At 42.7% G+C, this 60948-nt stretch overlaps 2 protein-coding genes across 3 annotated transcripts; both read right to left on the reverse strand.

Moving 5' to 3' along the window:
* Positions 1–42665: 42665 nt before the first annotated feature.
* fam3c (FAM3 metabolism regulating signaling molecule C) lies at positions 42666–49451 on the reverse strand. 2 transcript variants are annotated; one of them, XM_083907158.1, is made up of 10 exons: positions 49416–49451; positions 47781–47836; positions 47583–47687; positions 46151–46177; positions 45716–45836; positions 44470–44528; positions 44293–44343; positions 44130–44214; positions 43906–44032; positions 42666–43487 (listed from the first exon to the last, which is right to left on the reverse strand). In XM_083907158.1, exons 2-10 carry the CDS (start codon positions 47794–47796, stop codon positions 43395–43397), a joined length of 684 nt encoding a protein of 227 aa, XP_083763284.1. In that variant the 5' UTR covers positions 47797–47836; positions 49416–49451; the 3' UTR covers positions 42666–43394. The 2 variants fall into 2 exon arrangements, with proteins under 2 accessions (XP_083763284.1, XP_083763285.1); XM_083907159.1 differs by lacking the exon at positions 46151–46177.
* An 813-nt stretch (positions 49452–50264) lies between these two features.
* On the reverse strand, positions 50265–60495 carry LOC310941590 (sortilin; the record flags this gene model as incomplete). The annotated part of the gene is made up of 20 exons (XM_083906776.1): positions 50265–50400; positions 51668–51774; positions 51867–52011; positions 52090–52206; positions 52461–52653; positions 53081–53274; positions 53818–53992; positions 54140–54239; positions 54327–54424; positions 55150–55302; positions 56554–56614; positions 57359–57442; positions 57525–57661; positions 58460–58506; positions 58806–58879; positions 58963–59130; positions 59472–59568; positions 59665–59741; positions 59830–59892; positions 60178–60495. The coding sequence occupies 20 exons, from the start codon at positions 60493–60495 to the stop codon at positions 50265–50267; spliced, it is 2544 nt and encodes an 847-aa protein (XP_083762902.1).
* Between the last annotated feature and the right edge of the window lie 453 nt (positions 60496–60948).

Raw genomic sequence — 60948 nt, forward strand, 5'->3', positions numbered from 1 at the left:
GTAAGCTGTGTCAGTCTATTTATGATTTCCATGGAAGTACTGACAATTTTATTGTTTAAGTAGGATAATTTTTTACATTTTTAGAGGTAACGCAGCAACAAAAAAGACAATTAAATGTTTGTTCATTTACGGTGCGTGCAAATCGCCAAGATGGACCACAAAATTCAAAATTGACGACTTCCTGTTGAGTTGACGCTCTGGTCCCAATTGACTTTTTTGTTCGTTTTGGGCTTTTACAAGTTCCCACCAAGTTTCGTGGAATTCGGTCCAACTTCATCTTGGCTTGCGCCATCCACGTTTCACCTTAGGGGGCGCTATAGAGCCCTGGTGCAACGCACGGGTCCGAGCTCTATGCCAATATCGCGCTTTCGCCAGACCTGACCTCAGTGCGAAGTTTCAAGAGTATTTATACATGTTAACCCCCCTCAAAAATGACCGCAATGGATATAATAATAATCTGAAGGATAACAATAGGGTCCTTGCACAAATTCATCCCAGGAGTCGTTTTCGGGCCCTAATTAAACTTGTTTTTAAACTGTTTTGAAACAGTAAAGTCTATAAAACCATAGTAAATGCTTATGTGTCTTGCATTTAAGGGAACATTAGTTTAGAGCCGTCTCAAAAGAGAGAGTCAGAGCTTTTCATCTTGCCTTACATTTCCCTTACCTATTTAAAATCTGTTGGTCCTTGAGCACGAATGTTTGGTAAATGAATGAATGTGTTTTATTGATCTTACATCATGGTCTGCCCCTCATTTATTTATTACATAAATGATTGATCGTGCACCAGGTACACAGTACCATACAGCACAGTCAGGTGATGTTTCATCAAAGTGGCCCCGAATGCGGCTCATGCATTATTTCACTCTCTGCTCTATGAAATGTCATGGAGTCATAACATGTCCCCATAAACACCTTTGACAGGTGAGTCATTCATGGAGGAAAAGTGCATAATTTATGCAGCACGGCTTCAAAATCAGACGCGACCTTTGACCTATCCTGGGCTGATAAGTCGGCGGGCGCTTGTTGCGGCATGTCAGAGAGCACTTTAAATAATGATGTTTGTGTGAGGCGGGGGAGGGAGAAGAAGAAGAAGAAAAACAAAGGGGTATTGATTGTCGTATTAGCTTTTGTGCCTTTGTCGTCTCGCTGAGACAGGAAGTGAAAGCATGGACGTCAGTGAGGACACATTGACATAACCCTAAACCTAAAAAACAGGTCCTAACCCTGAAAATTGTGGGTCCCAGAGAAAATGTCCTCTTAAAGATAGGTTAGTACATTACTTTGGACGTCACAAAGCTATCTTGGTGAGGCTAGACATTACGTTAACGCTAACTGTCACCACTTAATGTCCAACCCTTAACCTAAACCTAAACTATACACCATTAAGCTGTGTAAACAGTAAAAGTTTCATCTTGCATTACATTCCCCTTATGTATTTAACACCTGTTGATCCTTTGTGTCACAAAGTTTAGAAGTCAAATAAGGGAAAACTTGAGTGGATTTTGGCTAGGCTATATTTTTGACAGCACCTAGCTTAACCCTGAAAAAGCCCTTTATTGTTGTGAGGCTCAGACAAAAATGTCCCCACAAGGTCAAATTGTCCTCACAATGCTATCTTACATTAACCTTAACTATCACCACTAAATGCCTAACCCCAACCCTTAACCTAACCGTAAGTGTAAACCGTTAAGCTAACGCAGTGTTTTTTGCTTTCTTCATAACTATGAGTTGGTGTATATTATATTTATTGGTATTAATGATGTTATTATTTATTAACAATGTAAGAGTAGTAGGCGTAAATAACCCCACAACCACTAGTTCTTTTGTACGGAGTAAATTCGTACCCAAACCACGTATATAGCATACGACCGTTAGCATATGAAATGCATCTATTTCGGGTTGATCCTGTGTCAGGAGAAATGTCAGGACATGCAGGAGTGAGTCTGTTTGAAGGCTGAGCTTAAAGTAGCTGGAGAACTAGATTAAAGCCATGGTGCTCAAATTTGACTTTCATCCCGTGCGGTGTCAGACTCAAAAAAGCCAAATCTAAAGTACTGTATATAGTCGTATATCATCCTATTTGTGTGCGTGTATGTGTGTGACAGGTCTCGCTGAACCCCGGCTGGAGTTCAAGCTGTGCGAGTGCACAGGATGCTTTGGTGGTGAGTTGTCAGGACATGTTGAACTGAATCTGTGACTCTACTGTGTGTGTGTGTGTGTGTGTGTGTGTGTGTAAACTGTGCATATGTGGGTGTGGGTGTTTTCTTTAGGCGTTAATAACTCTTTAAGTTGCTTCAACCTGACCAATTCCCCCGGGCTTGTAAAAGCAACGGGCCTAAAACATCGCAGACACACACAGCCGCGTCGACTGCATCCGGACCCTGTCGTGTTCAAGGAAGAGCGACCGCTGTGATGTCACGAAAGACGGAAAACGGCAGGAGTCGCATTCTTGCTCGTACCACAGCTTAATGCGAGCAAGCTTCCAAAGTGTGTGCGTGTGTGTATGTGTTATAGTGTCTGGAAGAGGAAACTTACTGTGTGTTTTGCAAGTGGAGGAGATGTGGTCGCCATTACCATGGCGATGTCCTCGAATCCTGCTAGCATCAAAACAGCTTTATACAATAGTTGCTGACGTCTGACGTCGCAGCAATGTTTTGATTCAGGGGATACTTTTTATTGTGGAACAATTCACTAAAAGTCGGATTTTAGTCGGGCTAAGACAATAGCACGTTAGTCCGACTAAGACTAGCTCGATTTTAGTCGGACTAACGTAGATACCTGGATAATGTGATTTATAGTCCGATTACTCCTGCATGTATACGCTTAGTCGGACTGGAGTTGGACTTGGCTCAAGTTAGGGTTAGGGTTAGTGCTCACGATGCCCAGCACAGACTAGCATTACCTCGGTCTGACCTGTCGTGCCTCTGAGATCCACCTTCCATGTGATCTGATTGTCCACTCTCTAAGTCCCGCCTCTGACATCCACCACCCTTGTGTGGCTTCGTGTGATTTGATTGGTCCATTCTGTCTCTGAGATCCACCTCCGTTTTTGCGAGAGCCGCACGAGCGGACATACCCTGCCATTCCATGTTTATACAAGGCTCAATGTCAGCCTACACTCTTAGAAATTAAAGTGCTAAGTAGAACAATATAAGGTTCTTCGGCTTGTCCTCATAGGAGAACCCTTTTTTGGCTCCAGGTAGAGGGTTCTCTGGATCAAAGTGGTTCTTACTGGAACCATTAGGGTTTCAGAAGCAAATGGTTCCAGGTAGAACCTCAGCCCTTGTGGAAGAACCCTTTTGGAACCCTTATTTCTTAGAGTGCAGTGTTCCACTCATCCATATACCCTAACCCTAAGATTTACCCTTACCCTTACTCTAACCCTAATCCTAAGACTTACCCGGTCACATTCCATTCCAGAAGGCGTGTTTCCTCACCAAGTATCTGTTAATATGTTTCAACAAAAACTTGAGGCCTTAGGTCCTTTCTCTAGGGTTTTAACCAAATCATTTCCAACTTGACAAATTAGCGATGCAGCACAGCAGTAAAATCTCTTGAGCATACCGCGGCGAGACGAGGGACTATCACGAGCACAGCTAATCTTTGACGAGAATCTGCAGTGAAGCCGTGAGAAAGTAACAGCATAGCAGCCTCATTTAACAGATTATTAACGTGCAAAGACGGCACATTCATCAGTTCATATCACAGTTAGGTTGATACAGTTGTACTGGTATCCTGTATTTTGGTCCTATGACTGTCAGGCAGGACTGCAAGAAAGACCCTATAGAAGGTATAGACTATGACAGGCGCCGTCGTCCCTGCAGGATAGCAGTAGTCATAAGAGACCGGACTGATCCAGACTAAAGCTCTGTCAGTCGCTTCCTCCCACCTCTGTCTCTGCAGTAATTAATTGAGTGGCAGCGGCGAGCAGCACTCAGGAAATTGGCCCTGTGCAGCTCCGGTCTGGTGCCGTCACCGTCGTCACGTGCTCGGGAACAGGTGGCGGAGGCTGTGGAGACGAGTAAGAAAATCGAGTAAATAAGAGGAAGAGCTGCCGCTGAGAGAAATCGGGGGGGGGGGAACGTAACAAGGTGATGGGTCGGGCAAATCGACACAATCTGGATTGAGAGACAAAAGACTGGGAGTGAAACGTCTGTCAGGATTAGAGTTGGGGGGGATGAATGTGTCGTGGAGGAAGTGTGAATGTCGCCGCACCTCTTCTCTCGTGCTCCAATTTATACATTAACAAGACTATCAGAGTTATGTCACATCCCGGGGAGAAAGCCTCGGGCGGACGTGTTTCTAAGCTCCTGTCAATTTGTCCTTTGAGGACAAGGGTGAGGCGAAGATTGTGTAAACGGCGAGAAGGAGCTTTCGACTTCAACCCGCACAATGTGAAAATGTGAAACGGTGACAGGGTGACACACAATCAGCAAACCTGGCAGCCCAGGGAGTCTGAGCTGGTATCTAAAGCCTCTGTCACAATGAGGATTTTTTGACACCGGGTAAACCTGCTAAAAAAAGGCAATTAACACCATTTCCATTACCAGTGGTTGGTCTGCTCTGTAGTGTCGAGAATCGACTTTGAATCGAATCGTGAGCCACCCAAAGATTCACATCCCTAATCTTAAACTACGCTGCTTCCGTATACCTAATGTAGCTTAACAGTGAAACTGAATTGTAAAATAAGGGAAGGAGAAAACAAAGGGTTAGGGTTACGACGTAGATAGAGCAAAAAATAAATTAAAAAAACTGTTGTGACTAATATGCCATTCAGTAAATGCCACAAAATCAAACAAAGATAATACATATGTTCACTGTCTCATATAATATGATACCAAGTGGTTTCTTATTGACGGAACGACTGAGTTTCACGTTATTCTCTGTAAGTTTTCTTTGTTTTTTTCTCCTTTCAACAATGTAAAGTACCTTGAGATGACACTTGGGGTCATTCATTCATTCAAAGCACAGGTGGTTCATTAGAGCAGGAGCAGGTGAGCTAATTGTCACAGCTGCTGCTGGTTTGTAATCATGCTCTTTCTCTGCCTTTAAAAGCAGTCTCATGTTGGCCATCGACAGACATAGACTGCTCTACATGCTAGAGAGAGAAATGCTGATGTGTTGTTGATGTTGTGAGACCTGAACAAAGCACTTTGACTGTCTGAGTTTGTTTTTTATGAGTGGGGTTGAGTTGTCTGCAGATCGCTAAAGTACAACCTGTTTCACAACAATCCTCTATATGAAGGGTCACGACTGGGGAGCTGCTGTCAACAATGTGTTTGGCTAACTTTGGCTAACTACACCAAAACAATCTCAAGAGCAGAAAGAACCACCTCCATGAGTTCTCACTCCTGAGTTTTGTGGGGTACTTTTCCATGTCTCCATGCAAAGCTAAGCTATATTTAATCTATAGTTTATACTATAAGCTAACCTATAGGCCACACACCACATAATTGGACAAAATGTCTTGCTAGGTGGCTCTATGCCCCATCTTGTTATTTGAAACTTTCTTGTTTAGCTGGCAGAAAGTTGTTAGCATTAGCACTATTTCTCCTTCTGTTCAAGGACTTTAAAATATAAAACTCTCCTCTCCAGTCACCAAAAACATGATTGGCCTGGATTTTGCCATGTTTTCCTCAAGATATCATCTCAAGAGCAGAGAGAACAACCTCTATGAGGAGTTTTGTGGGATACTTACCCATGTTTCTATGCAAAGCTAAGCTATTTTTAAGCTATAGTTTATGCTATTAGCTAAACTATAAGCTAACCCCATAGGCTTGACTACACCATATAATTGGACAAAATGTCCTTGTCTCGGTACACAAGCACTATCAAGGAATCTAAGTATTCAAAGTGTCCACTTCTGCTATGCTAGGTGGCTATATGCGCCATCTTTTTATTTGATAGTTAGCATAAGCACACTTTCTCTTTCTGTTCATGAACTTAACAAAATATTAAATTCTCCTCTTCAGTCCAAATAATTGATTGGCCTGGATTTTGCCATGTTTTCCTCACTGTTATCTGTGTTCTGACAGCTATTGTTAGCTAGCTTGAGTACAACTGAACGTATGCATGCAGAAACATTCCCAATTAATCAGTCTGATTTGAGAAATGGTATCGTTTTAGTCAGAATTTTAGCAAAAGTTTTCAACAGACCGCAGTTTCAATGGACATATTGTAGAAATACAGTGCCGTGCAGAGGGAGTGCGTTTTGGTTCGTCAAGAATAAGATTAGAAAAACAAGTACATCCTATCTCACGGTCTGGGTCTGATGAGATTGCTACGTTCAAATGAGTTTATCGCACTTTTTCTTATCGTCCTTATCTTTGTGTGGTGATATAACACAGGTCCTGTTAGGTCTGTATGCTCTGCTACTTCCACTATTAAAGCCAAACACTGTGCAGAAGAAATAAAACAGGCTTTCAGGTTGTGTAAAATGTGCATTTTTTTTTTTTTGCGCTTGTTCTTTAAACTTGACAAACAATGTCGCTTGTATGCTTAGCTCAGCGCACGCATTTCACAGACCGAGCGCCTGTACTGGATGCACAGAATAGAATTTGATATTGATTTTCCTCCCGTGTCTGCCAAGCATATCTTCCAAGAACTTATTCCCTTAATACTGCACCTGCGCTTGGGTTGAGACGCTCTACCCTTCCCCTCAGACTGTGGCTCAACTACGAGAGCAACTTTGATGGACCAGTACGGAGCAGCAAGTGCAAGTCATCAAATTTCTTCAGATTGAATTGTTTGTTGTTGTTGCTGTTCTAAAGGGCCTGAGGTGTGTGTGTGTGTGTGTGTGTGTGTGTGTGTGTGTGTGTGTGTGTGTGTGTGTGTGTGTGTGTGTGTGTGTGTGTGTGTGTGTGTGTGTGTGTGTGTGTGTGTGTGTGTGTGTGTGTGTGTGTGTGTGTGTGTGTGTGTGTGTGTGTGTGTGTGTGTGTGTGTGTGTGTGTGTGTGTGTGTGTGTGTGTGTGTGTGTGTGTGTGTTGATCTGAAATTAGATTCCTGGCTGCAATTTGTACACCCTTCAGCATTGGTTCCACTGAGCTGGAAGGTGACAGAGGAAGTTAATTGGCTTCTTTTTCTTGCAACAGCAAAGCTCTTGATCAAGCGTTGACACGCCGCGCACCCCGGGAGAGCAAGACTTGTTCACACTTTGTTATTATTTGCTGATGGTATCTGAACGGGCCACTGTTAGTTTGTGGCCAATCATCAGATACACAAACTGCAGTGTGTGGATACTTAATTTATTCCCCCAGTGGAAAAATCAGTCAGTGGACAAAATGGGGTGCGAATAAACGTCAAGGTTATGTAAAGATTACAAGCTCTAAATAGCACATTAAGTGTGACAAGATGGACAGTAAGGGAATGGTGCCAACTCCAATGTGAGCGGCCTGTTGCTAAAGTGGAACAGTTTTATTTAAATGTACAACAGTGTCCGTTAGCATTAGAAAGGTGTTGTGCAATCCCAAAGTTTGACAGAACAGACAAAAACAACCTTAAGCCCAATTTATACTCTTGCGTAAAGTGCTCTACGTAGCTTAGGGATACCCCTCTGCGTCGTCTCCGGCTGCACAAAATATTGTCCGTCACTCCGTCAAGGGACAACGGAGACGGCAAGGGCTGCGATTGGTCCCCAGGACAGGCCGAGATAACGCTGCTCTGTGCCGGCTACTGTGCGCACCGAGCGTCCACAGAGGCGGAGCTGATCACCGCCGACATCATCGCTGCAAAACTATAAATATGTCATATCTTAATACACAAACCATAGGTTTAGACTCTAAATGGCTAATTTCTCGCATCAAATGATCTTAAAACTGCATTACGTGACACAGAAAAGTGAGAAACGGCCACCGTTTCAACAACAACATCAGTCTTTCTCTCTCGGACGCCATTGCTCACTGTAGCCAAAAGCGCAACAACCTTGCGTAGCGACCCCTACTGATTGGGCGGGAAATTGAAGTGTGTATCCGGCACCACGACGCAGAACTATGAAGGCTCGAGGGGTCTCCGTGGTTTACCCAGTCGGAGAAGTATAACATGGCTTTTAATCTCGATTGTATCGTGGTAATTTTCTGACTTAATGAAACAGTGTACTGCAGCCAAAGAGTGGTTGAATGACTGGTATCTGATCACGGCATACAGTACAAGTGACAGTGGAGTTATAAATGAAAGTGAGTCGCGCCACAGTGCAAGTGTCACGTACAGGTCAAGGCCTCGCGGCCAATGTGATGTCGTGCCGCTCTGATCTTTGTCACGGCAGCTGCCCCGACCTGCAGTTTGTTTGGTTTTTTCCTTTTGTTTTGTGTCTCGCGCCTGTCAGCACCAGTGTAATTTTCATTACCTGATAATCTCTGAGCCTGTGGAGAAACATTTTAAGCGCTGCTCTGACGCAGGTAGAGTGTGTACACGGTCGTCTAGTATCTTTTGTTAGCTTCACCAAAAAACAAAAGTTCTCAACTCAATAGTTTGGCATGCTGTAAAATACACTTTAACACATTATATGCAGAGGCTTTTTATTACTTAGAAATACCGTGATTTGCTTCATTTACGAACAATTGCTTTATGCTAGCATGCCTCTCGGCCACATTAGCTGAAGGTGTTCCCGTCGCAGATTAGCATAATCAACATCAATCTTTAGAGGGGTCAATTTGATCTAATCTGCAACAAATCCAGTGCTACGAATTATAACAAACCACAACAACCGTTAAGTGGTTTGACGGGATAAACACTTCTTGTGGCTGACCGCCCCCTTAGTCGGGGCTGATAGTATTGCTTGTCAGAGGGATGTAGCTGCAGCTTTAAGCTTCTTAAATGTCAGAAAATCATAAATCATAGATGTTTTTTTGTCCATGAGTGTGTGTGTACAACAGGTTAATCTCTCTGACGGAGAGCTTTGATTAAAACATGAGCACTTCCTACGCACTACGTCCTTTTTTTTTTACCGCCCACCACCGTGTGACGCACCGTTGCATTGAAGTTGATACTTTAAATATGTACCGTATGTCACTGCTCTTCTGGTAAACAATCATCCGAGTGTCATATTCGCCCCGTGGTTTCTCTGCTAATAACACCAGTCTGAGTTTACTGGCTGTCGTCTAGTGGCTTTTTGTTTTTGTTCAACGGTCGGTGAAAACTGGCTAATAATATATAGACCGTCAAATTACTTTTATTTGTAAGGAAATCTCCCGCGTGTGCGTACATTACACTCACGCTTACATTTACAACATAAGCACACCTGCCACCTCAGTCTAGACTAAATCTGTCGTCACCCCACAAAAGAACAGGGTTCCTTGTTGCTGCGTTCAGCCAAGGCTGAACCATCTGTATTTATGGGGGTATTTTTCGACCACATGATAGTAAGTAAAAGCAGGAACTGAGGGCACCGTGGAATGTAAAATGCCCCCTTTGTGTTTAACAAAGCTGCTCTTTGAAGATTAGCGTATACCGTTAGCCGCGCGACTCGGGTTTGGTTTCAGCCAGAAAGCGCTGACATTATCAAAATGATACATTTTGACAGCGAAGGTTTGTAAGATTGTTTACCTCCTCATGGTCACGTGTGTACGTGCTTTAGAATAGTGTAATGCTGGAATAATATAAGTTATTTATGATACGTTACTATTAGACAGTTCCCCCTAAAGTTCCCACTTTAGGGGGCAGTACAAAAGTTCAACATTTTGTTCCACTGGAATAAGAGATAAAGACAATGATTCAAATTAACTTAAAGGTGCATTATGTAATAAATCTAAAGCAACTGACCATAAAATCCTCCTAATATGTCACAGAGACTCAGGAATAATGTTCATATAACAAACTGAACTCACCAACAACAACAGTACAGACAAAATATTTGCATTAAAAAAAAAATATATTTTGCAGACTGCAAATCATGTTTACGTTTTGAAATCATGTTTTGGCATGTGGCGCCACCTACCGCCGTCTACCAATCATTGCAGTCAGTAGAGTCTCAGCTGCCGAGCAACCACGGGTTGCCAGTTACGTCAGAAAACGAAACCTCGGTATTTAGAATTTGAGTGTAGTAACCGTTTTTGGCCACATTCTTACATATGGCACCTTTTAATAGTTGCTTTTAAAAGTAGATTTATTGGACTTTGCATTACACTCTTAAAAATAAAAGTGCTAAGTAGAACCATGTAAGGTTCTTTGGGTTGTTCCACCTGGAACCCTTTTATATTCCTTTATTCAGGAGAGGGGTTTTAAAGGGTTCTCTGGATCAAAATGGTTCTTACTGGAACCATTAGTGTGACCAAGAACGGGAAAGGGTTTTTCAGAAGCGAATGGTTCCAGGTAGAACCTCAGCCCTTGTAGAAGGACAATTTTGGAACCCTTATTTCTAAGAGTGTACTTAGCGAACAAGAATTCAAGATATTGTCATAACTACATCAAAGCAAATGATAGCCTTTATGGACAGGGACGTGTGTGAGAGATACCTACTCTTTAATGGATCACGTTCTAAAAAGGGAACATGATATTACCTGTGCACACATAACCACACTCAGCACTCAGCCCTTCATTAACTGCAGTCTATTCAACAGTCTGAGATCCAGCCATATGGGGTTGAGTAGGTGAGAGAAACAACAGCGTGTGTTTGGAAAAGATAAAGCTAAGCTTTAACGCTGCTGCTGCTGCTGCTGTTGCTGCTGCTGCCTTCAGGGAACGTGGTAATTTGCACATGGTCATCATCAAGGAGGAGGGCCGTCGCAAAAATGGCCACATGAACAAAGGAACAATGGCGTTTCTGTTGTTTTGTTTATGGTTATTTGAAAACTGCCTGTGACCATGTGAGTTGAACATTACACAATACATGTTAGAAGCGCACTGTATCACACACTGGCCTCAAGCAAATTCTTTATTTATTATTTACTAATAAAAACACCTTTTATACCAAGAACAACCTGAGAAAATGGCTCTTGAAGTAACACCATCATCGCTGTTAAAATACAGTGGTGTAAATTGACAATTTGCACCAATTGTACCACAGTTTGAGAACCATGGCCAGGACATGCGACTCCCCAATCACATGCTCATGAGTGCTAAAGGGAACTGTCCTGTCTGTCCCCACAGCTATTGCCATGGAGACGGGGCCCTTTGAAGAAGAACGTCACCTTCAAGTGACTGCCTTTAGCTTTTGTTCTTGGTAATTAGAATGGATTAGCATTGGTTTTTCTCTTCCCCGTTTTTTACTCCTCCAGTGTTGAGGGCTTCGACTGGAACAATTACAGTGGAGGAGCGGGGACAAAGGAAGACGAAGCTAATCGCAAATTCACCGATGTGGGAGAATAGTACGGTCGGGTGGTGCGGCCTCAAACGCTAGCACGATAGTATTGCAATAAATATCAGACAATTAACAACAAAACGTTCATTGTGCAATCTCAAGGAACATTTGCACAATTCAATTCAATATATATTACTTTTTTGGCATTGCTAGTGAAGCATTTACCCTTTTGTGCTAAAGTTAAGCTAACAGGCTTTGGTTTATACTTGTCCAAACATAATAAATATATATTTATATATATATATATAGCTCAATGGATAAAATAAATGCTGTGTTATTATCAATACAAATAAAGCCCAGTTGGCGTAACTTGAGTAAGCGTAAGCTATTAGTTTAACATACTGTATGACGCTGCAACAAATAGCCAGTTAGCTTTACCACGTCTCCTATATTGAACATATTGTCTTAACAGTGAGGTGTTTTTAAATTCTCGTGGACTATAAGCCAGCCAGCATTTTCCCTTTTGTGTGCTAAAGTTAAGCTAGCAGTGAAGTTAAGCTAACAGTGGTTGGTTTATAACTTGTCCAGGCATGTCCCAAGTTTCTTTCCAAGGAAGCTGAATGGATAAAAGAAATGCAGCGCTGTTATCGACACAAATGAAGCACAGTTGGCCTAACTTGAGTAAGTTATTTTAACAGTCTTTGGTTTGTACTTGTCCCGACATGTCCCAAGTTTCTTTACAAGAGAATTAATGAGTATCATTTCCTCCACACCCGTTTTGTGTACTCATACATTGCCACTAGCTAGCATTAGCATATCACCTAGCAATGCGCATAAAATGTGTGAATTTTGTTGGCAAAATCCTGCTTTTTTCTAAAGAAATGTCAAAACAAAGGACCATGGAACAAGTTAGTGACTATAATATGAATTTCTTTTTGTTAAAACTGCAGTGTTTTAGCTCACTGTCCTTTAGCGGATTCCTCTTAAAACTCTAGTCTCAAGTAGTGTTACGCCAAGGGTAAGACGAGCCGGTAATTATGAAAATTGTCTCAATGATCTAATGTCCAATTGCTGCGAAATCATCTCCCCCGTCGAAGCGTCCTTCAGCGATACGGCGAGGCCCATTAATAAGAGCATTAGCGCTGCCGAAAAACGCTGTACAGGAGCTCTCAGAGTGTTTGTAGGCTGGGGGCAACCTTGATGTATAATTTCAGGCACTTTGAAAAAGACTGCAGCGACAATGATGGATAACTCGAGGGAGAGGCTAAAGAGGGGGAAAGACGGTCGGATGGACAGATCAAGAGGGGGAAAAAAGACCGGTTTCAGGCTGATATAAAAAGTAAAGTAGACATCAAGAGGACTGAGGAGGAGGACACAAAGGGAGAGGAGAAATTAGCTTGAAGCAGAGTCCGTATCAAAGCACCCGAGTCTCATCTCTGGCTTTTTTTTCCCCCCTTATTTCTTTCATCGTGAAGCTCCTTGGATTGGAATTACATAGGGAACAGAGAGCGAGCGAGAGAGGTAGAGGGAGACTGTGCGGCAACAGATGGAAAGAGAGGGTGTTGACCTACTTTGAAATGGGGATTCTAATTCTGCGTCTGAATCAGTAAAAAAGGGTGGCAGGAAAAATGAAAGGAGGAGATGATGGAGGCGCCTGAACCAGGCAGTGACTCTGCCAGGCGAGGACTCTTTGAAACGCTCTGAATTTCACAGTGACGTCTGTTCACAACTGCACGCATCAATCTTTCTTCATCGTTTCTCCGCATTAGGCTTTCACAGAAAGAAGTGAACTGAAGGCCCTTTTGTCTTGTGTCACCGCGTGTGCGATGCCCTCAATCAATTGCGCCGTCCACCCCCCCCCCCATACGCCACAGTCGGAACCAGAATTCTTAATCCCTTTATAATTAAATGCCATACATTTAAGAGGACAGGAGATTAATAACCGGGACGGGGAGAAATGACAGGCGGAGAAACAAATATTGACCACAGGAATGTAAAAAAACGGACAAAGGAAAAGCCCTCAGGGCCCCGAGCAGAGCCATTGTGTGTCTTTGTTGTATTTGATAGATATGACAGAGAGATGAATGGTCCGAGCATTTTTAATCTCATGGTCCAGCATGAATAAATACACAGATGTGTGCGGGATTTCCACTTCAAATACCCAGGTACACACACACACACACACACACCTTGACAACATTCTCGTGTGCAAACAGATAAAAATCACAAAGGAATCTCAGCGATGAATACAGATTTGGTGCAAACATGCGACATGACAAATACAAACGCGGTACATACCGAGCACATTGAGCAAGGAAATTGTCACTGTGCATTAAATTAGCGTTAAATCTGTGGCCGCTAATGACGAAGCTATACAGACACGAGCGCTGTGATGTAGATTTGCATAAAGTAAAGGCACTTTGTATTTACAGAGCACTTGTTATTTATGAAGTAACATTCACAGTTCCGTACGTTACAAACACTCACGCAAAGATGTACAAGTTAAGATTAATAACCATTTTAAAGCGTAAACATTGAATAAAACTGAAAATCAGAAGTGCTAAAATATGTAAAAACTTAATGAAACATCATCTTAAATGGGTAAAAGAGGCATAAACGATGTGTAAATAAGTTAAAGGTAAATGGGATTAGAGGGAAAACACCCTTGACTTGAACAGTTTTATTTGGAGCTGCATTTTAAAAGTAAAAGCAAGAAGCCTTGGAAACGATAACCCACATTGACTTCCTGGTACTTACTTATTATTTGGCAACAACTCAACTATTAGCTATTAAAAAAATCCTGTTTGACTTTCACCTTAAATAAATTCCATTTGCTAAGCCACTGTTAGCATTAGCTTAGCTTGTTGTCAGGTCCGAATTCTTCTAGCGTCCACTGTTACAAAGTTATTCACACCTGAAAAGTCATGTGATATAATGTTGTCAGGTGTGTTGTTGTTGTTGTTGTTGTTTTAGACACATATTATATATTTATGAGGTCACGTGAGTCTTCAGAGGAAAGTATTGAAGCTCTGTTTATGTTTAAGTGTCTGTTGTCAGGTGGACGACGTAATTGTGTTGAATTGGATTAATTTGAGTCGGGGTTGTTGCTGGAATAGTGAGAGTTTTCATTTAAGGATCCTGCATTCGTTGTGTCGGTGTTGACTGCACCTTAAACAATAACCCGGGGGGGTTATAGTTGTTGCTTTTGTTTTTTTGTGTTTTTTTCAACACAAACCTTTGGAGTATCTGCAGAGTGCAGGTGGTCATGCCCATTTGAGCAGATCTCATCAGCTCCCCAGGGCACAGGCAAGAGGATGAGCCAGGGATTGATTGGGATAGAACAAGGCGTACTTGCCCTGAATGAGTCATGCAGCACTTTGAGAACACACACACACACACACACACACACACACACACACACACACATACATATGTGCAACATGCTCGATCAACTAAAACCTGTCTCTGACTGGAACAGTTCGTTTTCCTGATTACAGATGTGTTGTTTTTGGGTCAAGATGAATGTCCAAGTTACTATTGTATGGCTGTTTTCCGTTTCTGAGTTTTACGAGTTCTTCTTTTATTCAAAGCGCAAAAAAATGTAGCTTTAAAATCAGCCCAAGCTTAGAATAAAATTATAGACACCTTTTAACCCTTTAATAACACCTAGCGTATAGCAGCGCGTGCGCACTTTGCATGGCCGTAGTTACGCGAATGTTTGCGCTATCGGAAAAATCCCAAGTGTTTCTGAAAGCTGAGAAGTTGCACTTCAAAGTCAAAGTGTGGTTATTACGGTAATTTGGCTCGCGCTGTTGCAGGAAGCCAATGAATTAGCGTCTTGTGTCACCAGAGAGAAGAGAGTTGTAAAAAACGCCTATGCATAGTGTTTTATGAGACTCAAACAAATGCTGTTTTCAAATGTCAAATTTAAAGGGGACATAATATACCCTATTTCTCCAAGTTAACCTAGATCCTAATGAACATGTCTGTGACATTATTTGGTCAAATTACCATAAAACAGCCCTGTTCAGAACACTCGGTTTAGCAGTATCTCTTTAGGTCCACCTTAAAGGTCCACCTTAAAAAAAAAAAAAAAACTAAACTTAAGAGACAGGAAATGACATCGGCCACAGAGGCTACTGGGAGCTAACAGCATTTAGCATTCGGAAAAGTGATCATTTGCAGGCTCTAGCAGGCACATTGCCGTCATATATAAGATGACAGATAAATCCTCTGAAGCTGGAGGTTTGTTTGTGTAGAACTCTGAGCTGCACTGTGGACTTCCGGTTTTTACGGACAAATCGGAACGCCACGAAACAACAATTCCAGGAATTTAGCGCATGGCGGCGTCCCTGTACTTAGACTGAGGAGGACCACAAAAAGCCCCAAATTTAAGGATTTAAATGATTAAAAAGTTGATTTTGCATAATAAGTCCTTTTTAACACCCTAAATATGGTGTTTGAGGTGCAACTACAGTGTTTTGTTTCCCTGAGGTGTTTAAAGGGGCTATTTTAAAAACACCCATCTTTCATGAGCACTCACAAGCAGTTAGGTTGCAGAACTTCATATGGAACAAAATCATAATAAGGCTGAAAATAAGCTGACTCTTTACACCTTCAACACACACACACACACACACAGGCTGGGATTCATTAGCTCTCACCCTAAGTGTGTGAGAAGCTTTTCCACACACACACACTCTAGACTCTAATGTAATTGTCTCATAGATTGCCTGTTCTGTCTGCGGGAGACTAATGTGGAAATTTCTATTCTAGATTTAAATCCACCCCCCCACCCCCCACCGGCGCTGTGTGAGGGGTGGAAAAAGAAGAAGAAGGAGACAGGTGAAAATGAATATCAATGACACGCCCTCGTCCTGAAAGAGAATCTGTCAGGGTTAAAGATTTCTCGCCTCCGTCGACTCGGCTTCCTTTTCGCTGCAGGGGCGTAAAGAGCTGCTGGGGGATGATGTCATTCTTACAATCAATGGAGCAGTGCATCTACTTGATGTGATTTCTGCAAAAATTTTTAGTATCATGTATCCCATGAGCCCCCCGGGGGGGCGAGAGGGGTGAGTCAAGTTTCAATATCGTGATGGATTGGTGATGGTGGCCATATTGAGAACTCGGTTATAAGATAATGACGTGTGATTTCCACAGAAAGTGGACATAATCCGCTCTGAAAACCCACAAAGTAGCGTGATACCGAAACAGCCACTAGGGCAGCAGGTCAGCAAAGTGGTGGCCCGTGGGCCAAAACTGGCCCGCCAGCGTCAGTATCTGGGCCCCGGCAGATGATTTCAAATCGGGTTCAGAGCTTTTATTCTGAAAATATATGAACTTATTCAAATAGATTATGTTGCTAGAATTGAAATGAACTTAAATTCGAATATTCGGTGTTAAAAAATGGACACGGACAGCTAGGTATGGGGAGTAAATGTCCGTAAAATGACGATTATCATATTTTAGGCTCTAAAAAGGAGCAGTGATTCTTAAAAGTGAAATGACGATAAATCAACAGTACAACTACATACTGTATTTGCCTTCATAACAAGTTGGTGATTATTGTTTGCTTAAGGCAGACTGAAGACGTTTTAAGGCACTTTTGCCCAAATATTCAATTTCTTACAAAAAAAAAAACCCACATTTACTTGCTTTACATGATTTATAATGTCGCTAAACATTTTCCTGAGGAGTTAATGGTCTCTATTCTCTTATGGAACATATCACTGTTTTAAAATCATATTAAAGGGCCACTTCACCCCAAATTTTTTTTTTTGTTTTGCTCATTTTCAGAGATAAATGTGTCATGTGACGATCAAACGACCACTCTGAGACACACGTCTCATTCCCAAAACAACAGAGGAAGCTGGGATTGAACATAAATTACAATAAAATTGACTATAAGGTGGCGTCAAAGTCACTTCCTTCAAAGAAAATAAAAGCCCTACACCTGGGAAAAAAATGGGTGAAACAGGCCTTTAACATTCAGAGGAAACTCGATGATAATACTGACATCTTTACAGGATAACCACATTATTTAAACCTCACTGGCTGTTACTGTGCTGAAAATTTTAAAATTAAAGGGGGATTCTGTGTTCGTCAAACATCTCCTTCAGGGTTAAGGGTCTTTGTGTCTCGCTGGTAATGACTTCAAAGGGCTTTATAAATAAGATATAAAGCCATCAGAGCACAGGCGGGAGGTGGGGCAGCTATCCACCCCCCCCCCCCCCCCCCGGGTGTGGAGGCCCAGTGGGAGGATTGAATCCATGTGACATCATTGTTTGTCTGTGTCCCGACTGTTCTTTTTTTCACGTGACAAAACATAAAGCTGGTGTGTGTGACATACATTGACCTTGAGGTTTTGTTACAGCAGTCGATCGGTTTTCTCTCCACAAAGACAAAAAAGTCATAATTCAGCCTTATAAGTTGGTGAATTTCTACCAAAAGACATAAAGCGCACAGATGGTCGTTATCCCGGAGATTTTATCAGCTGGTTCTAAAAAAAAAAAAAAAAAAAACACGCACAAAGGGGGAGTAAAAGCCTCAGGATGAAGAATGCGATGACGATTATATTGCCTCATAAATGGCTGTGGCCAGCAAAAAAAAAAAAAATTGGAAGCGAAAGTGTCTATAAAGTGTGTGTGAGGAGCATTTTTTTAGTGTGTGTGCAAATGCGTATTATTCACAAATATGTGTGTTGTGTGTGAAAGCATAGACTGGAACAATGAGGTATTTCCGACAGATTTGGACGATCCAGTGGTCTTTTAACCGCAACGTCCCCAACGTCACCCAGCGTCGCCATGGCGACAGCGATTTAGATATCTGGGCTCTGATTCAGGGGGAATGTAATATTAGGATTAAAGATGATGGAGAAGAGAGAGGACGACGACCATGACCACCCCCGCCGTGGAATCCAGCGTGGGACTTCCTTATATCCTTCTCCTATAAATAAGCAGCGGTTCCGTTGCTTTACCTTGGCACAGGTGACCTTTTCGCGGCGTCGCGCGGGGACAATGTCACACTTCATCAAGCGCAATTACACATGGGAGGGGATGAGTTAAGAGGCGGAAAATGACCTTGATACTTCTGCTCTCCTTGACCACAAACATGTGTGGATGTGTGTGTGTGTGTGTGTGAAATCGCATCACTATGTAAAATAGAAAAAAAAAAACACACCCTGATTTATTTATCCGCGCTGCCGTTTGCGCACATTATGCCACAGTCCATAAATCGGTTTAATGTTACGCAGAGCGTTTTTATCGTCAAAATGTTGGGACTCAGGTTTTTTTTTTTTTTCTTTGTGTGTCCTTCAAAGTGTGAGACGACGGCTATGACGGTAAAATGCAGGCGTCTGAGCGTCTTCATGTCCTCGTACCATAGAATATAAAGGATGATCTTCCTTTTATTTTAGCTTGATTCACCCATTGTCGTGTAGGTAAATAGAGCCAAGTACAGTTTTTAGTGTATCTAAATCCCCGGGTGCAGGAACAGTGAGGTGTGGTGTGGTTTGGCCACAGGGCGTGGGGGACAATAAACACTTGTCTTTCTTCTCCGCCAATGCCCCGGAGACATCAACAGGACCATTTTGTGCTATGCAGAGATCAGTGACATCATTCAGTCTCTCAGCAGGTCAACACACACACACAGTCCATGCAGCGATCTTTTTAAAGGCTTTGTATTGACTTCCATTCATTAGGACAGACTAACCAAAGCCTCATACATACTCAACAATACTAAACTGAACCAATTCCTTAAGAAATAAGGTTCTTCCAAGTTTTTGGTCCTAAAAATGTTGTTTCCTCTGAAGAGCACTGATTGGTGGAGCACATTTTGCAGCCGTTTATCCCACAAAAATGCGCCGGTTGCGCCGCGTCTCCGATCCAGCGACATCGCTGATACGCGCCCGTTCTCGTCAAAGTACGCTGGTTGCAAAACGTCTGCGTAACGGGAGAGGAAGTAGCAACATCCGGCTTACTTTTCAGAATAAAACGTCGTATTTCACTTAAACACATCGCAGAAAGAATCCTTGCAAGTGCTCCTGTTAGAAATACTGCTCCGTTTGCTGTGTTTACATGTACTAACTAGTGTTTTAGGGGTTTAGCATAGTGCAGCTGCAACCTACCTTTTTAAAAGCCATCTGTTATTTCAAATATGGATCAAAAGAAAGGGACGTATGACAAGTTGGACGGTTGACTGACGGATGAGGTCCGTTGGAGTTGTTCATCACGAAACTGTAGATCCTAAGATTTGAACACATTTCCCAGAACTGGAACCGCACAGATTAGCTGGACTTGTTAACCCCCAGGTAAATAAGTACCTGGGAGTCAAAGTTCCTGGCTCATTGAGGACTTTATGAGAGAAGAGTCCTTTGAGAGGTAACATACAATCACCGTCTCCACAGGCCAGTGGCTCTCAAAGAAGTCTCTCACAAAGCACGGGGGGGTCAAGAAGTCCAGTGAGTAGGAGCAGGCCGAGAACTCCATTGACCTACATCGTGGACATAATCAACAATGGTCATTTGATGAGTCTCCACAACAACTCTCGCACAAAGCCCACTATCGTTTTTTTTTGTTTTTTTTACCACACCACAACCTGCATCTGTCTCGCAGTTATAATGGGCGGCTTGTTGCTCTCGCAGGCTCCGCCAGCCCCCGCAAGAACTGTCTGCCGAGGCTGCAGCTTTGGCCGCTTCAATGGGGCCTCTTTTATATCCTCAGACATCAAGAGCACAGAGCCAAACAAGACTGGCACAGCCAGAGAACAGAGTGGGCACGTGGGAAAAGCATGGGTGATACGCAGCTCGTCTCGTGATCCCGACACAATGGGGGAAAAAAAGATTTAAACGGAGAGAAGCGAGGAAACAAAACTGAGGCTCCGTAGCCATGGATACGGCCCCTTTTTATGTGGTATGAAGCTTATTTAACCCTCCTTATATGGACATCCTGAGGGTGTGTGTTTATAGGTCACATATTCAGGCTTTAAAAAAAGTGATATAATGTAGTAATAATTGTGCAGAAGTCACAAAATCCAGCGTTTTTATGTCCGTTTTGTTCATAAAAATGAATCAAGTGAGCTTTGAATTGTGACGTACGTCCAAATTTCACAAATTCAAAGCCCGATTTTAAACATTTTGAGTATTTTTTGCTCAAGTGTGTTTATACAGTTGGTGAAACTTATTGCCTCTGTATATACTGTATATTTAAACATAGTCAAAATGCTCTGTGTTCTTAGGGCTAACACCAGTTTATTAGCATGTAGGCTTCATGCTACAGCTAGTATCAACGTGCAGTGTGACAAATAGGACATAAAACAGCATTTTAAAACATTAAATATGTCACAGAGACTCAGGAATAATGTTCATATAACAAACTGAACTCACCAACAACAACCGTACAGCCAAAATATTTGCATTAAAAAATATATTTTGCAGACTGCAAATCATGTTTATGTTTTGAAATCATGTTTTGTCAGTAGAGCCTCAGCTGCCGAGCAACCACGGGGTTGCCAGTTAAACCTAAAAGACCTCGGTAATTTGAATTTGAATGTAGTAACCGTTTTTGGCCACATTCTTACATATGGCACCTTTAATGGGCCACATTATGGGACGTGCTGGGTGCTGGGAGACGCTATCTTGCTGTGTGCGCATGTCCTGAAGGCTACTCTGTGGAACAAAACAGCCCAGGGACAAAGAAGACACAAAAAGACAAAAACACACACTCACACACACAGGCTGACGAATGACAGCAGATCATGTGGGGATGTGATGGCACAACTTTCAGTTCCTTATCTGTCAAACCGCTCTCTGTGTACCATAACAACATTGTTTGATAGTCCCTGCCCTACAATCAAGTGTGTGTGTGTGTGTGTGTGTGTGTGAGGGTAGAGAGTGCATGTGTGTGTGTGCGCGTGGCTGATAAGTGTAAACAGTCCTCTCAGACTGCAGCATTTGCCTACGCTGATTACATCTCCTTTTGCTTTTGCCTACCAAATCAGTCTTGCCCTCTTCTTGCTGTAGCACATAAACACACACATCAGATGAAACCTTCAAGCAGCCCCCGCACATGGCATGTGGTATGTAAACACACTCCAAACTTCTTTATTTTGGGCCGCTCTGCTCCCATGAAAATGGAAACGTCGGACAGTGACGAACCCATTCTTTCCGGGGCTCCTGTATGCTAATGAAGGGATTCATGCGATCGGGTCGTCAGAGGATTTATAATTACAGGGCTGCAGGAGGGCTAAAGAGCTGTAATGAGCCGTGTAGCCTGTGGGTCCTCGAAACTGGAGAACTAAAAGCCTCCTGTGGATCTGATCTGTAGATATACAGAGTGTGTGTGAGGATATGGTTGAAATATCTTATTGCTAATTTGAGCTAGCGGAAACAGGTTTAGGTGAATACGCCACACGGAGGCCTTGCGTTTCCATCGAGACAAAGAATACGCGACTTTAGCCTTTTAGCACCTAAGCCTCGTCATTTTAACACTCGATGTCCAAAAAACTCAATGCTGTTTTTCCAACTCCCTCCTCTCTAGCAACAAAGGCGCTGATTCGCCGGCTTCCCGCAAAAGCTCGAGTGAAATCGCCGCAACGACCACACGTCGACTTTGACGTGCAACGTCTCAGCTTTCAGAAACCGTTGGGATTTTTCCGATAGCACAAACCGTCGCGTAAATACGGTCGCGCAAAGTTCGCTAGCGCAACCGCGCCTTCTTCGATGCGCTCGGTGTTGACCCTTTAAGGTGCTACTCAACCATTTGGTTGACCACACTTTAAGTCATTATATCTCATTGAATTAACACTGACACTTAATTAATGTGACTTGTTCTGAATGTTGTACTTAATGAATTATGCAATCCAGGTTTATTATGAACAGACGTCTCAACCGTTTGGTAGAGGCCTGTATCTGAAATACTGTAGGGTCTAATTTAAAAAGAATAAATATTGATTGTCGTTATTGTTATCATAAGTAAATATAATAAAATAATAAAATAATAAAAAATGCAAAGAAAACATTTTTCCTTTGCTCTCTCTTACGTTGTCGTTCATTGTCTTGTGTTTACTGTCAATGGAAAATTAACAAAAGTAACCACACACAGCGCCACTCGCAGTCCTGGCGTATGTACTACAGCGTTTAATGCGATTATTTCCTGAAACGATTGCCGTCTTTTACGGGGAACTTCACTTGAAAACAGGAAGTCCGTGGCCTTAATCTGCTCAAATTACGCCCTCACGATTACCGCACAAAGCTTTTGTAGTTTGATGGATCCCAATGTAGGTTGACATGTGCTTGTGTCAACATGGCACGGCTCCACAGAAGATGACGTTATGGTTTGGCTGCGACGCGCTACGAGCTATTTGTCGATGCACTTGCGTCGAGAGACGAGAGGGCAAAGCTGTTTTAGTTAATCACAATGAGCTCCATTTGTGCTAAACGTCCCGCTAAAGGAGCGGCTGCCGTCCTAAAAACAAACCCCACCGAAAAATTGGCTTTGCTTTGTTTTGTTGGACGCGTTTCATATCGCATGCCATTCCAGAACAAACTAATGACTCACGGCTCAGAATTTGTCTTGTCCTGTGTAACTTGCCCTACATAAAGAGAACTGGGCACTCGGCCAGAGTTTGACTGAGCGTCGCTGTTTACTGTTTCCCTCTCTCGTGCGATGGAATCATTGTTTGTGGAGCTTAAAAAGTGACGGACTGAGTGTCCTGTAGCAGCCAAGCAGCTGGGGGTGAGCAGCTGACGGCCCCGAAGCAACAATGTCCAAAACCGGTCCGGCTTTATCTGTGACACGTCTTGACCTCTCCTGTCCCCTCCAGCCGTAAACAATCCCTCAATAGTTTTTTTTAAGCCATTCAGTCTTTCCTAAATCCCGTCAAACTGCAGCGAGGTGATCTCCTCCTCCACCTGTTCCTTCGGCTTCGGTGTGAGGAGGAAAACAAAGCCACGCTTTACCCCCCGAGAGGAAAAATCAAAAAAAGTTAAGAGAGTTTTACTGGTGAGAAAACTGTTCACATTGATTTGGCCCCAAAACAACCGACATGTACAGACACCAGCTGTCAGTGAAGGACGCAACATCTGTGAGAGCACTTGAAATCATTCAGTGTCCTTGTTTTTTTTACATTTATGCATCAATTATTGACTTAAAAAGGTTTATTTTTTTCTTTGTTTACACACAAACCCCCACAAAACTATTCTAATATATATGCCAGGCCTGTATGTAAACAAAAACATGACGCATACACATTAAACTAGCAGGGTTGAGGCTCTGATATCATTGTTATGTATTAGCATGTATAGCATTTTAAGGCTCCCAGAATGCCGTGCAGATCCTCCTTAACTCACTTTAAAGTCAGCTCTCAATCACAAGCTGTAGGTATAGCATGATGCTAATTTAATACCGCATGGCCCACGTTAAAGGTCCGGTATGTAAGAATAAGTTCCACTTAATTTGAGAATACGTGTACCTCTTCTTTGTCGGTGGTAAACTTTACACTTTAAAACACTCTTTGTCAGTGGTTTGCCCGTTCGAGCTGCTTCAGAAACATGGCAATCAAGATGGCGGCATCCATAACAAAGGGCCAATGCTTACTGTAAGGCTACAAAAACAGCTACCTTCTGGCCCACATTAAAGGTCCAGTATGTAAGAATAAGTTCCACTTAATTCTAGGAAACACGTACTTCTTTGTTGCTGGTAAATTTTACACTTTAAAACACTCTTTGTTTGCCCCATTCAAGATGATTTAGAAACGCGGCAATCAAGATGGCGGCATCTATAATATAAGGCCACCGCCTTACATACATATAAATGCTAACTGTAAGGCTACAAAAACAGCTAGCACTCTTTGCCAGTGGTTTGCCCGTTCAGGCTGCTTTAGAAAAGCGGCAATCAAGATGGCGGCATCTATAACATAAGGAGATTGCCTTACATACATATAAATGCTAACTGTAAGGCTACAAAAACAGCTAGCAGGGTTGAGGCTCTGATATCATTGCTTTCCCAAACCTATGTATTAGTTGTATGCATGAAAAAACATTTAAAGACTGCAAAAATAGCATTCTTAAGGCTCCCAAAATGTCAGTTTCATATGAATAAAAAGGTGAAATGTTCATTTAAATTTAACCTGTGGCCCAAGTTAAAGGTCCAGTATGTAAGAATAAGCTCCACTTAATTCATGGTAGTATGGTAGTATATTCAACTATTGTATAGTAAAAGCCTTCCAACAATGTTACATACTATACCTTTAACGTCGCAGTATGCAAATGAAACACCATTTTGTGTCGTAATCACGTTTCACTATACTATATTTTATTACATGTGTGAGTTTGCACAATCTGGTCGATGACAATATACTTTTGTCTGAATGCGACCTCTTCATCTCCGTCTTTTCTGTCTCGCAGATTGGGCTGATTGTGGAGACAGACGTCACACACACACACACACACACACACACACAGCAGGAGGAGGAACACAGGAGCTCATTCACCAGCACCACTCTCACAGTGGCTTGTGATTTGGCCTTTTTCACATCTGTTCCAGAGCGAGTGACCTTTGCACCGCACAGAGATCCTGTTTTTGTCGCTGCTCGTCTTCTTCTTTCTTTTTTTTGCTTTTTTTTTTCTCCAGCTGCAAGAAAGAAAGAGAGAAGAAAATCAGAGTGGGAAAGCAGCGATGTGGATTTGTCAAACAAAAAGCCCCCTTTTGTGTCACTTCCACTCTGTCAAACTCTCCTCACTCTCTGCTTTCCATAAATGTTTTCACGCTGTCGCTGGAGCAGTGACATGAAAATCCCCACTCTTCCCCTGAAAGAGGAAACTGGCTCAGTTACTCACTGTCTCACCGCTTCTTCTTCTTTTTCTTTTTAGACGTGGATAAAAACAACCAGGCCAAGTAGTTTTTTGGTTTTTTTACGCTTATGAAAGGGGAAAAGTGCATACTTTAGTAAGTACGCACACAGTCATCCTCGCATACGTCAAACGGCTTCTTTTCAGCTTTTACCTCTCAGTCAATCACACTCACAGAGGTCTTTGGTGAATATCAGTCTCAGCAGGACGGAGTCAACGGGGTTATTCATGCTGCAGGGAGAGAGAATGACAAAAGAACGTCTAAAATTAGATCCTGTTTGAACCTTATAGCAGTTTTAAAAAAAAAGCAGTGCAGTTTACTCCATAAATGTTTTATTCTTCTGTGAAGTGGAAGGAAATTGACAAAATAAGTGTATCGCACAGGAGGAAGAAAAATGCAAAATGTCCAAAAAAGGCTGAAAAATGATTTTTTTTTTGTTTTATGGAGGAAAAAAACCACAGAAAATCTTCACATTTAACAGTTTGATGTACGCAGCAAGAAAAAAGCAAAAAAATTATTTATTTGCATTATATATATTTTTTTTTTTAATTAGACCCTACAGGATTTTAGATACAGGCCTCTACCAAACGGTTGAGATGTCTTATTATGTCATAATTCATTTAGTGCATTTTTCAATGAGATATAGTGAGGTTTTGTTTTCTGACTGAACTGGCAACCCATGGTTGCTCGGCAGCTGAGACTCTACTGACTGCAATGATTGGTAGACGGCGGTAGGTGGCGCCACATGCCAAAACATGATTTCAAAACAAACATGATTTGCAGTCTTTTTTTTTTTTTTTAATGCAAATATTTTGTCTGTACTGTTGTTGTTGGTGAGTTCAGTTTGTTATATGAACATTATTCCTGAGTCTCTGTGACACATTAGGAGGATTTTATGACCAATTGCTTTAGATTTATTACATAATACACCTTTAAAGTGTGGTCGACCAAATGGTTGAGTACTACCTTAAAGAGTTGAGAAGCTAAAACACGTAGAAATCTCGTTTTCAATCATGAAAAATAGCTTCAAACTCCACTGGGGAATTGAACGCAGCACCTCCTCGCTGTGAGGCAACAGTGCTAACCGCTAAGCCGCCGTGTAGACGTCTGATGAAGAAAAGAAAGAAAGAAGGATAATAATTCTGAATTTCAGAGAAAGTTTGTGCTTTTTTTTTTTTTTTAATGCTGCATGGGAAAATCTTGAATGACACCATTTCTAAAACTTCCCCCATCAAGAAAACAACCATGATGTCGTAGAATGGATTGAAATGAAAAAATAATAAAGATAAGATAAACACATAACCTTCTGCTGTTTGTGTCTCTGAGTCTAAGTAGGTCCTGTGTTTGTCTGATAACGTTCATATCACGTCCTTCTTGTATGGACATAGTGTTTCTATTGATTGTGTCCTATATATATATATATCTATAATTGTGTGTTTTCCACACTGATTACACATTCTACAGTACATCGAGACAGGAAATTGAACTGTAAAAAGCCCACGGATTGAAATCACACATGCAAATTGAGAAATCTTAATCCACCGGGTCAACGTAACCTGATTTGAGACATTTGCAGATGAGCTCGGCTCGTGTTGGAAATGACGTCCGACTCTTCTGCTCCTCCTCTTTGATTCCACGCACGCAGTCGCCGCCGCACCGCGTTTCCACGTCCTGACCTTGCTGCTGCAAGGGCGTGCTGCGTATGAAGTGATATACGGTTTTACATACATTAGAATATTGAACGCTTCGTATAGCTTAACGCCTGTGGTTGTGATCCAGCTCTATGGGATTATATTTGCATTTGTCCCCTAAAGAGTGTCAGGGTGTGATGAGGGGAAAATGCAGAGGAGGAAAAAAAGTTACTGGAATATTTAACTCCAGTAAAAGTAAAACCAGTATTTTTATACATTTTTACTTAAGTACAAGTTTAAGGTCTAAAAATGGACTCAAGTTAAAGTAAAAAGTAGCTTGTTGTATTCACCTGTCCTCATCATGTACCTGTCCTCAACATTTACCTGTCCTCGACATTTACCTGTCCTCAACATTCACCTGTCCTCATCATTCACCTGTCTTCAACATTCACCTGTCCTCAACATTCACCTGTCCTCATCATTTACCTGTTCTCATCATTCACCTGTCCTCATCATGTACCTGTCCTCATCATTCACCTGTCCTCAACATTTACCTGTCCTCGACATTTACCTGTCCTCAACATTTACCTGTCTTCATCATTCACCTGTCTTCATCATTTACCTGTCCTCATCATTCACCTGTCCTCATCATTCACCTGTCCTCATCATTCACCTGTCTTCATCATTTACCTGTCCTCATCATTCACCTGTCCTCATCATTCGCCTGTCTTCATCATTTACCTGTCCTCATCATTCACCTGTCCTCATCATTCACCTGTCTTCAACATTCACCTGTCCTCAACATTCACCTGTCCTCATCATTTACCTGTCCTCAACATTCACCTGTCCTCATCATTTACCTGTCCTCATCATTCACCTGTCCTCAACATTAACCTGTCTTCAACATTCACCTGTCCTCATCATTCATTCACCTGTCCTCAACATTCACCTGTCTTCAACATTTACCTGTCTTCAACATTCACCTGTCTTCAACATTCACCTGTCCTCTACACTTACCTGTCCTCATCATTCATTCACCTGTCCTCATCATTCAGTTGTCTTCAACATTCACCTGTCCTCATCATTCACCTGTCCTCATTATTCACCTGTCCTCAGTATTTACCTGTCTTCAACATTTACTGGTCCTCGTCATTTACCTGTCCTCAACATTTACCCATCTTCAACATTCACCTGTCCTCTACTTATGTTGTAGCGTTTAATTTAGGTTAATACACCTAAATATGTCATTTTTATTCAACAAATCTGTCACTTCATCCAGATCCAAAATGTTTAAAGTTTACAATAACATTTCATTTTTGTTTTTGCTGGTTGACAACATCGGACCCTGCATTTACCACCATTGCTCCATTTAAAAACACGCCTCTTCCAAACAATGTAAATGTAACCGTAAACCTAACCTCACCTAGGCCTAACGATTGTCCTCATGTGACCTCATGTGACCTCATGTGACCTCATGTGACCTCATGTGACCTGGGGACTGACTCACATTTTACACTTAACATTTAGGTTTTCAATCATTTTTAGTGAGAAAATGCTAAACATGCAGCAACACACAGCTGAATAATGTGTACGTGTGTGGTGTTGTGGAAAGTTCTCCCAGGACAAAGGGAGATAATTCACAGAGGAGATGGATTAGGAGGCCTGACATGCCAGTGTGTGTGTGTGTGTGTGTGTGTGTGTGTGTGTGTGTGTGTGTGTGTGTGTGTGTGTGTGTGTGTGTGTGTGTGTGTGTGTGTGTGTGTGTGTGTGTGTGTGTGTGTGTGTGTGTGTGTGTGTGTGTGTGTGTGTGTGTGTGTGTGTGTGTGTGTGTGTGTGTGTGTGTTGACTGAGCGACAGGCGGAGGCTCTCTGTTAAAGAGTCCTCTATGATCCTGAGTCGCCTGATAGCGCAGACGTTATCTGTCTGGAGCTGGAAAAGAATGATGCAAGGAAAGAGCTGATAAACAAACACGTCCTTCTGTGGTCGCAGCATCAACGAGACCAAATTAGAAACTCAACCCCGAGCAAAGGTAACGAGCGCTGACGCGGGGAGTTTTCCACGCACACATCACCTGTTCATACTACCTTTATTTAGTTATGTCTACTTCCGTCGTCTAAGAAATTCTCAAAAGTCTGACACAGGCTTTATTTACAGGACACAATGTAGATGCTGGCGCTGCCATTTAGTGAAATTATAATGATGAAAAAAGGGGAAAAAGAAAGTGTAAACAGCACCAGAGGGTGAGGACGGCTTTTTTTGCTTGTTTTGTTTTTGCCCCATGAAATTTAAATGTCATAATTTGTTGCAGCAACAATGAAGCATTTATTTAATGTTGTTAAAACAAATGAGATTTTGTGTTTTGTGTTTTTGTTTTTTTTTTATCTGCTGTTCCTGTGAAGTCTGCTGAAATGTTGTGAGCCAGAATCTGAGCGGAGAAACAACGACGTCCTGCTGAGGAAGCAGAGTCTGAGCCTTTTTGATACGGACTGTGACGAGAACAGTTCTGAACATGATACGAGGCCACATTACCACTGTATTACCATATGTACAGACAGGAACTCGCACTCATTTACATTTACCTGCACAGTTTAATCGAGTTGAGATCATAGTCTGACTAAGACAGGCAATCGGACAACTTGCAGCGTCCGAGTATACACATGACTCTTATGGTTGCTGTGTTGCCTTCAGAACCTCCTTCTACATCTGGGTCAAAGACGGGGGAGGACATTTTGTCCGACTCTAGTCCAATTCTAGTCCAACTAAGCATATACATGCTACAAGACAAGATATACAAGAGTAATCAGACTATGGATCGCATATTCCAGGTTTGACTAAGACTAGCTTCATTTTAGTCCGACTAACGTGTTCACATGACATTAAGAAAGCCCGATTATTGTCTTAGTCCGACTAAAATCGGACTTTTGTGTGACCTGATAAACTCAACTTCCTGTGAGACTAAATGCTGAGTATGCATGTATGTGCATCGTTCTACCAATATGGAGACACTTCTCCATACAGGAACGTTTGCATGCACAGTTTGATCGAGCTGAGGTCATAGTCTGACTAAGACAGGCAATCGGACAACTTTCCGACTCCGCTACATGTGACTGTTACCGTTGCTGTGTTGCCTAAAGGAAGACGCCTCAGTTTATCAATCGCCAGTTCGACTAAGCGTATACATGCAGGAGTAATTGGACTATGAATCGCATTATCCAGGTATGCTAGTCGGACTAAGACTAGCTCAATTTTAGTTGGACTAAGACAGGCTTACATGACATTTAGATTAAAATCTAAATCTTTTAACATAGACTGGGGGAGGACATGTGCAGAACACCAAGTCTGACTCCAGTCCGACTCCAGTCCGACTCCAGTCCAACTAAGCATATACATGTAAGAGTAATCGGACTATGAATTGCATTATCCAGGTATCTTAGTCGGACTAAGACTAGCTCGATTTTAGTCGGACTAACGTGTTTACATGACATTAAGAAAGAAAGTCTAAGAAAGTCTTAGTCTGACTAAAATCCGACTTTGATATGAGATTTTATTCAAGATGATTATCATTTCCAAAGACACTAATACTACAGGTTTAACAAAGTTAACATTAGCATACCATAAACTGAAATGTATGTATAAGTATCACTGTGTTCATTGTTCCTCTCATATGGCGAAACGTCTTAAAAACATTTGACTTGTGTTCTGCAAACGTTGACAAAGTTGATTTTCCTGTCACTCGGGAAGGAACACCTTTGTTTTACCAAAAGGTCAGCAGGGTTTGCCAGATAAATGTTGTTTTACCCTAACAGAAAAGTTGTGTTTCTATCGTAGGCGTGTGTAGAAATGGACGAAGGCTTCAGTTACAGAACAAACACTCACAACCAGACACCTATTGGAACGATACAAGCTGTCAATCACATTAACTCCTCAGGAAAATGTTAACCAATGTTACAAATTAAGTACTCAAAAGTACTCGATTGTTAAAATGAGTCCCTATGAGTCCAGGCACTGTTTAACAGTTAGCTGCATTAGCTCTTTTAGCGCCGGTTAGCACGCCTACAGTCGAATTGGAACTGTCTGTTTATTAAACGAAAAGAGCAGCGCTACAAATAACCAGCGTACTTGTGTACTGCGTATGTGTACCTCTGTTTTTAAAGTTTAGCGTTACTTTAGCGACTCATTTTAACAATCGGGGAGTCGCGCAAACATGACGCCGCGCGCGCCTTTTTCCAGTCAGTCGTCATGGTAACGTGTTATGCGCTAAAATTAAGCGATTTTCCTCAGACGCCACAGGATGGCCCCCTGGTGGCTATTCAATAAACGATGACTTCCTGGTTGGACTCATCCAGGAAACCAGGAGACTATAGATTTCATTCATGATAAGGCACTGGAGCAGCTGAAAACCTTTCATTAAGTCTCGTACGTTGACGGCAAAGCAACCGACAACAATCCCGTCTGTAATTAACTCTAACAAAGTCGTCCTCGAGTGTGGCTTGAAATACTTTAGCGGAGGCCGTCACACTTCCGTGTTTTCACGAGCCGTTTCCCCGGGATACGAGCGAGTTTAGTTTTCGACCATAATCCCTCTCTTCCTTTTGTCTTGCGTAACCTCGAGGCAGCCACTGCTCCCATTTGACAGGAAAATACTGTATGCGAGCGTTTTTTTTTTTTTCTGCAAACAAACAAACAACAATTCGCTCCTCTGAGGGAAGTGAGGGGGGGGTGTGATATAAATAGGAATAATATACGGGGGAAAACATGCAAACTGCAAGAGAAGGAACACAAACAGCAAAAAAAACAATGCGTGAGGGGGAGCTTCCTTTGACCTGTGTGTATCCTCCACATCGGCTTCTGTCTTCCCTCGACCGCAGCGGCTTTTATGCTTGAATAATAATTAGAGAGATTTTTGGAAAATATAATATGAGCGGGAAAAGGTTATGTGTGGAAATTCACGCGGTTTTTTGGAACTTTTGACGGAGGATTTGTGCGCTTTGAAGTCCGACGGCGGCGGAAAACGCGTCTCGCTACGCTCTCTCTGAAACAATTTATGTGTTGTTTTGCTTGACTTGTTGCCAGGGGTAACGATGAATACATGTTTTCATCTCAATGTCGCAAGTTAAAGGGCCAGTTTGTGGAGTTTTTGTTCCTATTTACAGACTCATTTTGCATCACAAATACGTACATTTATTGTTCCATATCAAAACAGACACTTTTATTTGGAAATTCGATGAAATATCGGAATGAAAACCATTTTTTGGGGATGTAAATTGTGGAATATTGTGATGTAAATTTAATTTGAATTGAAAAACATTGCACACTCTGAATAGCCGAGACGCTGAGTGGCCCCTAGGTGATTTGAATTTGAGATCCCTGTCTGAAAGGGGTTATATTGGGGTAAAAAATTAAATATACTACTCAGTTGTATTGCTTATAAGTGTATTATACCCTTTAAATAAACGTTGTAGCCTTAGAATAAGTCTTTTACAGATACTTTAAGGCTTTTACGGACGCTACCATCCCATGCTACACAGTTTCTGCGTCAGCGATGGTTGCCACAACATTGAACAACAGACAACAAAGGAGGACATCCAGCAGCTCGTTTTTTTTTAGTACTTGTTTTGTCTCAATAAGACGTCAAAGTTTGTTTGAGAATACATTTGCGGCCGTTGAAGAAACACCAGTTGTTGAAGGGGTTTTTCTGACGTCAGCTGATCTAGCTAGCTGGTCTAGCTAGCTCCACCCGTACCATTACTCTAGTATCCGGGTCTAGTATCTCCTTCTACAGACTGAAGACAACATCTCTGTTTCTTACATAATAATAATTTTAAAGATGTTTTTTCGAATGAAAATGAGAATAATAATTAGATGTTTATTCTCAACCGTTCAGCCCGAGTACCAAACCTGAACTGGACCGTTCCAGTGACTGTTTCAGATTATTCCCACACCATGGGAACGCTCTCTGTGAACGCTGGTGTGTCGGCTTCTAAACGTCCAGATGCCAGATCTTCTCTGCGACTAAATGTCCGTCCGCGTCGCAGCCGCCCCTCGTGATGAAGACATGTCTCTTTGTTGCTTTCGCACAGTTAGCGTGTGTGTGCGTGTGACGTGCGTCATTCCTCCCCGGCGTTATCCATCCGTCCCTGGTGAACTCTGTGCGCCGTTAAAGGAACGGGCAGGACTGCAGCCATTAGTGTAACAAGATCAGACCTTTGAGAACCTACACACACACACACACACACACACACACACACACACACACACACACACACACACACAGAGAGAGAGAGAGCACATGCTGTAAATGACGTTGACTCATTCCCTTTGTTTTCCGTGCAGCATTTAAACGAGACTTCGTGTTTCAGAACACGAGCGGCTCACTTTATGTTTTTCTGGGGCCAGGAAGTGAAACAAAGACAGGGTTCAGCGAGAGCAGAAAAGTCCTGTTTACACACACAAACACACACGCACACACGGCCCTGAATTCTGATCCCGCAGGAGTAAACCAATCCTGGAAGTCTCTTTCTTTATTTTTTCTCCCTTGCTGTTTTTCTTTTCTTTTCCCTCCTTCTGCAGCCATCTCTCTCACACACACACACACAGTCCCAGCCACATCTCTTCCAGTAAGCTATAATTATCACCAAACTGACGCAGATTACTGGAGGAGGGAGCGAGTGGGAGATACGGCAGCGAGCGATGCAAACAATGGCGAAAAAGAAAATGATAGGCTTTATATTGAGGTCACACAATAAAGGCAAATAGAGCCTAAACCAGTTGGTTGGCTAACAATAAGAGGCTGTAAAAACTTAATTTACATTGGAACATTTGAAGTTTCCTGTTTTGTTTCCAGGAAAATATCCATGCACATGGGTTTTTTTTCAGGGTTTGGTAATATTAACCAAACTTTGTGACGCATATAACTGCAGCTCGCTTCTGGAATCCCTTTGTGTTCAAGTGCTGCAGGTTGAGCGATCGGGTGTTCGAGAAACCCAAAACTACGGTGGCTGACACCTACATCTACGCTGCAGATTCAAAAGCACAGAGGAAAAATACAAAAGCAAATGTGACGCAAGAAACGCGCTGCAAAAGATGCAAAACAGAAAACGCACTGTAAAGGAGGTCCTCCAGGTCTGTGGGGGGCGCTCTACGAGCGGCCGCTACGATGCTTGATTCTTACTATCATTAAAGAGGCTAAAGTTTCTCCTCCTGTAACCACAGCACTTTTAATGCTCAGCGTTATAATTTGGCAGTAGTTCGCTCTGGGGGCGTAGTCAGTACTAGGGGCCGTCACGTGACCGTGCTCGACCAATAAGGCGGCGGCTTTTTGTAAACACAGTTCAATATTGTGAAAATAGTCGCAAAGACGAGGAAAATACTCAAAAATAGGAAGGGATTAACAAAGCTGACAATAAGGTAGACTGACTGAAAACTGTCAGGCCACCGTACAAAAACAGCAAAAATAAAACATAAAATTGTTGTCACTGAAGCTAGGACGCTAGGATTTCCTTCATTTTTTATGCTATAATATGGTCATTTATGATGTAATATAATGCGTTTCTTTAGTGCTGAGCACGTTAACGGCGCCAACGTTAGCACGCAATGCGTTTCCATGACGAAAAGACGCGTGGGATGTCATGTTTACGTGACCTCGATTGAACTGTAGGCACGCTAACGGTGCTAAAAGAGCTAACGAAGCTAACTGGTGCCTGAACTCTGGTGCCGCGGCACGTAAAACATGACGTCACATGCGTGTCTTTTTCCCGTCAGCCGTCGTGGAAACGTGACATGCGGTAACGTGCGTTAGCTTTGACGCCGTTAGCGCGTTAGCATTAACCAGCACTACTTTTTCTTACATATAGCCTCTTTTTAAGGCGCGGGCAATCGCGACCAAACCGTGACCGGCTGTGGGGACGTATTTGTACAGCTTTGAGCCGACTGGTGTTGCCTTACCTTTCCACACGGGCTCGCATAACACGGCAAAGCCTTTTACCGCGAGGGGGTTCCAGAGATCAGAGATGTTATGAAAAGTGATCTGGGAGAGGGATTGAAATGAAACACATATGGACACACACACACACACACACACAGGTCTGAAAACATAAACACACACACACACACACGCGGAGTGGAATCACATGTATGTAAAAGACTCGGGACATTTAAAACCAGTCGGACGAGACGACGCCGCCTCTGTCGCGCGTCCAATCACATTCAGTTCTTCTTAATCGTCTGTATCAATCGTGTGGAAGCGCCGCGCCGCGCCCTCCGGCACACATTCCCTCTCTCATAAACACACACACACACACACACAGATGTGTGAAGATGTTGTTGTTCTGCCAGCGCTAACACCGCCGCGGCCTCTCCCTGCACTCGTATCACCAGGTATTTCTGGATGCTCATTGGTCACCTGAGCAGCCGGGTTGCAACACCCTCTCACCGCCCGTGTGCACAGGTTCAGTGACCTTCGCTCCCCGAGTCGCTGCAGAAACGTCAACAATCTGACGGATGACTCAACGGGGAGGGAAAGCTCATACTTTTACTGAAGGTTTATTAGCGACACACACACACACACACACAGGTGTTTGACTGTATGTTCTGCAACCTGCCGGTCGACCCCCGAATCGACGAGTGCAGCGAAAACAAACTTGGGATGAAGGCTCGTGTTGACACTCACGTTATTTCAAAAGATCCAAAGTTGGGGCTGCAGGTTGCAGGTTAAACACACAGCACACCTGCGTCCTTTTTATGGAAGCGAAAACAAAACGCCGCTGGACAGACGTACGTTTGTGCAGCGGCGTGAAATAGCGTCACCTACGATGTATGCACACACACACACACACACACACAAGTCCACGTGCCGCCGTCGGTTTTGCTCTGTTTGCTCAGTCTGCTCTTTACGTTTTGAGGCCAAAAGAACTCCTCTGTGAAAACTGAAGAGTGTTTATCACAAAGAGAAAACTTGTATAAAGTACCTTAAAAGAATACTGAAGTAAAAGTACGTAAGTACGTATGTGACCAGAAAAGTAACTTTTTTATCATGTAAAAGTCTTAAAATATACGACATTTACTGTACTTAAGTACATTTTATATCCAAAAATTACTTTGGTAGAAGTGTAAGTTACTTTTTTATAATGTTTCTTCAGTAAAAGTGTTGTAAAATATACGAAATTTACTGTACTTAAGTACATTTTATAGCAGAACATGACTTTGGTGGAAGTTGAACTCACTTTTTTTTATGTTTTATGAAGTAAAAGTCTTAAAGTATACAATATTTACTGTGCTTAAGTACATTTTATGTCGGAAAATGACTTTGGTAGAAGTTGAAAGTCACTTTTTTGTAATCTTTTATGAAGTAAAAGTCTTAAAGTATACAACTTTGACTAATAAAATAGATTTTATATCAGAAAATGACTTTGGTAGACGTTTAAGTCACTTTTTTATAATGTTTTATGAAGTAAAAGTCTTAAAGTATATGACATTTAATGGACTTAAGTACATTTTATATCAAAAAATGACTTTGGTAGACGTTTATGTCACTTTTTTATGTTTTATGAAGTAAAAGTCTTAAAGTATACCACGTTTAGTGGAGTAAAAGTTGCTAAAAAATATATAAACAAAGTAAAGTACAGTATATTGTGTATATAATATAGCACGGAGGAGCTACCACATGACAACAGAACATTCAAAGCACCAAAAGAGTATTAAAAGCGTCTTATTGCCGCTCGCACGTTGTTATTTCCTAACACCTAATATGATCATTTGATATTGCACCTCCACCCTTCTGACATAAGGTAACAGGATTAGCGTATAATAACAGCCTCTGTGGTTCTAAGAAGACGTGCAGTGATACAATAGGAGGAAATCCTCGCAGCAGAGTACTGATCAGACTCTCAAAGCTCTCAGTCGCTGCTCGGGTTCGTAAGTGAGTGTGAATTACGACGGTCGCCTTTTATATCAAAGTTGTGAATTCAAAAACAAGCGGATAAACACGGTAACTATGGGTGACCATCTGTGACATGGATCCAGTTCACTCTGTGACGAGCTGTAAAATGAGATTTGACAGTTTTGTATTGTACTTTAAAGTGTGCACTTCACTGTACTTTAACCCCTTGAACGCCGAGCGTATCGCAGATCACCGTAATTACGCAACAGTTTTTGCGCTATCGGGAAAATTCCAGCGGGTTTCTGAAAGCTGAGAAGACGCACGTCAAAGGTCAGCGTTATTGGTTATTACGGTAACTTTACTCGCGCTGTTGCGGGAAGCCCGAGAATCTGCGTCTTCTTCACCAGAGACGAGAGCGTTTGAAAAAACTGCTGTTTATGTTGTTTATGTTATGTTTACGTTTTCAAATCATGTTTTGCCATGTGGCACTACCTATCGCCGTCGACCAATCACTGCAGTCTGCAGAGTCTCAGCTGCTGAGCAACCACGGGTTGCCAGTTACTAAACCCGAAAGACCTCTGTATTTTGAATTTGAATGTAGTAACCGTTTTTGGCCACATTCTTACATATGGCACCTTTAATAGCTCGAGTGTTTTTTGCTGTTTTTCTTGATTTTAAATTGTTAATATACTATTTTATAATGCAGTAAATGGTCAATAACATATAGATATTGGACGTTATTCTGGTAAAATGGACAAAAGTACTTGCTCACAGGATCATCATCATCATCATCAGGCCCTTTTATGGTTAAAATAAGCCCAAAAAAAGGTGTTAAAGGTATATCGCATATTCGGACAGACTCTCTATTGTTTATTTCATCAACTGGATCATCTACATAATTGATTTAAAGACAGAATATGCAAAATAGTGACATATGTGACAATAGTTTTTCTCTGTAGCAGCTTCACTCAGGTTTAAACTTCCTTATTTACTTCCACATGTTTTTGTCTAACATGCACCAGACTGTGGAGAATCACTTTGTAGATCTACAGCATTACATAAGACGCTCTCTTCTATGAGCTCCTTTGTGCTGTTTTATATGAATTTTTTCACCCCACGTCAGAATATATATCATATATTTACTATATATAGCTACGAATTCTCTTTTATGAAGCACACACTGAAACATCTCACCTATAGGGTCGTGTTATCCAGCCTGTGCAGTGGAGTTTTGTTATGCCGCGATGATGATATGACATTCAAACTGCTCAGAGTGAGCTTGTTAACAACTTTGTGTGTGTTTTTATTTTTAGTTTAATGGCGCTTGAGTACGTGTTGTGAAGCGAAGGGCACGCGGAATTTTACGAGACCGGGTCGTATTTATTACGGAGGAGAAAAGAGAGAACACTCTTAATGTGATTATCAGGCTACTTTTCTCAAAAGCACTTAGTTCGCGGGAAGCATGTAATCATTCTTGCTGCTTCATATACCACATGTATGTGTATATATATATATATATATATATATATACACATTTGAGACATCTGTAATAACTCTTAACAAAGGCAGCATTGATCTGGTTGGAACAGTAACCACCGCGCTGTATATCAACTCAAACATGTGTCGCCCAGCTTTCTCAGCCGTTTCCAATGTATATGATGAGCTCTGTCAGGCTCCGCCTCCTGCTCCGCCCTCTACTCCGCCTACTTGCGATCAGTCCACCTGCGGAGGGGAGCACACCTGCTCCCAATCTAATCATCTAGCCTCTTATACCCTGGTTCTCCGGCCTCCTCGCTGCTAGATTGTCACAGACCTCTGTGGGGTGAACATCCCGGCTCTTGAGAAGCTAACCTTAGTTTGCTAATGCTTTGATATTTGCTTGTATTCTGCTTTTTGTCGCATCTGCTTACCGCTAAAAGTGCCGTGCATTAGCCCTTATGGTCATGTTCACGCGTCTCTTCCAGGCAGCTTTGATGCGCTCTAATGTTGGCACCAATTCACTTGTAAACTTTAAAAAAAAAGGTTAAAAGGTGCCAAAAAAGCTACAATAAAGGCCCCCTATTTTACCCTGGCCTCAAAGTCTCTAGAAACACCCCTGCTACTGTATACCAACTGGGTTTACTCTAAAAACAAGTCACTTCCTGCTCATGGGGAACTAAAATATTATATTTTAAGTGTTACCCGGGGACCCCAAATCCTCTGGATACACCCCTGCTGCTTCATACTATCTAAGTTTCAAGTAAAAACAAGACAGTTACTGGTTTTTTTGGGGGGGGGGGACTCATACTCACACATATTGTTTCCACATGTACAAAACAAGATATGCGATGTGTTTTGATGTAAGTCCAGCTGAGGGCCGCAAAAGCCTCTGAAAACACGACTTTGGGGTCCCCAAAAACCACCCCTGCTGCTCTGGACCAACAACGGTATCGGGAAGCCGAACTCCATTGTTTCCACTTGAGAGATGGGTGTATTTTTGATATGATCCCTGCTGCCTCAGGCCCTTTAAATCTCTAGAAACAGCCCTGCTAGAGTGTGTGTATCAAGTGTCAACTTAAAAAAACAAGACGGTTCCTGGTTGTGGGGGGGGGAATGATATACACATTTATAGTTCGTTGTTGTGGGCCTTCTAACAATGAGGTGGTTCCTGGAAGTCACCTGGTTCAAGGCAGAGCAGTTGGTGGACGTGGGGTTTCCCGATCATCCAGTTGAAAAAAGTGCGCAGACACTGGGATGTGTATATATTATACGTTCTCCCCCTCAGAAGTGATCAGAGCCACATTAAACCTCCTGACCCTGAGCTCCGAGCGAGAGGAGAAAAGTCTTGAGTGACAACGATGAATGGAACCTTTTGTTTCTCAAACATAAGGACCATGTGTGTGTGTGTGTGTGTGCGTGTCGCGGTGCACAGGCCCTTGTTAACCATTTGTGAGGGGAGGGAAAGTTTAGTGCCTTTGTATTTGTTTTTAAAACTTGGTTTTCAGGTTGACGCACGTGGCCGATAGTACCGATATGTGGAGGATAAACCAGAAGATTGATAATGTAAAATTCAACAAATCCTTGGTCAAACTGACCCTGAAGATGTTCAGAGATGTTCCAGCCAGTTTGTTTTGAGTCTTTGACCAAGTTGTACGGCGGCAAATATCGGGTCGCGCCATGCCGAACGCTCAAGATTGAATCGATTGAGCCGAGTCTCATCGTCGCTGGTGTTTTGTCTACTGTGTGCTGAGATCGGCAGGAAGTTCTCACAGACCTACTCCAGTGTAAACACAGCTGTGAGTGTGTGACTGTGTGTTGCAGAGGCAGTTGTAAGACCGGAGGGTAGGGCAGAAAACAAGGTCACTGAGGTCAGAGCTTAAACTGAACTGAAGGACGGGGGGGAAGGGAATGGAAAGGAAGGGAACCTGAAAGAAAGAAAGAAAATGTTGAAAAGGCTTCAAATGTGCAGAGCTGGAGGTAAACATGAGGGCTGGGCCCAGTTTGGTGTCCAGTATCAGATAAGAGACTGAGACTGAGGGAGTGGTTTCAGACTCCCAAACACAACACGACCAAACCAGGTTTCCTCTGGATGGAAAGAAAGGATGCAATCGTTCTTTGTTTGCGTCAAAATGCAGATGAATGTCCGTTTACGGCAACGAGTTTCCTTTATTTTAAAGCAGTGCCACACAAATGAACAGCCCAAATGTCCTAAATGCTAGCTTATTGTGTGCTAAGTGCTTACAAAATATGCACGTTTGGTACGTTAGCGCTCATTCTTTTCGTTGTTAAAGAGCTGTGGTGTTGTGTGTGTGTTTTATGGAACTTTACTTGTATCTGTTTAATGAAATGATCCTTGCAAAAGAGACATTTTTGATCTCAGTGGTTAAATAAATAAAAATAAAGACAAATCTGACCGCAATCATGTCATTTGTCGTCGTGTATCGCCGTGTACGAGCCTCCGCGCAGGATCAAACCTATCAATAAAGACGTTATTTAATGTGTTGGTTCAATTAAACTAATATTTTTGCGTCATTAGCTTGTAAATACTTCCACATTTGTAATACTTTATGTTGTCTGTGACTCATATGGGTCACTGGTTTGATCACTCTTTAAGCTAGCTCCTTTTTGTTTACAAGTTAAAGACGCAGTATGTGACATTTAGCACGGTCAATTTGCAGGAATTGAATGAACTACCCACAAGCATGTTTGTATAAGTGTATAACTGATGTAATCATTTGGTTTTTGGAGCCTTAGAATAAGCTATATTTGATCTACTTTAGGTTCTACAGAGACGGCCTGAAGCTTAGCGAGCAGACAAAGACAAAGGAACAGTCTCATACCCGGCCCTTGTTCTTGAGCAAGGCAGCAAGCGCCACCTGCTGGTGTCAGTTTAGCATTAAATGTAGACAACAGCAGTGGTCGAGCTGAGGGCAGGTTGTGCTATATAAATGTAGTAGTGTGTGTGTTGTTGTTGTTTGTTTCCCTCCCTCTCTTAGAGATACACAGTAATTAGCCGTGCTCTGTTATTAGCACCGCGATCTCTGAGGTGTTTACGGTAAAATCCACCGGAGGAGAGTTTGTTGTTGTTGTGACGCTTGTTTTTAGAAGCAGAAGCAGTGGGAGGGACTTGGTCGGACCGGGGGGGGGGTGAAAGGGCAGGGGTCAGAGGTCGGAGGCCACGCTAAGGCACCTGGGAGTGAAATAAGGCCGAGCGCTTCAGAGTTTGCACCTTTTGTGTGAAGGATAGTTTTATTTTTGGGAAGATTGCTGCATGGCAGAGAGACGGAATACTGCACTTGTGTTCTGGTTCGTTGGGTGAAGCTTATCAGGAAGTAAGAATATAGATTTTTAAAACTCCTAGCGCCTAACTCCTGTCACAATGGTGATCAAATGAGCATCAAAGTGGACAAGAGTGGTGATTTTGAACGTGAGGACACTGCTTTTCTAAGAGTTTACGCAGAGACAGGTCTGAGAAAGATGAAAATGTCGAGGTCAAAGGTCAACGGAGAACACACATGTACAGATGTTTCTGGAAAAAAAAAAAAAGGCCAGAACACTTAATATGTTCAGTGGCCTGTGTCAACAGCAAAACCACTACACACACAGGGTGAACTATGAGACAATGGCACCCCCTGCTGGTCAGTTTAGACACACCAGTTGACAGGAATCAGAATGACGTCAACACTGTGATGCACTGAAGTGAGAAAATGCACGCTTACTGATTAAATATGTCAAAGAAACGTGTGCAACAATCACATTTTCTTTATTTGAACAGTGACGGTGCATATGACACACACCGCAGTTAGAGGAACGCGTTACAAAAATCAATTTACAGTATATTCTAACCTTTTTTTGCCAACGATTGTAGATTTATCTAAATATTATTTAATCACAAAGGCACTTATTCACCTCGAACATATGTATTTAAAAGGCGTAATGTGTGTGGCGTTGCATTTGGTCATTTATCCATAGTCTGTATGACCTGTAAATAACGGAAACGGTTAACATTGTCTTGGAAAACGTTGTTGAGATGTTAAGAGTTGGGATTAATGAGTAATAAGACACTGAATATTGACACTGAAACTGTACAGAGGGAACAAACTAGTGCAAATTCTCCTGAACAAAACACGGGAGAAAAACTATGTGGATGCAACGAAATACATAACCGCCACACACATTATAAATATATATATATATAGTACTGTGTAAAGGTCTTAGGCCACCATTAGACTAACAAACATGTATACAGTAGTAGAAAGGTGAAAAAGTGTCAAGTATTTATTGTGAGCCTGGTTCTCTTGGATCTCACCCAGGGTTAACTGGTAAAAAAAAACAAAAAAACAATCTGCGTTTGTGTCGACAGACGTAAAAACAACACGGTGACATGGTGCACTAAGACTTTAACAGTACTGTATATGGATGGGGTGTGTATATATATATATGTGTATGTACACGTATACATATGTGTATACATACATTAGTAAACACATATACATACATATATATACATATACATACACACATATATATACACAAACATTATCATTTATTTTAAGAAATTATATTATTATTATTATTATTACGATCAGCATCATTTCAATGGGGACCCTCTTCAAAAGCACATATGTACAAATTTCACAGTGATTCGGGGGCATTTGATTAAGACATGAAACTCTCCCCCCCCCCTCTCAAAAAAAAAGATCAGCAGTGCAATAATGCGACATGCTATAAAGCTACACTCCGCCGGTCCCTTCTATTCAGTGGCGCTCTACCTACTGGCTGATATTACAAGTTAGTCCATATGAAGCATCTTTGGCTTAGGTCAGATTACCAGATTACATTAATGTCCACAGGCATCGTGAAATCTGAATAATAAAATAAAATGCTTCATGGACTTTTCATGGCGAGCTGATTTTGACAGAGAAAAGAAATACAGGAAGTTCAGAGGTCAAGGGTGTAGGGAGGGAAGGGTGGGTTTTGACGTTATATTTAAATAAAACCCTTTGAGCAAGAGTCGTTTTTAAAAAAAAAATTCTGGGAACTTCTCCTGCAGGCAGCGTCGTCAAAAAAATCAAGAGAGTCCGAGGAAGTCGCATTCTTCGTAGCCCAGGCTCCGTCCACCTCTCGGCGCGGAAATCGATAACGCGTCGTTTTTCCCGTGCACGATTCGCCCGCTACGTTCCTCACGTGCGAGGATGTTCGGAACCAGTTCAAGTCTGAAAACCCGCTATAGAAGTAGTAAAAAAAAAAAAAAAAAAAAAAACAGAAGAAGAAGAAAAGTCTGGTGTGGACCAGCGGTGGGCGGAGTTCTCCTGTTCTCTTCCATCATATCTCGTGTTTTCGCGGTATGCAGCCTTCCATCTCAAGCACCTCAGGCCATCCGTCAAACTTGTTGCTGTCTGGGTTGTTCTTTATATACTGAAGAGGGGAAACACACACACACACACACACACACACCTTTGTAAATTACCCTAAGCAGAAGAAATTCCACAGATGGATAAACACACAACACAATATTGTTTTACACTCGTCAAACAGGTTGGACGCAAATTCAGAGGCGAATAAAAAAAAAACTGGTATTTCAGGAGCTGTTGAGGTTGCACTTTAAGAAGTATTTGCATAGACGGACAATGTTTCTCTCTTGCTACAACCAGGACCAATATGTTTGCTACTTTTTCCTCACAGTCTTTTCCAGCTGAAACATCTCCTTAAACCAAATTCCATCGGGAAAATCTGCATTTTTTTAGCTCCCGTGGCTGCCGTCTATACTACATCCCGTCTTACTATATCTACTTTTAAATAAGAGAGACTATTTTCCTTCTCTGGCCCATGTTACCTGCTCAAACGGACTCTTGGTTTTGATGCCCTTCCCTCCCACAAAGATCCAGTTGTCCCTGAAGCCCAGGTTGGCGATAACCGAGCTGCCCAGCTCGGTTATCAGCTTCCTGGCTTCGTCGTTGAGCCTGCAGACAACAAAGACGACAATTATTTCACGGGGCCACAACATTCAATTTCCAGCAGGGAACGCGTCGGGTCGTGTCGCGTGAAAAAAGAGCTCACTTTGTGGCGGGGTCGTCGAACGAAGCCATCATCACGATGGTGCCGTCTTTGATGTCCGTCAGGAATTTAATGAAGGGGGTCACATCTGCACAAGGTCGCACTCGGTTAACACCATACACAAGCACGTACATGCGTTTTTTATAAACGTCCAAAAAAAACTCACCTCCTGCCCACATATCGAAAGATGCCGTGTTCGTCGTTTGGCCCGAGTTTCCTGTGTAAGAAAAAAAAAAAAAGCAGACCTGATGTTTCATGACAGGAAACGGGCTGAGAATACGGGAGGCGGAGCGTCGCTAACGTGCCACGACACTTATTGAACGACGGCGTGTGACGAGGTTACCGTCGATCAGAGCGATGTTTATTCCTCTCCCCACGTTGTTCTTCACGCCGCTCATGACGCTGTGAAAGAATGACAGGGGTGGGAAATAAGAACAGAATTAAACTATATTGTACCTCCTGTTCCCTGGTTAGCTTAAAAACGACGTGTTACGTCATATGGGTCCGACTTTGGGTAACTTGATGAAGTAAAATTGGATTAAGTATTGTAAAAGTCTATTTTTAGTTGGACTAACGTCAGTTTTGTGTGATATTAGTCATGCTAGTGACGCGGTAGAGTCGTAGAGTCATTTAAATTTACACTACTGAAAATCACTTTTTTTCAATGAATATAACATTAAATGAATTAATGTTAATGTGGTAAATGACTATTCTAGCTGCAAACGCCTGGTTTTAATGGAATATGTACATAGGTGTATAGATTTCCAGTGTTCTCATGGTACATGGTGTTTGCTAATCGCGCTAGTAGGCTATTGGACTATTAGAAAACCCTTGTGCGATGATGTTAGCACAGCTGAAAACTGTTTTGCTGGTTCTTTGACGAAAGCAACGTTTGTAAAAATCCTTATTTCTCTTCATTTTGCGACCCTTTTGATGAATAAAAGTGCGACAACAAAAATGGTATAGGTGACGGCAAACTTTTGAACGCTAGCGTATATAAACACCCTATATACTGTATACACATTCAGCACATATTGCAGCCAACACTGTGTGTATACATCTCCTGATAATGCTAACAATATCACATCCAATACTGATAGCGGTCACGCTGATGCCACCTACGACAAATATTCTGCCCTTGACAAAGAGGAAGTAAACGGCCCATGTGTGTTCCTTGTGTCACTCTTGGTCGACGGTTAGCGCAGCTGCTAACATTCCCAGAACCTTCGCACGTCCTTGTACAAAGACGCCGACGGTCAACAACCAGTGACGGTGTTGACTCTACTCTCGTCTGTTTAATCTGCCTTTATTTGATTGTTGATTTTGCAGACAGGTTTTTTTTAATGATGGTGTTTTCCCTTCTAACTCTTGTGTATGTAAGCGTGAGTGTGTGTGTGTGTGTGTGTGTGTCTACTCTGGCTTTGTTGAGTTCAAGAGGACAAAAAGGTTTATTTTCATTGCTAATTTACTGATCTTAGTTCTTTTTCTGATTTTGGCTTGGTATCAAACTGACAACGAGTTTGCGTCCACGTCCTCGACGTCTGACTTGTCACACACCTACAGTGTATTTCTCATGATTTAAAACTCACATTTTGTCTTCCAGGCACATTCTGGGCCCCACCACGCTGGCTGCTCCACTCACAATCTTGAAGGAAAAGTGCTCCTCCGGACACGACTTAGACAGGCCGCACTTGTTTCTGACAGGCTTTGCTGGGGAACAATTTGTGTAAAATATCATTGTCAGAATTCAATCACACACACAAAAAAAAAACAGGTTACACGAGACGACTGACAAACGAGTGAACAGAAAGTGCAGGTAAAACGTGTTTCTACGGCAGAGCAGGCTACAGCGCTAAAGCACGAAAGCTTAAAAGCTGGGGAGTGATTTGGTGCATCACTCCAGGGGGGTGCAGAGATTTAAAAACAAAAAATAAATTAAATAAATAAAAAGGAGGAACATTTGCGTTCAAGCAGGCGGAGAAGGCGCAGAGAAAAGGTTAGGAATGAAAGGGAAAATCACTTACTGACTAAGTTCCCCGTCACAGACTTTGCTGAAAGGCAAATATTACATATGTTTAAGAGTTACGTCTCTTATCTCTCTCGCTGTAACTTTACACACATTAACATCCTGTCATCAGACCCACGTCTATAAAATCAATCGTATATCGGAATAAAGGGGCGTGGGAGGTGACAGGAGACGCGACCAGGATGCATTTTATTGCTAGACGTCAGTGTGACGTCACAGGAAGAGACGTCCGACACAAGCCGAACAATGCCGCACTATAGATCGGTTAAAAAGACAAAAAAATCTGGGTGGGTTATCTCCTACAATTACCAAGGAAATGTCTAAAATCTCAATATTTAACAGAGGAGTGTGGTGTATTATTGCTGCTCCAGGAAGTGCCACCTGCTCTGGACAGCCTCCAATGCTCTGATGGACCGCTGAAGAGATAACGTCCGATGAAATCAAGGCTGAATCCAATGCTGTGCATATTTTAAATATCAGCATCCTGGTGTGTGTGTAGTCAACAACTTGTCTTTTTTCTTTCTTTTTTTTAAATCACAGCATGTGTTAAGTTTCTTCCTCCTCGTTTCTCCCTGGCGTGTTTTGGATAATGCCTCAATATAAATATTGCTAAGGACTCCTCAGTATGAAGCCGTGCATCTGTCGGCCCTGCAGTTATTTCACAATAAACGACTGAAAAATGGGGTGAAAAATGACTTTCTCTGTCTATTTTTTGCTGTGATAAGCAGGTGACTTGTGGTAAAAAATAAAAAAATAAATAAAACAGCTGCATGGCTCACTCATAAATCCACTTCCTTAATATGAGTGCTGTCACGTGGTAATTTACCGCAGAAAAACTGTTTGTCAGTCAAAATCCAAATGCTCTGTAAAGATGTGGCAATGATCTCTGATTCACTGTAATACGTCCAGGTCTGTAAAGGGCAGTGCCCAGGTCCGGATCCAGACTTTAAGTGATCTGGATTGTGCAAATGGTGCACTAAATAATCCCAGACATGTTAGTCAAACAGCAGCAGCAGCCGCAGATGTCAATCCAGACAAGGGAACGAGATTCAAGGATTAAATGGTTGTTATGACAGGGCTTCACTACGGTTGGTTCTATTTTGTTAAAGGCTCTGTTGCCTTTTGTCCGTTCGTAAGTAATTGGCAAAACCCTGCTGCCAGCTTCACACGATGATATATGATATATGATATATGATATATGATATAGACTCAAAACACTGCTCTACTGACAAAATACGAGAGCTATTGTGTAAAATACAGAGCGTCGAAATAAGTTATTAGTGAGTTAGTTGCACAACACGACATTCCACAACGAGGCAAGACTTTTTTTAAAACATACGCGCCTCAGAATGAGTGAATACGTGTCCTTTACAACACATTCCCAGCTACTCCCTATTAAGAGTGTCAGGAGCGGAGGTGAGGTCACTCACACGCGATGGTGCCCAGTTTAAAGTCCATGTTGATCTCCAGCAGCTGGAACGTCAAAAACACAGCCAGGAAGAACGCCGTGACGAGCGCGACCAACTTCATAAAACCTGGAAAAGACGTAAAACATAGAGATTAGAAGATTAAGAGTATATATATATATATGGATTTTTCCTGATGTGTGTTTTAAGAGGTCCACTCACTTGCAGTCCGGATCATCTTCGCTCGTGCCCAGCCTCTTTTTCCCACAAAAAAGTACCTGTAGCAATGAAACAATCAGTTCAATCCAGTGGTTTTTTAATAGTCAGATCCACATTTTTAAAAAAGGTCCAGCGCATTACATTCAGCAGGGTTGGAATTTAGAAGAAAATAAAGACAGTTCGGTTTTCCGTGGCCGTCGTTTGAATGGGTACCGTAGTGTGACACTGAGGCTTTGAAATGCGCTTCAAAGCACTGAAGTAAAATTCCTTTGAACCATTTGTGACGTCCGAAGCAGCAACTTGTTTGAATCGCCTGACTGGTTCAAGGTCTGTTTCCTTGTGAGCGAGTGTTTTTTTTTTTTCCAAATGTGGAGAAGTTGTGAGCCAAAAAAAGAAAGGGAAAAAAAGAAACCGGTTCAGTGCTTCACAAAAGCTTCATTTGTCCAACGCTAGGTCGACCAAGAGATGTAATGCTGCCGTCCACAGCTCAACCCGCAGGTCGTCTGAACACATTCATCCTTCATTTCCTAGACAAACCTTTATATCGATCATTCATTTCCTCTCACCAATGCTTCTTTAACCAGTTCCTCTTCCATTTCATTTCCTCCTGAGCTCATTTCTTTAACCGTAAATATGCAGCAATAACGCGTCCACGACCACGTCACGTCACGACGACAGGGCCCTCGATTTCCCCCCCATCCTTCAGCAACCATCACTGGCATTATTTATGCATCCTTTCCCACAAGAAGAACACCAGCTCACACCCATGACCTGAAATGTGAAACCTGTGTGTAATTCGAAAATGATTAACAAACACGCCAAAAGCCAGGCCCTTGCTGACACTGGATCTCTGGAACATCTCTGCAAAACATTATGATTAACTTGGACTGATATACTTTTGAATTTGGACTGGTGGGTTATCTTCAAGCAGAGATAAGTCCACTTTTGTCTCTGGAGAGCAGACAGATCCAATTACAGCGTTCCGCTCCAGCCAAATGCTTTGTGAAAGAGTATTGTCTCATGGAGTTGTGTTTGATGGCACTTAAACTAACCCACAAGTGTATAGGCCCAATGTTTACTCCTAATATTTACAGGGTAATTCTCCCCTCTTCCAACAAGTCAGGCTGGGACAGTTGTTGGAGAAGCTTCTAAGGCACTTTTGCCTGCACCTTGCCCGTTTTCAGCAGCAAAAAAACACATATAGTCATACAGTGAACCTTTTCCTTGTCTGGTTAATCATTGAAATGATAAGTTCAATCCATTTTTCGGGTTCTATTCACCGAGGGGACGCCGTCACAGCAGCTGGCGCACGGTTGCCTCCATGTCATGACGCTGGTTGCTAACTGCAGACACGGGACGCACTTTTTTTCCCCCATTTTTGCTCTTTCAAAAGTCAACGCGTGTTTATTTCGTGCTGAATAACTCCCACGAACAGTCGTTGTCATTCAGATAGCGGACTGTGGCGTTAGCTCGGAAGCTAACTTTTTTTTTTTTTTAAAGGGCTGCGTTGTTGAGCCTTTCGCGTGTAACTTCCTCTCTCCTCCGGGCTTTTTAAAAAAAAAAAACACTGTAAACAACGTGTTTATGTTGTCATTGTCATAAAAAATAATAATAATAATAATAAACATCACAACTCACCGCTGGATCACCGCCAGGTGTGTTCGTACCTGTGTGACAGTGGGGAGAGTTGGGCTCACTGTGCCCCGTCCCGATGTCGCTGTGGTACAGTCTGTTTGGTGTGGGAGTAATGACAGCTGAGCTGGTCGGAGACGGCGAGATGCTCCACTCTGTCGAAGAAACCGAAGAATAACGTGAGGTCAAACACTTACCTGCCCGTCTTCCATGTCAGATTATCACAGCAACAGCAGCTCTTCCTCTTCCTGGTTAGTAATGTGTATAATCAAATTATTACCGAATTGCGATTGGAAATATGTATTATGATACATTATTCATCATTTGGACGTTTGTCTTTCACGTAACGTCACGTAGTACGACATCGTGTCAGTGCAGGATCTTTGCAGTCACTTCCTGCTTTCTTCTTCTTCGCTGCCCACTTTTACACAGACGGGACACGTTTCAGCGAAACTAGCGCCATCTAACGGACGGACACTCACACTGGTGTAGTTTGCAATAATTTATTTTGTCACAAATGCACATGTTAAGGATTGTCCTGCTTGTTTTTTTCACATTGAACATACATAAATGTGTGGTGCAAAACAGTGAAAAAAAAAAAAAAAAAAAAACTGTACATGTTAAAAACCAAGCAAAGTAAAGCAATGAAATGAAAGCTCAATAAATTAAGACATTAACAATTTCCAGAAGGATGATCTGGTCCAAATATGAAGGATTAATCTCGACCAAACGCAGCACAGCTGGTCAATCTCACATCTGTTGTCATGTGTCATTGGATAAGGTCCTGTCAGATAAATAAAGAACAAAGTAAAAGCACGTTTTCGGCTTGCAACAACAACATTAAAAGAGTAACATTTATGTGATCGCGACGCTCACGTCGTCCGAGTCGTGTTGGCAGACGGCGCCGTTCCGGCTCGTGCCGTTTTCAAGTTCGTTGATGCAGTTGTTGTCCTCCTGGATCTGGAGGTTGGAGAAACGGTACACTGGTGACCTGCAGAGCGAATCAGAAAACCACAAATAAATAAATAAGTAAACAAAGGCTTATTTGTAGCACAAGGATGTGTGCATGACATACAAGGATGTGTACAGTGTGCACGTGCAGTATAAGAAGAGAGGACCAGAGCTGCAACTAATTATTATTATTATTATTTTCATAATCGATTAATATGTCAAGTAATTTCTCTGTTAATCGAGTAATCGTTAGGTCGACACAATGTCGTCCACCTACAAAAATGATTCCGTTTTAATGATTTCTTTGTCGTATGGAGCAAAGAAACCAGACAATATTTACATTTCAGAAGCTAAAACGGTCATACTTCTTGTTTTAATTGACGATTCATTTAGTAGCTTAGCTTCAAACGAATTAGCGCACAGGCGCTGATCAGACGACTGACGTCAGCTAAGGAGGCGGTTGCTATGTAGCCACGTGGAAACCGGTCTTGGAACCCACTGATCTTGGTTAGTGTGTTTTTGACGCAAGGGCGCTAATACTACTAATGCTATAAACTCCTGTAAAGTGTGCTACGTTCAGGAGACAAAACGATATATAGTTTAGCAACCTGAAGCCAAACTGTTTTGCTAATTTTCCTGACTGAAACTAGCAAACATGATGAGCTAACGTTAGTTGACGTTGTATTTTCCAGTAAAAAAGTGACTTCAGGTAGTGAGCAAGTGCGTCTATACGCTTTTTAACTGCTCACCGGCTAGCGTTAGCTGGTTAGCTAGGTGGGCGCGGTGTCAGACAATTATCCTGTGTTAAAATGGCCAGATTTGAGCCAATGGTCCTTCAGACCTTTTTTTTTTACACTAAAGGGGTTAGGTTACATACAAATACACTGTTTTTAGTGTCATCATTTTATTTTCGTTGTCAAAATTTAGGCCATTTAGGCCAATTTGCTGTTTGTTTCTGTTCTGTTTACATTATAAAACCGTTACAATACTGCGGGCCGTACAAAATCTGACCCGAGGGCCGTGATTGGCCCCGCGGGCTGGACCTTGGACATGCACCTGACTTATTTTGGCTCTCTTTTTTGGTGACATAATGTCTACAAAAGAGAAAAAGTGGTGCGTTTTTAGGGCCATATCTAAAGTACACAGGCAAATCTTTTTGGCCTGCACTACAACCATGTGTATGCAAACCCACGCCCTTGTGTGTGTGTGTGTGTGTGTGTGTGTGTGTGTGTGTGTGTGTGTGTGTGTGTGTGCGTGCGTGCGTGCGTGCGTGCGTGCGTGCGTGCGTGTGTGTGAGACCAGCTCACCTGTTTCTATAAACCACTCCCCTGACGGCGAGCAGAGCGGAGACGACAGCGACCAGGACGACGGCTCCCGCTCCGGCACACACCAGGATCAGCACCAGCCTCTCTCGCTGCACACACACACATACACACATATCCACACAACAGTCGTTATTTACTCGGAAAAACTTGAAAAGGATTAAATCGACAGAATGGACTCTACCGGTGTGTCAAAGACTGTTTCCGGAGACACGGACAACGCAGGCGAACCAGGAGTGGGTTTCACGCCACACGGTCTGATGACGGTCTGAACTGCGAGCTGAGGCGTGAAGCCGCCCTCGCACTTATCACTCGGCACCTTGCGATACCTGCGGGCATAATTCAGAAAAGCTGTGAGCGTGTGCACGATTTACTGTTTTAAAGTGAATTGCGAATTGTTTTTTTACCCCGCTGTGAGGAGCTCGTCCTCCTGTCCGTCCAAACAGATCTCCAGAGTTTTATTGGCAGAGTTGGGTTGTCTCACACACTCGGATGTGTTGGGGTGATGGTAGTAGCCGTAGTCGCTGTAAAAAAGAAGTGTGATTTTAATAATTGTGTTTAAATGTCAAGAAAATACAGAATATATTGAATAGACAAATCAAAATCTTAATCCCCCATCCTATTATTTTAGGTAAAATAATATTAAAATATAGATAAGATACTGTCATTAAAAAGAATTTAAAAAACAACTAGGTCTGATAGTTTTGCTTGACAGAGCTTAACAAGCTAATGGTCTCCATGATGCTGGGGGAAAATGCACTTTCTCTTACTGACTTACCATAAGTAATCGTCTCTTGTGCACAGGCAGGGGCTTTGCGTCTTGCTCACCACGAAGCTCTTCCCGTTACGGCACACAGACTCTTTCTTCAGCTTCCTGTACGTCTCCTTCACGCCCAGGACGCAACCTTTCCTCGCCGGGTCCTTCCCCTCGGTGGAATGAGCGAGCCACTCCTCGTAGTCCTGGTCGCTACCTGAGAAAACGCACCATTTAAACGGTGTGACGTACGGTTCCAATTTCAAATGTAACGCGCAAAATTGCCAGATATTGGACTTTATTCTGGAAAAAATGGACAAAAGCACTTAGTTACAGGACTTTTTTTTTGAGAACCACTGCACTCGTTGCCATTAAATAGCAACAGGCCAAAAATAGCTGTATTCTAACAGAATTAAGTAAAAAAAACATGAGTTTTCGTAAATAAATGGAGCAGGAGGTTAAATGAAAGCGTGTGAGGTCTGTGGAATGTATCAGAAATTTAAAAAAAAAAGAGGAAGAACATGTTTAAGGCCTTTTAGGTTTAGGTAAGTGAAAGCCCTGGAGAAAAAAAACACTCCAACCACCAGGTGGCAGCATGCCCTGTAAGGAGCTGACAGTTAGATTAAGGACTAAATGCAGCTCACACTCTCTGGTGATGAGGCTCTGGAAGTCGATAGTGACGGCCACCCACATGGGTTGCCCGTCGTCCTCGGGCCGGAAACCCCAGACGCTGACATTCATGGCCTTGGTGCCCGGTTCTGACGCCAGACCGGCGAAGAAGAAGGGCTGCTCTGTGAAGTTATACGACTTCCAGCAGTGGCCCTCGTCTGTGGAGAATCTGGTGATGAAAGAAAACCCCCCCAAAAAATGAGTACGCCTGGATTTATTTTGATTTTATAGCTGCAGAATTGTCAAAAAATGTTCATTCAAGCGTTTGAGGATGCCCGGTACTGAGAAGCTAACGTCACAAACGTGTGATGCGCTGGTGAATCTGAGGTCCTGAAGGGTCTACCTAACCCTAACCCTAGTCCTGAGGGTCTACCTAACCTAACCCTAATCTTAGTCCTGAGGGTTTACCTAACCCTAACCCTAGTCCTGAGGGTCTACCTTACCCTAACCTTAGTCCTTAGTGTCTACCTAACCCTAACCTTAGTCCTGAGGGTCTACCTAACCCTAACCCTAGTCCTGAGGGTCTACCTAAGCCTAGTCCTGAGGTTCTACCTAACCCTAACCCACACCAAGCTCTATTTCTTTGATTTCTAGGCATCTATCCATCCATCTTCTACCACTTTATTCTCCATAGATATATCGCAGAAGGTCAAGGAGTTACGCTAATCAAAAGTATGCGGGTTAAATTGAATTTAAAAAATCCACTTTGTACTTAATCGTCTTGACTTGTCCTTCGTGCTGGGCCTCCACGGCCACAATCAGACCCCCGGAGTCCAGTATGCTGTAGTGGTGAGGGCCCCTCAGTGTCCCCCTCCAGGTGTAACCGCCGTCCGAGGAAACAAAGACGTCGGGGTGCTGCGACGACGACAGGGAATCGCCCACTGTGCCTGGAGAAAGGAGGAAATGATCTACCAATTTACTGTTTTAATCTTTATTACACTACATTCACAGCTGCTAGCAGGGTCATCAAGAGGTCGATGTAGGTCGGAATGTTGACGGTCCTTTCCGGGTTTTTCTGGGTTAAGTAACCTTACCGTGGGCAATAACCAGACCGACCGCCTTCGGCTCGGTCAGCGCGAGCATGGGGACGATCCTGTTGTTCCGGCTGTGTTCTCCGTGTATGTGAAGGTTGCACTGATTTACAAAACAAACGCACAGTGAGCAACGACTGACGTGACGGCCATCATCGTGCGCGGTGCACAGTCGTGTCCCCCTTCGTACCTTCTTGGTTTGCTCACTGCAGTCCACGTTCTCCGGCTTGTTGAGCTGTCGCCACTTCCCTCCTCTGTTAAAGGAAATGACAGAGCGTATGCGGCCGTCTGCAACAACAAAGAAACAGTGTCTAAGTCGGGATTATTCTGAATTAAATGAAACAAAAAACAAGCCAAGACGATAACACTTTGATATGAAGGTATACGAATATGTCAGGAATGAAAAAGAAGTTGATGGGACTGATCCGTTAAATGGATTTGTTGCGTATTTGTTGCTTATTTTTGACGATCAAGTGCAAAGCCATGACAGAAAAATTTGAGATTACTCCACTGTCAGACATGGAAATACTATTGTACGAAGTTGGCAACCCTACGGTGATGTGGTGTCCTTTGTGTCCGACATTGTTGGGCGCACTTAATCGCATAAAGAAACATTACATTTACATTTGACGTAAAGGTATAAACACGATTTGATTGGCTAACATTTATCGACTTCTGACACAGCGCGAGTAAAGTCAAACAAAGGAGCCCACTGAGTATTGATTATGCTTCCTTTTCCCCACTTCCAACTTTCAATATCTGGCAGTTATTCAACCATTTAGGGAATGACAGTACCGAGAAGCCGTCCTGAGAACTTACGGTCATTACCGTAATGACACACAGCATTACGGTAATGAGTCGTACGCATGCTAAATCATGTCTGCGACAACAGGACGATAACAGAAGGGTTAGTGATGAGGATATGTTTAGATATTGAAGCCAAGTTGTCCTTTAAGATGGAAACTTGTACTTGTTGCAGACAAAAACCTCGAAAACAGTTGAAAACAGCCTACCCGTGTCAAGTTTATTAGTCAGGTAAACTCCTCTCAGTGACGTGATGTTGGTGAAGTCGCTCTTCCTCTGCCCGTCAAACAGGTGGCGCTCCAGCGACTTGGTGAACAAGATCCCGCGGTCGTCGGACGTGTACATGGTCCCGAAGAAGGTGTCTGCAAAAAAGAGAAACGCGTCATCTCTGTCCTAACACCTAGTGGTGTAATCAAGTATTACACATTTATATCAGGAAGCTGCAGTTTGTTTGAGTCTTAGTTTAAAGTATTTTTTGCAGTTTTATTCACTGACAACTGTTCAGTGTCGTAATGTAACAAAGTACAAATACTTTGTTGCCGTACAAAAGTCACATATGTGTACTTTAATTTATTTGTATTTTGAGCATGTTTTTGTCAAATTTTTGACGACTTATACTAGTATATACTTTATACTAGTATATACTTTTATACTTTTATATTTCAAGGTACTTTACACAAGACTGCTACTATTGTAATTTCCCTGTTACTCAATTCAACACCTGTGTGGAATTGAAACACTAAAATCTTCATCATCATCTTCACTGAAATGAACAAAAGTGTGGCTGTGTTTCTCTGTTTTTGTGTTATTATGTTATGATGTTATCACAAACCACATTTCCTCCTGACTGGTGCAAACAGGATGTGGTAACTACTCTTTGTTTCTCTCGTTTTCTCAACATTTCAAAAGAAACCGAAACAAAGAACTTCAAGTTTCCCTTTGACCTTTGAATTCGCTCTTTTTTTTAATGCTGTTTTGAACCAAAATAAAGCCTCACACTGGGAAACGATCAGCTTTAAAGGTGCTAGAAGTCTTTAGATTTGGTCTTTTGTTGGCAAGAGTGAGAATTTAATGATATATGAACCTATTCCAGCGCCTGTTTTGTGTGTCTGTGTGTGTGTGTGCTTGTGTTACACCCTGATGCCAAGATATGTTTGTCAGCTTTTACGGTGTAACCTAAATCTCCTTCCCTCCCTCCAAGCCAACAAAGGATAAAACAAAAGATCCACCTCCTATATGTCTGATGTTTATCGCACAAAAAAAAAAAATTGTGACAACAACAACAATAATAATAAAAACGACAAAGACGACAAAATAGACGTGACTGAGAAATGCGGGGGGGGGAACAGAAGAGGGCGGGAACAAAGCTGACCGTCGACGCACAAACACACTCAGCGCGACGGAATGATTCGTCAGCGTTCACCAGAAACTTGTGAAACCAGTCCTGCTCTTTTACCGTTGAGCTTTTCCGTTACAACAGGTGTGTGTGTGTGTGTGTGTGTGTGTGTGTGTGTGTGTGTGTGTGTGTGTGTGTGTGTGTGTGTGTGTGTGTGTGTGTGTGTGTGTGTGTGTGTGTGTGTGTGTGTGTGTGTGTGTGTGTGTGTGTGTGTTACCTCCTGGGTTGTCCACATGCATGAAGAGCATGTCCTCATCCCCGTCCAAGATGGAGTAGAACTGCAAACAAACACGCAAGAAAAATGTAAATAATAAAACAACATTGCGACGACTGGTTTATTCTTATTCCTTTATCTCATCGTCGTGAGATAATGTGTTTGTTTGTGCTGTCAGCAAGATGTGCAGGGTGTGTGTGTGTGTGTGTTTATATCTTTGTGAGGTCCAAAAAACATACAAACCTATCATTGTGGGGACATTTTGGCCGGGCCTCACAACTTAAAAGGGCCTTTTTCAGGGTTAAGACTTGGTTTTAGGGTTCGGGTACTTTGAGGTGTCCTCACTAAGACATCAAAACCGGTTTGTGTGTGTGAGTGTGTGGCAGGGTTATTGTAGTCCACGAAAACGAAGTTGAAAACTAAAACTAGCCGTGAAAAAAATGCAAAACTAACTCAAATTAAACTGGATTGTAGATAAATTCTACTTCGTCTTAGTTCTTCCAAAACTACACTCTTAGAAATAAAAGTGCCAAGTAGAACCATATAAGGTTTTTCGGCTTGTCCTCATAGGAGAACCCTTTTTGGCTCCAGGTAGAACTTTTTCCACCTGGAACCCTTTTGGATGCTTCCACCAAGAACCCTTTATTCAGGAAAGGGGTTTTAAAGGGTTCTCTGGATCAAAATGGTTCTGACTGGAACCATAAGTGTTACCAAGAACCCTTGAAAAAGCTAGAACCTCAGCCCTCGTAGAAGAACCCTCTACCAAATCATTTGCTGAATTAACTAAAACTAAAAAGATATCCATCACCTGCTCAGTGGAAGCAGAAGGCAGCAGCGCTCGACTGAAGGTGTCTCCTTGGTCTGACGAGAAGTACATGACCCGCGGGGATCTCTGCGAACACAATAACGAAAATTCACGGAGATTAATCACGAGGGTTTTAACGACGTGTCGATATAGAACTTTCCCCATTTACCGAATCTTCCATCACGGAGAAGAAGAGGAAGGCTCCGATGTAGCCGAAGCTGTAGACGTCCTCGTGGATCACGGTGAAGCTTTTGCCCAGGTCCTTCGTCTTCTTCAGGACTAAGTCTCCGCGCTCGTCCGCCTCCACTGCGGTGACAGAAAAAAAAACAGACAAAGAATCGCAGACACTGCGTGAAAGGTCCACTGTGAAGGAATCAGTGACATCTAATGGTGAGACTGCGTATTGCAACAAAAGGGGAGGACTCCTGCTCTTATAGCTCTTGTGCTCCATAACATCAGGGAACTACGGTGGCCCTCACATCCAAAACAGTGTGTTGTTTTGCATAGTAAAGTTTCTGTCGCAAAAAATTCTAAAGCACTTCCGACTGGTTTGTCCGTTTGGGCCGTTGTAGAAAACTGGGTCATTCGACCTCGCCCAATGACCCAGTGAGCTTCCAGGTTGCTTTTAAAGTCTAAAGGTCCTGGTATACTTCCGCCCCACCACTAGGTGGCGTATTAAACCTCACTCAACGAGGAGAATAAACATTTCGACAACAGAAGAAGTAGCCTCGAACTGGCGATCCACCCCTGCCCGACTGGCCTTTCATCTGTGAACCAGACGTGACGTGTAGCATCGTTCTCTTCTTCTTTGGAAGGAATGCGTCCTATTCCTTGTGCCCAGATTTATATCGCCACCCGATGGTGACGTGGGATACTACAAGACCCTGACGGGGAAGTATACCAAGGCCTTAAAGGAGAATCCAGTGAGAATTCAGCTCGATTTTGATCACCTGAGCTCTGAACGTGAACTCTGAGACGAGCGCCGAACAGTAGCTACATGTCGTTTATTGTTTATTACAGCAAATTTATTTCTTTATGCTTCCTTCTTAGCAGGCGCAATAAAGAGCCATATATGGGTGCATTTTGTGTTTCGGATTTTCCTACCCGCGTCTACTCGACTGCAGCTGAAGAACAAGTTGACACCGGCTCCCCTGGTGGCGAGAAGAAACATTTCACGTTTTAATTTCACTTAATTAACGTTATTAAAAAAGCAAAATACTGGCGTGAAATTATTACAACAGCATAGACTGTATATGCTAGCTTGTGTAGCAGCTACTGCACAGAAGGCAATTTCAAGTGTATTTACTGTAATAAACAGACATTAAATACGTCAATGTGAAAGTGTTACAGGTCAGATCTACAGATCATTATGTGTATTACTACGTGAGAACATCAACAGTATACGTGGCAGTGGTTGAAGTGTGTGATATGACTTCCTGTTTACTCTCACCACGAGAAAGAATGCACTCCATCATGCACTTTTGTCCATTTGGCACCAAAGTCCAGCGAGAGCCACAGGCCGCCCTGCGCGTCGGAGAAACATGTTTACCTTTTGAGGCGTGGGTTTGATTACGCAAAGGAAAGAAAGGAAGAAAGAAAGAGCTCACGTCGATGCTCAGCGCCACAAGGTAGTCGCGGTTGAGGAAGTGGTTCGTGATCGGCTGAGCCAAGTGGAAAGGCAGCTGGGTGAACTTGAAGGTGGCGCCGGCGTCCGTGGAGGTGAAGATGATCCCGCCAGGGTTGTCCACCACCGGAGTGTCGGCCGTCAGTATCACCTGTGTGGAAATTAGATACAGGGTGTGTCACGTTCAAGTTTAGTTTGTTTCTACGCTCTTAGAAATAAGGGTTCCAAAAGGGTCCTGAGGTTCTATACCTGGTACCATTTTGCTTCTGAAAAACCCCAAAGAAAGGGTTTTTCAAGGGTTCTTGGTAACACTAATGGTTCCAGTAAGAACCATTTTGAGCCAGAGAACCCTTTAAAACCCCTTTCCTGAATAAAGGGTTTTTAAAAAGGTTCTTGGTGGAACCCTTGGTGGAAAGCCGGAACAGAATAGAAGAACACTTCTGGTGTGTGAAGGCCACAATCTTGAACTTCTCAGGATTTGCCCGAACTCACCGAGCTTCCCGGGCCAACGCTGACTCCAAACTCCTCCTTGATGAATGTGTTGTTGATCCGATCGGAAATGTCATGGAAGGACTTTCCGTAATCCGTGCTGTTGTCGAGAGAGAGAGACAGACGATAGAAAGTCAAGCTCTGCTTACTCTGAATGAACTTGGGACAAAACACGTTGGGGGCGACTCGGACTCACCTCCTGTAAAGTCGAGACGAGCCTCCGTCGTGGTAAGTGTCGAGAGGAACGCTGATCGTGGAAAGCACCAAGACCACCTGAGAAATGCGGTCAAAAGTGAACGTGGCAACGACTTAAAGTCTGGTTTTTCTTCCATGCTTTGCAATATTATACAGAAATACTCACCCCTGTGCCTCCGCCAACCCATGTGAGAATCACATAGGAGCCATCGTCACCGTTAAACCCTGTCTGGAAGAGCGAGAGCAGAGAAAACCTCCGTCAATTATCACATTTTTTTCAAAATAAAGTTTGTTTTATTGACACATTTTCCACTTTTTTGGCTGAACAAACCATGATTTTGAAGTCTTTCTTTGCTTATTATGAAGTAATAAATCACTTGTCCATGTTTATTTATCAGGAGAGTGAGTATGTGGACATTGAACCTTGCTTTTCTTTTCTTGTCACCAAACCCTTCCCAGCTCCAGATCAATGTCACACACACACACACACACACACTTTAAAAACACACCTCACCTCGTGCCTATTGTCATCCAGAACTCTGTGTTCTGCTGGGGTGAGCGCGAGCCTGCAGGAGGTGAATGGAGGACCGTGAGAAAGGAGCCTGGACGCGCCTGATGATGATGATGATGATGATGATGATGATGGTGGGTTGTTGGTGTCTCTTCTGGGGCGTGTGCGCACTTGCGCCCGGCTCTCATCATCATCATCTTCATCCCGCTGCTGCTGCTGCTGAGTCCCGTGGAAAGTCACCGTCCTCCCCCCGCGGCGCCTGCCTTCTGCGGCCGCAAGACAGACGCACAAGACACCGAGGACCACGAGTCTCCAGACCATTGTCCGATGGGCTGAGTTCCACCGACTCTGACTCACTTGGTTCCTCTGCGCTCTGAAGTCAAAGTAGGGGTGGGAAGTGTTTGCACGGGTCATTAACATAAAGGAGAAAAAGTGCTGAGTGAAGGGAGTCTTGAGCCAGCAGCAGGTGTTTGTGCCCGCATCCAAGTGACCTGAGCCGCAGGGAGGACTCACATTTGAAGGAAACGCACCTTGTGGCCACTGCGGGAACCAGTGCGAGAAATTAGAGGCATGACCTCATTGTTTAGGTTCAGTTGTGATATTTACCTGTGATATTTACCTGTGCTGTAAGTAATGTTGAAAATATGAAATATGAAAGTGGAGAAAAAGACATGTGAGAGGGTCAGACTGGGTCACTTTTTAGGGAGAACTTCCCTCGCGGTAACTTTGCATTCCCTCGGAAAACGCAATATTTTGGGTTTTATCGCAATAACT

The sequence above is a fragment of the Microchirus variegatus genome (assembly GCF_963457635.1).
Source record: "Microchirus variegatus genome assembly, chromosome: 20".
NCBI lineage: Eukaryota > Metazoa > Chordata > Actinopteri > Pleuronectiformes > Soleidae > Microchirus > Microchirus variegatus.

Excerpts from the sequence above, each read along its gene's own strand:
- fam3c (XM_083907158.1), bottom strand. Across the intron at positions 44,529-45,715 it reads ATGTGCCTGGAAGACAAAAT|CGTCATGAGCGGCGTGAAGA; the intron begins GTGAGTTTTAAA and ends ATTCTTTCACAG. Across the intron at positions 44,215-44,292 it reads TTTCGATATGTGGGCAGGAG|ATGTGACCCCCTTCATTAAA; the intron begins GTGAGTTTTTTT and ends GACCTTGTGCAG.